General features: G+C 39.5%; 1 long non-coding RNA gene across 2 annotated transcripts; it reads right to left on the reverse strand.

Annotated features, from left to right (window-relative positions):
• Nucleotides 1–1,510: 1,510 nt before the first annotated feature.
• LOC135978791 (uncharacterized) lies at nucleotides 1,511–36,647 on the reverse strand. 2 transcript variants are annotated; one of them, XR_010596157.1, is made up of 2 exons: nucleotides 33,290–36,647; nucleotides 1,511–6,923 (listed from the first exon to the last, which is right to left on the reverse strand). It is a non-coding gene; the product is annotated as an uncharacterized LOC135978791 (long non-coding RNA). The 2 variants fall into 2 exon arrangements; XR_010596158.1 differs by having other exon boundaries at nucleotides 33,170–36,647.
• Nucleotides 36,648–52,000: the final 15,353 nt, after the last annotated feature.

The following is a 52,000-nucleotide window of genomic DNA, read 5'->3' on the forward strand; positions in this document are numbered from 1 at the left end:
CAGCTCTTAGATAGAGACCTACAGGAAACACCTAGGTTCTATAAAAAGTGTTTCTTGTATAGCTCATGCAATATCTACTTGAGCTGAAAAGAAAACTAAAATGTTGCATGACACTAATCCATAAAACACGCAAGTTATTTTTTGTGTTACAGGAGTACAAAAGAAATCTCAAAAAAATCTGACAAACAGTAATGAAACTGACTTGTGAAAAACATTGTGTGACCTCAATAGGACCACGGTTTCAACTGGAGTTATCCGTTACATACAAGATAACCTAGGGTGTCTGCCCAGGAGTGTAACAAAGCTATTTAATAAAAAGTGTTCTGGCTATCCTGACCATACATCGGTCTGTCTTCATACGGTCTATATAGTACTGTTTGTGCCTTTAGACTAGAAGCCCTTCAGGTTCGGCTCTGTGACCCCTGTGCACCAGGGCGCAATGCCACTCACTCAGTTTTGGCCCCCATGTCTTGTCATGATGGAAGACTGGCAGGACTAGACCTGAGTAGGCAGTGGGGTAGGCAGAAGTGGTCCTCCTTACAACTGCCAATGGTACACATTGTGCATAAAATGCATACGGCTGCAAGTGCCACTGGTACAGCACCATGTACACCTGAAATGCTAGATAAGGAGTAATTAAAGTACCTTTCAGGATACATTTCAGCCCAAAGTAACTTTTTGAAAAAGCTAAGATATAATCCCCTGAAAATATGGGCTTGTGATTCCAGTTGGTGCTGGTTACATAAATTCAGTTTATGCTTGATCCTACTCCAACTGAAAGCAATCTGTGTTTTGCCATTGACTTTTAATGGCCTAATTCTATTACCACAATACTTGTTTGTGCCAGTAAAAATACCAATGAATTCACATGCTTTTCCAATACATGCAACGCTGTCATGTGTTTTTCCACGACAGTTTAACACAGGGGTAGGCAACCTGCGGCACGCAAGCTGATTTTCAGTGGCACTCACACTGCCTGGGTCCTGGCCACCAGTCCGGGGAGCTCTGCATTTTAATTTAATTTTAAATGAAGCTTCTTAAACATTTTAATAACCTTATTTACTTTACATACAACAACAGTTTAGTTATATATTATAGACTTACAGAAAGAGCTCTTCTAAAAATGTTAAAATGTATTACTGGCATGTGAAACCTTAAATTAGAGTGAATAAATGAAGACTCGGCACACCACTTCTGAAAGGTTGCTGACCCCTGGATTAACATATGTATGTAGTAGTTAATGAAACACCAGGCGTTGTTGTCCTGACTCTTGAGCAACATACAAATCAGTCTATGGAAATTCTCAGTTTCACTTTAGTTCATTCCAAGTTCATGTGAATTTATATTTTTCAATTCATGAATAAATTTCCTGTTATGCACCACTTCAGAAATACAGTCAAGACACTAAATGAAGGGACATTCGGTATTAGGGACAGAACATGAAACGTACTTGCATGTGGTGGTTTCCAAAAAGACACCGAAATACTGGAGTAATTCAGGTTGACACATGTTGATGCAGGCAGCTATGTATTCATACAAGTGCAAATATAATTTATTAACTTCAGTTAAAAATGTAAGCACTTCCATAAATATTTACAAACAACATATTGAGCCTCACAATAGCCTTGTGGAGTAGGTAACTTATCCCCATTCTGCAGATAGGAACACTTCGGAAAAGAGAGATCACGTGACTTGTCCACGTCCACATAAGGAGTCAGGCCCAAATCCACAAGTGGACTTAGGTGTTGCAAGACTCACAACTACAACACATAACTTTTAGGCACTTAGCCCACCTGTTGAGTCCCCATCTCTGAGTTAGGCGTGTAGGGCGAGATTGTCACCAAAGAATGGGACTCTCAAAAGCCTGCATGCTAGGCAAGGAGTAGCCTAAGCTAGCTAATAGTAGATGCCAAAGACATGGGTGTGTCCTAAGCCCCACCCCTCTTGTGAAGTTTAGATCCCAAGCAGAGTTAAGTGCCTAAACCAGGAACCCTCTCCTAGAATCAGGCAACTAAGTCATTTCTTTCAAGAATAGCACCAGCAAACATTTAACTCCATACAAAATGGACGGAGTGGGGAGGCGGGGGAGGAATTCCATTATAACCTTTAGCCCACTGGTTAAGGCACTCACGCAGGATGTGGGAGATGCTGGTCCAGGTCCCCCCTGCCTGATGCAGAGAAGGAATTTGAACATAGGGCACTCACCTGCCCACCTGGACTATAGCATCATTCTCACTTTTCTTCGGCCCAATGCACATTTACTTATTCATCCACAGTGGAACAGCTTCAACAGGAGAGACTGAAAGAAACCCACATCTGAACAGCCCAGAGCCCTGTGATTAGGGTACTCACCTATCAGCCTCAGAGCTGGGATAAGAACTCCATTCTTTACAGCTAAAAGTAAATTTAGGCCTTTCCCTTAAAATGCTTAATCATTAGCACTCTTTTCTTTGCATTTCAAAGCATTAACAGACCCTGGGAAGAAACCTGTTTTTAATATTTTCCATAATTAATCATATTATCTTCCAAAGGGTGGAGGCTTCATCTAATTTAATATAGTATATTGTTATATGCCCTTGAAAGTTCAAATCCAAATACATTTCTAATAGAGTTTTGTACAGAATGTATTGTCCTAATGCTGTCTCACCACCAGATTTTAAAGTCTTTTATTAAATTAAAATATCAAAACATTAAAAGAGCTATATTCTTAATAATATTTAAATTATCTAAGACAGCCCAAATGATAACTGACTAGTCAGTAGTGTTTCAGGTGTCCAGTTAATGGAACAAGTAAACTTCACCAGTTAGCATACTTACAATTTCAACAACTTTTCTGGAAAATAAAAATACTGTCTTATCCAGAATTTCAATTTTTGCTGAACAGTTTCCTCACGAAGCTCAATTTCCTATCTGATGACTTGGCACCTTCCTTTCCTGAAAGAGCAAGTCAAGGATATGTCTATACTGCATGGGGGAGTCAGCCTCCCAGCCCAGGTCCACAGACTTGTGCTAGCACACAAAGAACACATGTGTGGATGTTGCAGCTCAGGCTGTAAAGCCTGGGATGGGGGGAGTGGCCTTGTGAACTCAAGCTCCACCCTGAGCCACAACATCTACACAGCTATTTTTACAGCACTAGCATGATCCCTGCCAGCACAAACCTGTAGGATGCTCGCTCCCAGATGCAGTATAAACATGCCCCAAGAATAATTCATTTTCACTAATAGAGCCCTGGGGAAAAAATTATAATCATTGTAATGGAAAACTATGAAACAACCTCCTCACAACTAGCCATCTTTAATAAGATTTGACTGAGTTGTTCTTCATTCTGGAGTGTTTATGCTGGAAGCATAAGAGAATGTGCTTCAGCTGACATTCCTTTAAGCTAGATCACTGCTGTGAGTATTTTACATGGCACCTATCTGAGCACATGCTATCTAGTAAAGCGGAACAGCTACACGTGCATATCTTCCTAGTAAAACCAGACTACACTCATTGCATAAAACCTCTCTGCAATAGTCATCACCTGATCATTTTGCTGTGATGTTCATAGCTGATATAGTCATTACTAATATATACTGCAGAATAAGCTCTTGGAAATGGAAAGCTTCCTTTGAGAAGGTAAAAATATACACTTTACAGACTGGGTCCAGCTATGAGCTTGCATACTGCAAAGACCAGTATGCCCCAAAGAAATCTCTCTTTGACTGCTTGGAGACCGAGGCAGACCGAGGCAGAACCCAGAAGCAGAGGATGTAGTGCCCCAGGTACCTCTTCTCATGTCACTTGGTGTCTTATGCTTCTGTATACTGGCCAGAATCCATGATGACAAATTGAATGAGAAATCCTCAGGACCTGTCTCCAGCCACCAACAGGAGTTTTGATGCTCAACTGTACTTTAATCAATGCACTCCACAGTCCAAACTGCTGAATATGCTGTTGCCAGACATTGGAAAGTGTTTTGGGGAATTATACCATTTATAATGTATGGGCAATGAATAAGCATTAAGTTCATTATGTACAGGCTGCTTATTGTCTAGTACACCAAGCATAATAAAAACACAGCGTCAAATTCATCCTTGCTATAACTCCTCCCGCGCCAGAATCTTTTGACTGTTCTGAATTCAGATTGCATGGTGGATAGTTGAGTTACAGTAGAGTGAATTAAGGGGAGAAAAAAAACATTAAACTGACTCGCTTCAAACTTCAGGACTGATTTTTCAGATCAATTCTTCACTCCCCAGATGGCAATGAGATCCAGGATCTCAGTACGGCTCTAACTGGCTGCTCGAGGCATGCTGTAGGGCTTCTGGAGCAATATCGCGGCAACGTCAATATATTTGAATCTAGGAGCAGTTTTTAAATGGGGGAGGGAACATCAGGTCAACCTAACCCCAGAGCAGTGTAAGGTTCTCGGGTAAACAAACAGGTCAGTAACAGACAACCACAAAGTAGTGTAGGATAGCATTTGGAGGACCTCCAAAGTAATGTGTGGCAGCACATGAACAATACTCTGCACTAGTTCAATTAGCATCAAACATAATACACTTTGCAAGGGACTCCAGAGTTCATAGTAAATGTGGAGTTACTGCGCTCTAATTAATTGTGTTGTGCGTACGCAGGCATTTTCACACCAAACTAACTTGAGTTATTATGGATCAAACACCTGGTGCAGACAAGCCCTCAGTGTAACTTATTTTATTTATACAGTCCTTGAACTCAATGAAGGACAATAACCCACTCATTATGCAGATGTACCACTTGAAAGCTATATGGCTATATAGTGACAGGTACCACTCAGGGTTGGATCATTTCTTTGTTCTACCACGAAGTCCCCCAGGTCTAGGTTGGCAGGTAGTGGCAAGCCCCGATCAAGTTCAGGCAACAAGTCCATTTCTGAGGATGGTCCTTCTCCTGAGTTTTCATACTGCTTTGAGCCCCTTTCTTCCCTGGACTCCCCCTCAGCCACTATGGCCATCCCACGCCTTCCTGGGTCTTCCAGCTCTGGCTCCACTTTTTCTATGGAGGCATCCCCCTGAACCCTTGACCACTTTTTCAAAGAACTTCCAGTCACACATAAGTATAAGTGGGTAGGCCAGGTCTTTTGCCACTCCCGGCCACACCATTTCAATGTGTTCTTACATAGTCATTAGTACTTCTGTTGTGGGATAGGGTCACACATCCCTGTGTATAGCATTTGTATAGCACACTGAAGGTAGGTTATGTCACCAGCTTCACCTCTGGTCCCCACTAGCCTCTCCCAGACCAGGGTCTGGCTACAGCCTGAGTCTATCAGCCCATGTACTGCTAATCCATCCACTTGTATTGGGTTCAACATCTTCCCAGGGTCCCTCTTCCAAGCCCTATTATCGGCTGTCCAGGTCTGCCCGTAACTACAGTCCATGAATGGGCAGCTCTTTCTGAAATGTCCTTGTTGACCACATGCAAAACAGCTCCCAGTGGGAGGAATGGTTTCTTGGTTGGTTCTCCCAAAGGGAGATCAGGTAATTCGCTGCCAAAGACACTGCCTCTGCCAAAGTTTCCAGTTGATGTCTCGCTACCCACTTAAACTCCGCCCTCCCCCTGGAAGGATTTGGGTGATTTGTTCTATGATGACCTTTTCTGTCACCTGAACCCTGGTACTTCTCTAGCTGGAGCCACCACCAGCAATGCTCCTTCAGGCTCTGGGTGACTACCTGTGGCCACACACCCAAGGGAAATTTCTCAAGGTGGAACAGTTGTCGGTAGATTTCTGGTGAGATATTGAAGGCGTCTATGATGGCCGCTTTGACATGCACATAGTCTTTGTGAGTTGTTGTATCGAGCACCCAATACGTCACCCAGGCCAGTCTGATCAAGTAGGGGCCAATAGGGTGGCCCAGCTCTCATTGAGCCATCAGGCCATGACAGCCACCCTCTCCGATGTGACAAGGAACACCAGGGTCGTCAACAGGCCCCATTTTGCTCAACTTTACCAGGACAGATGACTTTGAATTGGTGCTCCCCTTTCCCATGGTTAGGCTCAAGGTCAATACGGGTGGTTTTAGGAGCATCATCATCTGCTGGACGAGTCACTCCTGTTGTTCTTGCTGCTAGGCTGTCATCTCCTTAATCAGCTGCTGCTGCTGCCGTCTGCTGCTGCTGTTGGGCAGTGATCTGCTAGAGTAGTTGGCTCTGCTGTTGCTGCTACTGGGCGGCCTGCTGCTGTTGATTCTCGAGAACCATTTTAGCAATTTCTCAATGTCCATCCCTATTTTTTTTTCTTTTTTCCTTGGTCTACTATCAGGCCTGGGAAACTGTATGTGCCAACATCCTCCAGCAAATGTAATGATGTCCTTGGTGGGTTAGGTTGCCCAGTGGTTAGCACACTTAGTGCCCCCGCCCTCCCATGGGTCAGTCTTTCAAGTTCTGATCCTCTTTTACTCAGGAGGTGTGGTGAGGAGTAGAGGCAGTTCCAGCCCTTCCTGTGGTAGGGGCAGTGGTAGGGGAGCCTGGCCCTGCCCACTCCACTAGGCTTCAATCCAGGGCCCTAGGAAGGTCAACAGTATCAGGCTCCTGAAGGTGCCCTCCAAGTTACACTCCCTGTGTCACTTCCTACCTCTGCTTTTCTCTCCTTCTCGCCTTCAGTCCAGGATAAGGTAAAAAGAAAAAGGAAAGGTAACCAAACTGTCAGCCCCAGCCGCATATAGTCCCACTTCCCTCAGGGAGGCTTCTCCGGTGCCCTTGTCAGGAGCCTTCAGGGTAGGTCTGTCCTCCTCCCCCATCTTCTCCCTTATGAGCTGTGCTGCTCCCTTTTCAACCCCTTCTCCAGTTGGAGCATGCTGTGCAGGGTTGGAGGGGCATGGCTACCTGGGCCCAGTACTGGCCTTTAACCCCTTCTGATCCAGTGTTGGGTTTGTTTGCCTCATCGCAGAATCCCTGACCTAAAAGAAAGATTATTTATCAGCCTAGAAGAAAATATTCTAAACATATTAAAATTTAATACAATTTCTACACTGCCTATTGAACTAAAAGAAATCAGAAATCCTAACAACCTCAGAAAGATGCTTCAGACCATATTTTAATAAGAGAAATTTTTAAAGGATTCCCAAAGTACTGTTCTGGATCTCAGTCTAGCTAATGAAAGAGAAAAATAATTTAATTTAAGATGCCCTTACGCACAATTACATCATATCCAAGAAGATGGGGACAGTTAAAACAGGCTAAGGGCTACTGCGAGCTTACTAAGAATGAATGTGTCTCCAAGAATATTAAATATAATAAAGACATGATTATTGAACTGAAAAAAAATTATTTTAACATTAACAAAAATACAGTATTTCAAAACCTTTTGTTTGGGGAGTTGAATAGAAGTCAGACCAGCCTTTAGCAAGCCTACACATTCCTATTTATAAAGATTAATTTAATTTCACAAACCTGAAATTCTACCACCATTTATTTACTACAAAACAGGCTACACATTTAATTATTACTTCATCTTTGGTACTAACTGAACCAAAATGCTGGAAGAAATGTTTGATCCCTCTTTCATTAGCACAGAGGAAAACACTATAATCTCTCATATATCAAACATACAGTACATTATGGAGCAAACCAAAAATAGATAACAAAAATAATTATTTGGTAACACTGGATACTAGAAAGTATAACAAATAGATCATTTATATCAAGATGTGAATGCCACACTCAGGGAAACATTTCAAGGAATTTACAATATAATGTAGGGGCCTATTTCTGCAAACTCCCCAGACAGAGATCTTCCACTGAAGTCAACGTAATAAAAGAAGTCAACACTTGGTGTATTCAGAATTCAGGAATACCATTCAAACAACCAATTGGAAGAATGGCCCAGAACTGTCACAAGTAACGTTCTGTTCAGAAATTCTGAGCCAAAGAAAATGCAATGTTACATTAATAGCTGAATAAACTAGTTTCAGAGGATGAACCATATTGTGCTACCAGGTTTTAGTTATCTCAATGAGGAATTCTGCTTAGAAACTTACAGCACAATATGGCGCTATGGAAAATGAGAAATATTTGGAACAAAGAGCTGACACTAAACTATTAACACTAAAACTTATTAGATTTAGGTGCAAAGTGACAGCATGAGCATGATGTCTGTATTCTTTTTCTACCTTTCCCTGGTTCCCTCCATGCATTATCTTTACCCATTGTTCTCACCTTAACAAGGGCCAGGTTCTGCAATCTTCACTACTCTAGATAAGGGCCTTAGATTGGAAGCTCTTCTGGGCACGGAATCCATCTTCATTCATTCAGCAAAGCACATCATGCCATCTATGCGCCTTATTTATAAAAATAATTTTTAAAGCTCCACTTCCTTTTCTTTCTACTTGTCCTATCTCTCCTTCTTTCCCCTGCTAAATACACAAGCATAGACACACACCAATTGCCAACAGAGTCATTTGTTATTCGATTATGTAAAAGCTGAAGGGGTCAGGGAAGTACTTGACTCCCACCCACGAGCACTGAAAGCTGAGGAAGGAGAAGGATGGGGAACTTCAAATATATGCATATTTCAATCTTTTTTTTTTAAAGTTACTCATTGTTTGCAGAAGGTCTTGGAGTTTGGAAGTTGTAAGGGCAGGAGTCAATCAGAGCAGAGTGATTTGTAGTTAGATAAGTAATCATAATGCCATTATGCAAATCAGGCACCTTCATTCAATCAGAGTTCAGGGATTTCCATAACTGAGAAATAACCATACAGCTTTGAGTCAGCAACTGTACAGCAACCCTGTGCTAAGACTGGCAGAGATAATTCAACCTTGATATAATGCACTTTATTATGTAGAATTAAGTAAGACAATAAAATGAAATGACATTTCCTGTGCAGGTAGTTTAGGATCTCTGCCAAATGTTTATCAAGAGTTCAGGGTGCTCTGCTGAGGCCCAACTGAAGAATTTGGGTCTGATTTATCTGTCACACTCCAGTTTTACACAGGCTCTGTGTTCTGACCCTGACATGCATAAAACTATTAGCTAGGCTAGAGACCCAGTACACAGCACAGCTAATTGTTATGCAGAGAGAGGTGCAGTCTGGGCACTGACTAAGAGCCAGGAACTCCTGAATTCTAGTCCTAATTCATAAGTGCCTTTGCGCAAGTCATTAGCTCCCCATCTGCAAAATGAGGATCATAATGATTCCCTATTTAATGCCTACAAAGTGCTTTGAAGAAGAAAAGAATTAAGTATTGTGTCACGGTCTGAGTACACCCCAACCCCATCCTGGGGCGAGACAAGGGCATCACAACCCTGTGGCTAAGTCCACCTGCCCGCCCTTGGCCTCAGGGCAGTCTGGCCTAGTGGTCTGAGCCAATATGGCTGCCATCCCTCACAGGGCTATGTGGCCTAGTGGCCAGAATCAGTATGGTTGCCCTTTCTTGCAGGCTGCACGGCTTAACATAGATGTCCTCTCTTGCAGGGCCATGCGGCCTACTGGCCAGAGTCAAAATAGGTGCGGTTTAATGGCTGTAGGGGCGATAGGCCACCACCCAGGTGGGGATGGTGGCTGGGGTAGGAGGACCCGAGCCCTCCCTACTCCATCAGGTCCCAGCCGAGGGCCCTGTCAGCAGCGAGTGTATGCGTCACTGAGTCAGCGGAGATCCTACTGAAACATGCTGACATATCGCTCGGTTCTACAACTGGATCAATGCATAATCCCCCTGGGCTACTCCTACTCTGTCTCCCGATGAGAAGGCCCAGCCATCTCTGTGGTCTCCTGGTTCCTCGGCCTGTGCAGTTCTCTGCAGCTCCCCTCTCCCTCGGGCATCCTCAGGTAGCCAGATATAAGCCTTCATCTCGGTGGGTCTGGCTTCTGCAATTGGGGGCTTCAGCAGCTCCCGGGCAGGAGCCAAGAACACGTGTCCTCCCTCCTCGGCAGTCAGCCATGACTGAGCTGAGCTGCTCCCTTTTATACTGGTGTTCTGGTTGGAGCGTGCCCAGAAGGGGCAAGGGGGCGTGGCTTCCTCAGCCCACAATGTGGGATTAACCCTTCCTTGTCCAGTGTGGGGTGTGTACATCCTGTCACATACTAGTAGAAGCAGCAAAGACCACAAGACTTTTTCAAATCACTAAGTCTCGCCCTCAAAAATGGGCAGCAACCTTGCATTAAATCTATTTGTTGCCAACAGTCCAATGAGCTCTGTGCTTGATCTTTGAGAAATCATCTGCATACTTCTTGTCTAACCATTGGATCCAAAGTAGGCATCATTTCCCACATGCATTGAAAAGAGCATTCAAATATAAAACACTGCTAAACATTTAATTCTATGTTATAATTGGGGAAATAAGAAGCGGATGCACTTGCAACTACCATTAGTCAGTCAGAATCCTGAGTGCTCAGTATCTCCTAGGATTTGACCAGTAATATTTTATACATTTATATATCATTTATATAACTGGTGTGAGGAAAGGGGGAGTCCAAGAGAAACCTTAAGAATAACCCTTAGCCGGGAGGGCAAAACAGTCCCACCATAAAACAGATGAAAGCAGCAGCAAATGATAGAGAGGAATGGAAGAGACTAGTTAGGGACAATATTGGCATGGGAAACGTAATGCAATAAATAAATGTTATATCATTAACAGAAAGACACAATATTCTGAAATAGGTTGAAAGTGACTCCACCCTATGTGGCTCAGTGCCACATCCCAGACTGTTGAGTACTGAAGCCATTCCCAGCGCGCAGTGTAAAAGAATTATGTCCTGTATTTGAATCCCATTGCTGTGTTTGTTTAGTGATGTTCACGCTCTGCAGTGCAGACATCAGCACTGATCCCAAGTACAAACCTTGGTTAAAGTACAGTGCAAGTTTTGTTATTGTCATTTTTTTCAGTTGGCTTGAACATGTATTGCTCTCCTAAGAGCATTCCAACAGGCTTTTCAAATAGATTTTCTTGTATAACTTAACTGAGAATATTGTCGGGGTCCTTTTATTACCATGGGAATAGAATCTGCCCTTGCTTATGCTGCTTTAATTCCAACTCCATTGTCTTCTCTGGAGTTACTCCAAATTTAAATTAGTGTGAGGGCAGAAACTCTCCCTTTATTATCTAGGTTTTCCACATGATCTGTGAGGTTTTTCTTTTTAATGTTATATTATCTTATTTAATATTGTAATTTTTCTTTTATTTTTTTTATTTAGGGATCCTACTTCATCAATGTGAATTTCAGTAACCGGAAAGATAATGGAGAAAATAATTAAGCAATCAATTTGCAAACACCCAGAAGATAATAAGGTGATAAGTAACAGTCAGCATGGATTTGTCATGAACAAATCATGTCAAACCAACATAATAGCTTTCTTTGACAGGGTAACAAGCCTTGTGGATAGGGGGGGAAGTGGTAGATGTGGTATATCTTGACTTTAGCAAGGCTTCTGATATTGTCTCGCATGACTTGTCATAAACAAACTAGGGAAATACAACTTAGATGGAGCTACTATAAGGTGGGTGCATAAATGGGTGGAAAAACATTCACAGACAGTAGTTATCAATGGTTCACAGGCAAGCGGGAAGGGCATATCGAGTGGGGTCCCGCAGTGATCAGTTCTGGGTCTGATTATGTTCAATATCTTCATCAATGATTTAGATAACGGCATAGAGAGTATACTTATAAAGTTTGTGGGCAATACCAAGCATGGAGGGGTTGCAAGTGCTTTGGAGGATAGGTTTAAAATGCAAAATAATCTGGACAAACTGGATAAATGGTCTGAAGTAAACAGGATGAAATTCAATAAGGACAAATGCAAAGTACTCCACTTAGGAAGGAACAATCAGTTGCACTGCACACATACAAAATGGGAAAGGACTGCTTAGGAAAGAGTACTACGGAAAGGGATCTGGGTATCAGTGGATCACTGGCTAAATATGAGTCAACAGTGTAACACGGTTGCAAAAAAAGCAAACATCATTCTGGGATGAATTAGTAGGAGTGTTGTGAGCAAGACACAAGAAATAATTCTTCTGCTCTACTCCACACTGATTAGACTTCAACTATAGTATTGCGTCTAGGTCTGGGCGCCACATTTCAGGAAAGATGTGGACAAATTGGAGAAAGTCCAGAGAAGAACAACAAAAATGATTAAAGGTCTAGAAAACATGATCTATCGAGGGAAGATTGAAAAAATTAGGTTTGTTCAGTCTGGAAAAAAGAAGATGGAGAGGGGACATGATAACAGTATTCAAATACATAAAAGGTTGTTACAAGGAGAAGGGAGAAAAACTGTTTTCCTTAACCTCTGAGGATAGGACAAGAAGCATTAGACTTAAATTGCAGCAAGGCCGTTCAGGTTGGACATTAGAAAAAACTTCCTAATTGTCAAGGTGGTTAAGCACTGGAATAAATTGCAGGTTATGGAATCTCCATCACTGGAGATTTTTCAGAGCAGGTTAGATAAACACCTGTCAGGGAGGGTCTAAATAATACTTAGTCCTGCCATGAGTGCAGGGGACTGGACTAGGTGACCTCTCGAGATCCCTTCCAGTCCTACAATTCTGATTCTTTTCATTCCCACCTTTCTCCATTGGTTGGTTCAATTTACAATACTGAATCACAAATAAAGCTAGCATCATTGCTACTTATTACCCAGGGCCAACAAGATGTACTTAAAAGGTGTAGGCGTACACCTACCTTTGTACATGCTCCCATTCTCCTAGTCTTTACATCAAGATTGGCTATCTTTCTAAAAGATATGCTTTTGCCCAGTCAGAAGTTATGGGTTTGATGCAGGAGTCTCTGGTGCTATGCAGAGAGGTCAGACTACCTGAACATATGGTCTCTTCTAGCTTTACAAACCTATGAGTCCATGAACCACTTTGCAAAAAAATACATTGTCACGTGACTAGAGAACCCTTGAATATGGATAGTAACTGACATACTGCCTTCTTGAATATGCATTTGATATACAGCGTTAACAAAATTAAGTATGCCATCTAAAGAAAATACAGCAGCCATGAAACATTAACCAATGCTCATTAATAGGAACAGGAAAAACATTTGCAGATGATTTCAAAAAGGCAGTCTTTGCAGGGTTTGGTCCCATAACTTGTTTATCTCTAAAGCACAAAAAAACTTCCCGAATGACCCATGAGAAGATGCTGCTTGAAGATTCCACTCCTCCTGGTCTACCTTACATTCTGGTGCTTTACAGGCTACATATAAAGTACATGAAAGGCCCTAATTGTGTTCCTCCACTGCAGAGCATGCAGCTTTTCTTCCTACAGAGATTGAGTAATGAAGTGCACCACAATGTGATTCTCCTTACAAGGGATGATGGCGTTTCAGAATACCTAGTGTCCAACAGATTTGCACACCGAATTCTTACTCCAATATTTATGTAAATTCATATTTATGGAGCTTAGTTTGTCTTTAGACTCCTCTAAATTTACATACAATTCCTGAATTGATTCTTATGACCCTATCTTGCCCTTAGTTACTTCAAAATTTCAGCCTATTACCCTCTGGTCAAAAATGCTCTTGTTTCAAGCCTTTATACTAGATAAAGACCTACGGTGAAACTCTGCGCCCACTGAAGTCTATGAGAGTTTTTCCAATGACTTTTCAATAGAACCAGGATTTCACCTTTAAACCTGCTCCCACTGAAGAGCAAAACCCCCATTGGGCTTCCATAGGAAGTTAAAATGTCCTTCAGTCATCAAGATAATTACATGTTCTAGAGCCCAAGCTTGACTCATGCTGGTGAGCTGTACTCACACAAGTAGTCCCACTGTTACTAGTGAACTATTTGTGCATAAGTCACATGAATACGCTTTGTAGGTTTGGGTCCCACGTTTGCTAGATACACAATCAATTAAAATACAACAATAATGATTGAAAAAAAACAGCCTTATATTGAGAAGAAAAGATAAATAGAGCATGAAAGTACCATAAAAGACCTCTAGGGTCTGGCACTGTTTTTCACTTAGGTCCATGAGAGATTTGCTATTGATTTCAATGGGAGCATGACCGGCCCACAAAAATCAGAGTTCCACTGTCGCATTTATAAAGTTAGTTTTAGGATTCTGCTCTGTTGACGATGCATTAGCCTGAACAGAATTAACTCATTCTGTCAAGTTGTGTTGGCTGTGCAGTGCTAACAGGAAGGGGGATGGAAATCACTAAAAATCAGTATAATCAATCAAAAATCAAACTATCCATAGGGAGAAGATGTATTGAGTAAAAAGGTGGCCTTTTTACACAGTCACTTTTCAAAGAAGAACCACACTTTAAGTGCAGCTTAAGAAGTGCCTAGGGCCTTGTTCAGTCCCTCTACACAGGAGTAATTTCATCCACAGAGTGCACACAACGTGTCTGTATCTGGAGTTCCCTTCAATTTAACCTAAAGAAAAATATAGCGGCAAAGATGTGGTAGGTTAAACTATGTAGTTACAATGCTTGAAAGTGAGAGGAATTTTATCTCTTTGAACTCCTCACAAAGTTAAGCAACAGTGTTAAAAATATCAGGAATTAATTAGAGGGCAAGTTTCAGTGCAGCTGTTTAAGTGATCGATCACATGCCTGCTTTTCCTCCTATTGCGCCGTTTACAAGAAAAAGGATGGAAAAAACATGCACCTAAACTGGTTCATCTAGAATAGGCATTTACCAGACATTCTCTTTAATGTCTTTTGCTTCAAAGAAGTGAAAACAAGTAAAAGAAAATAAGAATTACAAATGGTTGCTCAGGATAAAAACAGATGTGTGAGAAATTAGATAGAATATTAAAAGGGCAGGAAAGGTCCCAGTGTGCAGAATCTAGCCCAAGGTTTGGATGCATCATCTTAAACGGAGGAAGATGTAACACCCCTATGCACCACTGGTATACCAATCTGAGCTTTCCTTTATTTTCTTCAGGTAATAAAAGGCATGAATCAAAGAAGAGGTACAAGTCTGACCTCCTCTGAACTGCGGGTTTCTGTCTAGATTAACCTGCTATAAAAATCAAAACTTTACATTCCCATTACCATTCAAGAAAAGGCTTCATTTGAGAAATCTCTATCAGGGGTCTCTAACCCCATTTCTTTATGTTCTTGGAACAAAAAGGAGCAACTTCATAAGAGAAGAGCTGCAGCTGTAACTCGGGCTAAGTCTGTACGTTTTCTGACCTACCAGTGGAACATTTTCCTGCCTCTCACCCTGCCATTCATTTATTTTAAAACCCCCAAAAACAAACAAACACAAACACTCTCCAGGGAAATGTCTAAACTTCAGATTTAGATATTGTAATAAGTCTCATGATCCATGACAGAGCATTGCCCTCTGGTTAAACTGGCAAAGCTTTTAAATATAGACAAAGCCTTAGGCTCCTAAGTCACTTAGACACATTTGAAAATTTTACCCTTGATCTACAGATGGAAAAGACCAAAGGAAAAATGTGACCTATTAACCATTTTGTATTAAGACTCATGATCCAATACTAATAATTTTAAATAAATGTTAATATTCCCTACAATTAAACAGATACTTATATTTAATTTTAAATGAATTATTTGGAAGGTTTGGTTTCTATAAAGCCTCAAGTCATGATGCTATGCCAGATAGATGATGTCATATCAACTGAAGTTAAAATTCTGATACTCTGCCAGTTTGAGCTGTAATATTAAATGAAGGCATAATGAGCTTCCTGCTCTAAACTGGAAACAAAAGAGCAGTTTATTTAAAAGCAGGCCCTCAAGGTCAATAGAAATTTACAAGTGTCTAATTCAAGACAAAATTACTATCTTATCATATTAGTAACTTTCAGACTGTACTTGCACAGCAGACAAATCTAATGCAGGACACTGCATATCATTACAATATTATACTGGATAAAGACAGACACAGAAAGACCTCGGAATAATGAGATTCCACCCACTGGAATTTGTTTTACAGGTTTTTTTGCCTAATGGATCATTTTCCAAATTCAGTGCACATTATGTAGTCTTTGAAGACATATTATAAACTGCAACCCCAATGAAAACAAAAGCTAGCAGAATGTAAGTGTTACCCTTTTTATATGAGGAGAAATCATTTAGGTTATTGTCTAACCCCACTACTAGTATGCCCTGACGTTCTCAGAGCTCCAGGGCTCAATCCTGTGATATGCAAAGTACTCTCAAATTCCCTTCCCAAATGACAGTATACAGATAGCAATGCTGAACTCGCTACAGGCCACACACACACAAAAAAACAACAACTGTAATTCACGGGTGGGAATAAGTCTCAGATTTCCTGGCTCCCAGCTCTGGGCCTTACCCAAGGGACCGACCTTCCTCCTGACAAAGGAGTGACACAGTAATTCCCTGATCCAACAAACATTTAAGCATATGCTTAACCACAGTGGGACAATGTACAAGTGTTAAAGTTAAGCATATGATTAAGTTCTTAGCTGGACTGAGACCTATCTAAATAGTATGCTTGATCTTAGCAGAAACAAATCATATTGTAGTTGGGAGACAGTGTGACCTGGTGGATAGCTTGGACATGGGACTCACAAGATCCGGCTCCTATTCCAGTTTCTACCACTGGCCCTGGTGACCTTGGGCAAGTCATTTCACCGCTGTGCCTCAGTTTCCCCATCTGTAAAACAAGGGTGATGATACTGACCTTCTTTGTAAAGACAGCGCTTTTCATCAGTAGAGCTCAGATATCTCAGAGCTCGGTATTATTTATCCTTATTTTTCTGAAATACCCTCAACAGATTTTTGTGTGTCAAAAGAAGCAAGAAGGTTTCTGTAATCAGAATTGCTGTAACAGTATTCTTACTCCTTACCCTGCCCCTCCCCAGGCAAAATGTCATTATATTACAATAATAATAAGATGCAGCTTCATTTTGTATAGCATCTTTCAGACAAGCTGTGTCCCAAAATGTTTTATAATGCTAAAGACAGTTACAAAGAGACAATCAAAAAGAAAGGAGAGAAATTAAAAAGGTGACAAGATATGGTTTCAATAATTACCTGAAAATTTAATGGGATGTCAATGAGGTATAGAGCTACACACAGACTGGTCCAGATTGAAGGAGCCATAGAGGTGAATACTCCTACCAAACGTGGCAAAACTGTGTGGAAGCTAGTGATAGATGAGCAGAGGGAGCAGGGAAGGGAGGAGAGCTTGAGTAAAAGAAGGATCCATGTGGTAGGTTGGAGACAGTCCATGGAGGGTACTAAAAACAAGAACCACCAAATGGAATGAATATGGAGCTAATGGAGTTCTTTCAGAATGTGGGAAACCAGGGGAAGTTAATAAGTAGAGCCCTGCAAATCTGTGGATATCTGCTTATATCCGCAGACCATTTTTGCAGATTGCAGATCAGATGCAGATATAACTTTTGAATCTACGCAGGGCTCTATTAATAAGAATTTTTGAGCGTCAACTTTTTTTAAATGCTCATGTTATTTTGATCACTTTACAAATAATTTTGGGGTAAAATATATCTTTTTCTTGGAGGGTAAAAGCTTCTTTGAAAAGCATTAAGATTTTGTGATTTGACAAGATTCACTGGGACACAGAGCGATGCTATTTCTGACCACTTGTGTGGTACTATTATTCTAAATATCTACCCTACATTACATACATGTACAAATATGTTTGTACAATCTGCCACGCCTACCCTAGATAGATGTTTATTTTTCATTAAAGATAAAAGCACAGGTAAGTCTAAAATGCTTTCACATGAATACAGAACTTCTTCTAATAACTTAGCAGATCAAAACATATCATAGATGAAAACTTGCTAAATACAAGCCAAGCTATATTCAGCACCAGAATTAGGATTTTCACAATGGTAGAAGCACATTATTAATAGAAAAATTATAGTACTGATCCAGCTGTCATTTAAATCAATTGTAAAATTCCCATTCATTGAAGTTGGTGACTGGATTGGGTCCTGCCCTTGGACTCTTGATAATTAAGGTTTCTTTTGACTGCCAGGTACAGCTCTTAAAGCCTTATATTCATATGCTTCAAAGTGTATGAATAAAAGACTATAGCAAATACCACTATATCCCCTGTAATTAAAGCAATTTGGTGCATAAAGAACCAAGTACCAAAAACTGTAGTAATCATCTTGAGCTTATTAATTTACAAAGCTCTGGGCATTTGCCAGTCACTGCAGTTCTGATCAAGCCCTGTTCCTGCTTAGTCGACACAATCCCAATTAATCCAGTAAAAGACATTTTCAAAACTAGCTAGAAAATATATTCACACACATATTGCATTATTAGAAATGGTAAAAAAAATTAATAATAGAAAATTAGGATTGGAAGAGACCTCAGGAGGCCGTCTAGTCCAACCCCTTGCTCAAAGCAGGACCAATGCCAACTAAATCATCCCAGCCAGGGCTTTGTCAAGCCGGGCCTTAAAAACCTCTAAGGATGGAGATTCCACCACCTCCCTAGGTAACCCATTCCAGTGCTGCACCACCCTCCTAGTGAAATAGGTTTTGCTAATATCCAACCTAGACCTCCACCACTGCAGCTTGAGACCATTGTTCTTGTTCTGTCATCTGCCACCACTGAGAACAGCCAAGCTCCATCCTCTTTGGAACCTCCTTCAGATAGTTGTCGGCTGCTATCAAATCCCCCCTCACTCTTCTCTTTTGCAAACTAAATAAGCCCAGTTCCCTCAGGCTCTCCTGGTAAGTTGCCCTCCAAAATTCCTCAGGATGGGGGAAAGAACTTGTGCTGCTTACCTCTTCTTTCATTTAAACTTCTAAACACCAAGGGTGAGGCTTTCCAGTCACATATCCTGTCTTGCACCACAAGTGGTATCACTAAAGGGTTAACCTCTTAAACTTCCCCTTCTCTTGTTGTAATAAGAAAGTACTCACTTCAGTAAAAAAGCATATCAGTTCCAGCACTGTAAGATCACTCCATTTCTGTTCTCCCTCCCCACACCACCATTACTCTGCCACATGGATCTCAATCACAGAGGTCAAATGATACAAGCCCAGCACCATCCTCTGCTCAATTATCTAGCCAATACTATCCAAAGGTCCTTGTGAGTTTTACTGTAAGCTCTTCCTAATTCTGAACCACTAATGAAATTATCTGTTTGTTCTTAAAATAACACTAGTATTACTGTCATTTATACTACTATAGCCTAGGAGTCCCAGTCATGGACCAGGACCCCATTGTGCTAAGTGCAGAACAAATACAGAACAAAAAGATAGTTCCCGCTCAAAAGAGCTTACAGTATAAATGTAAGACAAGAGACAACAGACAGATACAGACAGACCAACAGGGGAATACAGTACAAGAAAACAATGGGACAATATTGGGCTGCATGATAGGCTGTGGTCCCAGCCACCAGCAGCCTCGCCATTAAAAATGTGGAGTCTAAAGAGGGTTCTTGACCCTGTCACAAATGGTTTACAATAAACACAGCTTCTGAAGTGCAGGACAACTACATATTGCTGTACTAGAGAAGTGCTGTAAATCAGAAGCCATAAATAAAATGATGCCTGGATTACCGTATCACCCAGTGGCACACCATGGTAATGAAGAATGGCAGGTATACCATTACAGACTTGCTTTTAATGGCCACAGATGTAAACATGCCAGAGAGGAAGCCTGATGGAATCTCACAGTTTTATTCATCTATTCTGTTCATCTTAGTTCTTTTAATCACTTTTTTTTAAATTGCACATGGCCATATAGTTATCCTTTTTACCATGTTAAAGTGTACAGACAGGTCGCACTTAAAGCAGCTTTTTTTTCTTTTCTTTTTTTTTTTTACCAGTTCCAGAAATTCCCCATTCCATGAACAGGTAGTATCTCTCCAACTGGCAAAACCTTTCAAAGCAGTAGAAACTTTTGAACTGTGACTTTTGTACATACCACATGGTCCCTGGTTTAAATACTAACACATTGGAAGGTTTTATTTTTGCTAAACCAATCACACTTTCACCCTCCATAACCATATTTATGGCAGCATAAATCAACAAGTGTTCAAAGAAACAGCTCCAAGGAAATATGATCACCACAGCAAGCAGCAGTGAAAAGAATGTGTGTGGTGATTTTATTGTCACTTAGAAACAGGAGGTCTGCGATAAACCTTAGAAAATTATGTCTTGGAACTACAAAAGCCAAAACTCTCCACCATTCTAAGCAGGCAAGAATTAAGTGCTCAAATATCAATTATGTCAGTTATGAATACAAATGGATCAAGATTTGATACAGGCACTGAAAGTTTAAAATGCTGAACTTTATATTAAAATCATTATTCAGCACTCACATTGCAAACTAGGGCCTGAATCTACAGTTCTTTCTCAAAAATCTGCCATGGGAGTCAATAAATATCTTGGTTAAATGAAGAACGCAGGATCTGACCTCTTTGTATGTTTATAAAATATGGTTAAACTTTATAGACTGAAATATTCAACATGAATATATTATTAATAGAATAATAACTATTACTGTACTTCATAATAATTAGTAATTAAATAGAATTGGTCAAAACATTTTGACCAAAAAGAAAAAATAAAAACCCTTTCCCATAAAAAAAATATAGTTTCATTTAAATCAATTTTTTCTGTGGGAAAATGTTGATTTCAACAAAAATGTTCAGTTTTCCAATTGGAAAATTTGAAATAAAGATTTCATTTTGAACTGATATTTCAAAATAAGATGGACATTTTTGTTTCATTTCAACTTAAACTGTCATTTTTTTTTTTTCAGTTTTTGGACCAAAAAAATCATTTTCCATTCTTTCCATTTTGTCCTCCCTTTTTTTTTCCCCCAGTGGAAAAGAAGTGTCTGAAAGGGCAGAAGAACACTTTTCACCCTTATTTACTGTTTTACAACCAGGAAACGTAAAGTATATTTTCCAACTGTTCACCCTTTTTTCAGTGGGGGGAAAAAAAAAGTTTTTCAGGTCAAAAATTTTTGAAAGGACTTTTTCCTCACAAAATTTTGCATTTTCCAGCCAGCTCGATAAAATTAAAATAGTGATGAATAATTCCCCTGAAGTAAATGGGAGTAAGATGCTACTCATAGTAAGTAAAAGTATCAGAATCTGAACCTAAGTTATTACTGAGCCATATTGGCTTCTTGGTCATTGAATAAAATTCCCATTGGAATAAGGACAGACTGTGGCCTGTAACATATAGCTGTATGGGATAAAAATAGAAAATATATTGGGTCTCTTGTTGTTCCTCAGGAAGTTCAAGATTTGTAATGTCATATTTAGACTCACGTCAGTCTCAGACTAATGAAAAACTATCTAAATGGACACATTGTGTTTAACTGTTGCCTGGTTTTTCAGCATAAAAGCTGTAAAGCAATGCACAGAGCTATACAAACTGCAGAGTCCCAGGGCACAAATTGAATGCATATACAGCGTGAGTCTTATGGACACCCACGTCCAAAGAGTTTCAGATGGTCTACTACAAGGGTAGTCAACAGGCAGACGGCGGGTCAACTCCAGACCATGAAATCTTTTTATTTACTTATTATTATCATTATTGCTATTGTGGTTTGAAAAATGTTTCTCTGGAGTCTGGACCTTGACAAAAAATAATGGACTTCCCCCATCTACTAAATAGGATATTTCTATATCTATGACCAATTCGGGGTTGTCTCTGGTGACATCGGAAATATGGTCACTTAATAGTTAAATTAGTTTGGTAAAATGCTGCAGTATACTTCGGGTGGTCTCAAGGCAGGTGGTCTTTGAAATAGGCTTCACTGTATTTTTCTATATAAGGTACATGCTAACAAAGGGCTCCGTGATAAATAATAAACTTCACCAAATAAAACCTCACAACAAAGAGCAAGTAAACAAAAATATCCACATTGAAAAGACCAGCAGTACTGCAAGCCACACGCATTCAGAACCCATAAGTCAGGCCCCACAAAATCACGAGGTCTTAAACAGTACAAAATTTTGGATACTTTTTATTTTCCTTCAGGATTTTGTCCTTTATGATGGACTTTTCAAGCTTTTTTTCAAAACTTTTCTTCACAACCATCGTATATAAAAACTGAGATTCCTGTGCAATCACGTCTGCACTACTGCTTAAGTCGATGTAACTTAAGTCGCTTGGAGTGTGAAAAAGCCACCTCTCTGAACAACGCAAGTTACATCAACTTAAAGCAGTGTTCACACCGCGCTATGTCGGTGAGAGACGCTCTCCCATCAGCATAGCGCGTCTTCACCAGACGTGCTACAGTGGTGCAGCTGTGCCAATGTAGCACCATAGTGTAGACCAGCCCCGAGAAGAAGTTCAACATCTATAATTACTGATGGCCATTATACAATAGACATTAGCAGGCTAAGGATTACATTTCAGACCTCTTATTTTTAGGGAAAGACCCAGTCAGGAGTAAGAAAATCTAAACTTGGCATCTTAAAAACAGTATAAACAAATATGCACTACAGTATATTTGACAGGATTAAGAAGTTTGGCATAGGCAGGCTAAACATTTAATTTAAAAGAATTTAACGGCAAGGTAAGCTGCCATAATTACATTGCAGCTTTTCTAATGTTGACAAAGTTACTTTTAAAGTCTTTTAAAAGCGGTAAAGGCCAGTCAACTGAAAAAAGAATGGAAGAAAAAAAAAACCCAAAATCTTACTTATCGTTGAACAGAGCCCAATATAATTAAAATGAAGCTGACACGAAAACATAGCCTTCCTCGAAAACACACTGTAGTTTTCTCTTTTTCAAAACATCCACCCTCTTCCCATTCAAATCCCTTGTGTACTTTTCCTGTGAAGCATTGCAATGATTATCCACCAAATAATGTTATTTAGTTTATATATAAAGCAATTCAAAAGTAACCAGCATGAAATATGGGATTTAAATAACATTTACAATCTAGCCTGCACTGGAAAACTAAGCTCTCCATAGCACTCTGCTGTCCCGCTCTGCTTCTCCTCACCCAACATTGTCCAATGTCAATTCTGTTGTGCCCTTGATTTAACTTTTAGACCACTAGTCCTGCAAACACATAATATCTTGTTTACAACCATGAATATTCCCACTGATAACTGTAAACTCCTTGGGATGATGAGCATAGCCAAATTCACAGTGGTGTAAGTTTATTATGCCACTCTAAATTCAATAGACTGGCACCAGCTTACCCCAACACTGAATCTGGCCCAAGTCTTTTAGTTGTCTGGAAAACACTATGAACACTGATTGTGCTAAATAAATAATACAAACAAATAGCGATATTTCTATTAAATGAGTCAGACAAGCTGACGATAAATAAAGACTTTAAACAGGTCAGCTACTTTTTATATTAATTCTTTGGTTCACCGGCCATTGTTTAATTTTGAAGGCTATGTTAACAAAAAACATCTAAGGAAAGTATCTTCTCTTTACTAAATATTTAAGACCACAAACATTTATTAATGCTTTTGAAATTTTCCCCTCATATTATAACTACTTCAGAACTCACCATAAAATTAAGAAACGATCAAAACAGGTAATATAAAACATATTTTTGCTGCCTTATGGAACCGCCACAGATTATGAAGTCTGTTAAACATCTCTTTTGACAACACATATATTTAAACAGTCACCACGTATCAGTTTTAAATTTTAATATATAACCAAACATAGTGTGGATTTTAGTAATAGCTAGACCTGAAATTCCATTCATTCTTATGTCAAAATCATCTTCCCCTCCTCATTTGTACTGTTCAAGAAAAACAGAAACATACAATTATTTTATTTTTACTTGTTTATTTAGATTTATAGAACTATCAGAAGCTCTAAGCATTTAAGCAAATTTTATAATACCATCTCATACAAGACAGTTATCAATAACAAATCCAGTCTAAATAAATCACTCTCATGTAGTAAAACAAACAAATTGATAGCCCACCACATATTAGCGAATGATATCCTTTTCAAATCAGCAAGTGTGTCAAATAGTTACATTGTTTCATTCATAATTGCCCCAAGTGTAAAATATATAATTATGTTGTATCACAAATTGGCCACAAGAGTGTGTATTTGTTTCTATTTGCTCCACTTAGAGACACTCCAAAGCACCACACCACATGTAAAGGTCCAAATTGTTTGGGATTATAGGGTGAAATCCCAGATCCACTGAAGTCAATAGGAGTTTTGGCATTAACTTCAATGGAGCCAGGAGGTCTACCAAAAGTGCTGACATACTGTAAAATTAAAAGTACAAAGATTTCAAAAGTTTTAAAGACCCAAGCTGTCACCTCTGTTCATGTGAGTGCTATTTTAGGATGCAAATTGTACACATTCTTATATTTAAAATTTGCCAAAACAAAGAAAACACTAATATCTGATCTACAATAAAATAGTATAAGGGTGCAATTCCACTTGTAATATTTCCAATAACTCGGTTTAAATTGAAATTAATTCTTTTAATTCAGGCAGTAAAACTGATATTTAATTGAGAAAAAAACTTAATTGGATGATTTAGAACTACTCAGTATTCACAAATTTTCAATTCAAACTGTCAAAACTTGGATTTATACAAAAAGTATTTCATTTTTTCCCCCCACATAAGCTCATTTTCAGGTGACTGGAAGCTTTATGGATGCCTTTATCCAAAGTTCCAGAAGCCAAGTTCAAAGATGTACTATTTTCCAAATAAAGGCCCTAACGTTGTAACTGGATCTGTATTTACTGACCCCTCCAACTGTCCCGAGCCTCACGGACTTCAACTTATCCTCCACTGTGCAAGATACAAACCACACAGAGTTTGAGCCAAAATTACAGTATGAACTATTTATTATTGGAAAATAAGACATTCAAATCGTGGTGTGTTAGTGCAACAATTTCCAATGAACCGCTTTAAAGCAGTAAATGAGGAATCTGTAATACTGGAAGAGAACAAGCATTTAAAAGTTATTAATATGGTAGATTCCAAGAAAAAAACATCATAAATATTTTAACATGATCAAGGGGCTTATTTTACAAATAAATTACAGTACTGCAAGCACCAATAACCAAACCTAGTAAACAATAAAGTAGGAAAGATCATGGGAATCCAGCCTTGCTCTTCTTTGAATGCAAAAACCCAGGAAAATTCAGAGTTTACATGACCCTTAAATTTCAAGAATCTTACTTTTCACATCAGTGCAGTAGAGAAGGTTTCCAGATTTGAAACTTTCCGTTTGTTAATCAGTTCTCTTCTTTTGCACAGTGATTAATTACATGTCTTAGTTCAGAAACGCCATTGTCAGAACAAAACCCATGTCATTTTATAAAATGTCTGCTTTGGAAATACTTACCCTTTATGCTGCCAGCATTTTCCCAATCTAATACATTCAGAATAGGAGGGAGCCATTTAATGTCCATGGCAGCCAATCGGTGAAATGCATGCAGTACAACTGTTCTTTATGACATTTTTCCTTTGTACTACTGTTAGCTAGCATACGAATAATAATAAAAGAGTAGTAGTAGACAGACTAATTAAATGCCTGTCACAAATTCTGACAAGACTTGCACTTCATCTAACTCTATTCAAGACGTAGGTTGAGGAGGGTATAGGAGAGGGCAGAATTTGATCCCTGGAATTTAAATATAATGCAGAATGGTTTCTGTGAAGCTTGGATGCATATGAAAGAGAGAAAAAGTGAAAATATGATATTTATTTATAATTGACCTATATCCCTCCCAATTACTTCAGTGCAAACTCCCATTTAATTTAATGGGATCATTTAATTTAATGGGAGTTGACTTTTGTTTATTTTGAAATGCTGTTGATGGAGCAGAAAGCTACAAAGTTTATATCCATACCTTAGATCAATTCAAGGCTACTGCTTAATATTCCGAGTGTTACAATTCAGCAGATTGTAAACTCTTCAAGTGAGGAAGCTGACTGAGGCATCTGAGCTGTATTGTAATAGAAATAAATATTAATACCAAAAAATGCTATTTCAGTGAATTCAGATACTCATAGTGAAGCAGGATGTTAATCTTGTATAGCTTCAAAGCATAAATTGCAACACCAGTTATAAGGAACCTTTGCTTACTGCAAAGTTCTTCAATGGGAAATGGTGACTTCAGTACAAGAGAGGGCTATTGTTATTATTAGTTATTATCTGTATAACTGTAGCACCTAGGAGCCCTAGTCATGGACCTGTACCCCATTGTGCTAAGCACTGAACAACCACTGAACAAAAAAACAGTTCACTGTCTGTTCCTCCAGCATGTAGACACGGCAAAGTATTTAAAAGACTCGTAGGGCTATGTGGTCCATAATGAAATAACACCATTTACTTATTTGTATATCTGCTGCATACAGATGAAAACTTCAGCACTTCCATGTTAGTAATATGAAAAATGTATTAGATACAACAAAGTAAACACGAATAAAATTAATAAGGTTACTTACCTGGGACATCTAAAAATAACATCTCCTATGAATAAAATAGGGTGTATTTAATGTTAAGAATCAAGTTCTTTCTATCCATTTGAGAAGCACACCAAACATTCCATAGATAGACCATAGTAAATGAGATAGAGAAAATTCTAAGGAAGAGTTCATATGAGCCCTACTACTACTCTAAAAGGAAAAATCAGTAAGTAGTATTAATATGAAAACGTAAGTTCTCCAACAAGTCATATAGGAAAAGGTCATTCAGACTAAAAGAAAAGTGATGAACGATGGAGACAAAAACACCAACAAAACAAGTACGAAATACTTTGTGTTAATATGCTATAGTGCTGTTACTCTACTTTGATTACAGTATAGGACAATATTGTCTAACATGGAAATCTATCCACAATATAGTGATTTATAAATTACTCATACAGCCTATGTGCTGTCTCCTTGGCTTTCCACTTTGTAAACATGTTTTCATACCGGGAAGCAATCTGTCACTATTACAGATGGCCATTGTATAAAATAATAGTCTTGACCGATGTCAACCACCCCTAAGATTCACCAAAGTGTTGGTCAATGAGGAGGTGGATTTCATGTTAATTAAATATATCTTACAGTATCCTAAAAATGCATTATATCTTAATGAGTAATACAGTACCAAAATATAAGGTATGGTAATTCATTCTTTGGATCTTCTTGAAGCAGTTCACTGAGGGCCAGATCCTGCTCTCATATCACTTTACTCATATAAATCATCCCACTGACTATTCGTATGAGTAAAACAACCTGATAGTATCATGTTTAAGGAATTTTTGTTACTTATATATGGTGCTTTGCACTAAACAAATACAATGTGTTACTGGTAACTACGATTCAAAGCCGACGAACAAGAGCCAGGGGTCAGCTCACTGGTGGTTCTGCCCCCGTACAGCCTTTGTAAAATATAATCCCACTCTATTACTGTGAAAGTGTGGTGATTATTTTTCATGCATTAAACTTATTCTTAATTCACTGTTTGATCAAACCAGTTTTCATTTTGTTGTTGATGATGCTTCTGAACTTGAAGAAAATTAAACAAAGTTAGGCTCAGTACAGATTTTCTTTCTTGCCCATTCCAACTCACTTGTACTATTGCCTGCAAATAAAATGGAAAGATATAGATTTTTATGGCAAAATTCTGCTCTCAGATCGAGGTGGCAGATTTCAGCTCCAACTTTCTACTCTTCCTGAGTGCATGGAATGTTTTTTGATATCAACGTAGAATGCTGCACACATATAAGGAGCAGAATATCAGAGTCAAGAGCCATTATGTGAACATTAGTTATCAATTAAGCTGATCAATCAGTATTATTAACTAAAGTTTCACACACTTCATATAAGAACATGTCCTCTACTTTAACAGAGCAAAAGGGGAGAGCTCCCCTCATGCAGTCTGTGTAAATATAGGTTAAAAAAAAAAACCAACAGAAATCAAGGGGCCAAATTCTGCCCTGATTTCTGCCTCATAAAACCCCACTTAGGGTTTGATTGGATGACAAGTCTGTGTAAAAATCGTTTCAGGACGTTTGAATACTCCATTTTATCTGAGACATAATAAGATATGCTGTCCCTCTATTTATTAATAAATAAATATTAACCCACAGACATAAGAAACACACTTGTGCAATACTTCTTTCAATCTACAGTAACAGTGTCAGATTATTAGGTACTTGTTAACAATATATTTCATGGACTTACACAACTTACAAACACTACTGACAAGAAATAACTTAGATAATTTTTTTTCACATCTTAGCTCATAGAGCTGAGAAGCGATGGACAAGTGATTTCTAATCAGCTCACTCCCCTGTGTTTTTTAAAATGTTAATGAGTGCTGTGTACTGATTGATAGGCAGGAATACCTGCATGAATATTTCAGTTGTTCTATCTTAAACATGCTTTGTAGGTCTTGGACAAGGATAACATTAAATTTCTATACTAGAAATGACGAAAAATCAATGTATTTTAGAGGCTTAAAATCAGTGGAGTTACACGGATGTAAAACTGGAGTAACACAGTGGTGAAGCAGGCCTTATTATATATATGTGCCCATCCATATTTATTTCTAATGCAATCCAAGCAGTAGGATCTAGGTGCCAAATGTAATTTCTACAGCAATAAAATTGAAAATTTAAGAATGAAATAGAGTTGTGAAGAAACTGCAGTAATAACTTATGAGACCCGAATATAATAATATATGCAGATATACCTATCCCATAGAACTGAAAGGGACCTCGAAAAGTCATTGAGTCCAGCCCCCTGCCTTCACTAGCAGGACCAAATACTGATTTTGCCCCAGATCCCTAAGTGACCCCCTCAAGGACTGAACTCACAACCCTGGGTTTAACAGGCCAATGCTCAAACCACTGAGCTATCCCTCCCACTCCACCTTCATGATGTTCATATCAAAATCTGCCATTAATTTCAACAGGAGACAGTGATATGGAGTTGTATGATCATGATTTTTCTAAGTATACATATATATATTGGAACGCACCCTGCCCACTGGGCATGTTTGCTCTATAGAGAATAAAAATCAAACTAAGACCTTGATCATGCAAAGAGATCCATGTGTGCATAAAAATTTGCTCACATAATCTCTTTGCAAGACTGGGGCCTAAGATATTGTGACATTAACAAGCATATATGTAGTGATGTTGGCATATAGGTCCTATTCCTGAAAACTGATATTCTTACAAGTAGTCCCATTGACAGACTATTTGCATGTGTAAGGGTTGCAGAATTGTCAATATACTTTATTAACCATTTGCTATCTAGAAAAAACATGAAAAGAAGTAAAATTAATGCATTAGAGTATTTTGTTAATTAATTATAAAGGCAAGCTGTTTAATATATTTTGTTCTGTCATTCATTATAATAGCAATATTTACATTATTATAATTGAGACTGTCAATTTTCTGTTCTAAACTATTTTTGCTTTAGAGAAAGTATAATTTAGCAGTAAAAATATAATTTAAACTGTCTGCAGTTTAGAATACAAAATCTCTTCTCAGAAAGGAATTTAATTTTATGCATATTCAAGCATTAAAAATCATTTGGATATTTTTAAGTAAAAAAAGCCATCAATCAAAAATATAGATTCAGAATATTTTTTCAGCAGCACTGTTTTGCAGAAAGGCCTCCATTTCAATATGAGAGTTTGAAGGCCATAAATCCATATAGCAGACTAATTCCTTTTGCTATTTTTTAAAATAAAATGTAAAGGACTTGATTTTCATACTTAGACACACAATTACATGCGCAGTTACCTGCCTAATATGCATGCGCAATGTAATTGTGTATGTGAATTCAGTAATAAATGGTCAGTTGAATCTGCACACTTAATTGCAGTAAATGCATGAACAAATTAGTCATGCATTTTTTGAGCATAATTGAATATGTTTAATTTTGTACATCAGGTCCCAAATCACTAAGAGCTAATTCTTGCTCTTTTTAAAGGCAGTGGCAAAACTGCCATTGATTTAAATGGAAGCAAAATCAGGTGTATAAGATGTCTTGTTTTATAAATAAGTTAATGTTCATTAAATCAAATGGAAAACATTGCGAATATTTTTAGAGATCTTTCACTGCTTCACAAGTATGCACCTGCAAGAATCTGAATCATAGTCTATCTAATGTATTGGATGAATGAGTTGCTAAATAAGTCTTGGCACAACACATCATTAAAACCAAAAAAACATTGTAATATATGCACTCAACTGTATCCACAATAACTGTACAGATCATAATAGAGCAGAGGGACCACTATTGAATGTGTGAGCTTCAGCCCATAAAGTAAACACTACCAACAAGTCTGCAAGAATTCACCCACATCACCATACTTTGAAGGGATTCCATAACCTAATACAAGTTTCCATAGTATTCTTTATTGAATAGGGCCCCATCAGACTAATTACCTTCTAAGACATTTCTAAATAGGTCTCGACACAAATTCTACAAGAATTCATTAATACTATACAATAATTTAAATTTATTTCAAAAGATATATAATTACATATTTCTAGTGTAACAGGGATATGGAGTAAATTATTATTTCAGTGAGAAAACTGTTTCATTACATAGTACTAAATAAATATAATGGAGATTTTTAAAAATTGTATTTACATAAACATTCAAACATTCAAATAACTTCTCTAATTAATGCAATGTACAATTAATATATTAGGGAAAGTCAGGAAACAAACAATTAAGGTTCCTTGAGTGTACTCGTTTCCAATTTTTTAACTGTGCAATCATAATGTTGGATTAATAAAGTTTTCTGCATTTAATTTCCATGTGTTTATTTTTTAGAAAGAAGAAAAGATGCCTCTTTGCTACCTTAAGGTAACACAGGCTCTCAAAGGGACAGATATGTAGACTTTGGGGAGCCTAAAGATGCAAATAGGCACACAGAGGGATTTTCAAAAGCACCTAGGCACCTAATTCTCAAGCCTTTAAAGGAGCATAAGTTTATATCTCTGTGACATATATTGACAAATGCAGATTTCTGAAAGAACACACACACACTGCCTCTCTTCTGAAGTGTAAACACTCATGAGGGAGAAATCCTGATTCTACTGAAGTCAATGGTAAAACTTCTATAGACATCAACAGAGCCAGGATTTCACCTTCAGACTAAGTGAAACGTTACATTACATATGTGCAATAGTTAGTTTTCAATCATTCAGACTTTATCAATAGCCAACCCATTTTTTTCAAATATGTTGTGGAGATACTCTTCACTGAGGATCAATCACATTCAAAATTTTAAAGTTTAGCTATTTTTGAGTTGGCTGTATGGAAAAAAGGTGATGGTTATTTTTTTAAGAAGGTGGAGAAATGTGTGGATTTTATATAACCTCAACTTTTTGCCAGTTATTTCATATCTATCTATATATGTGTATGTTTTCATTTCCGGGGGGGGGAGGGGGTTAAGGAATTCAAGGGCTGAAAAGCTTTATTCAAATTTAAATAAATAAACAAACAAACCATCTTTGATCAGAGACTAATATGAACAATTTGAGTCCAAAAGATAGTCAACTCTCTGGAAAGCTTATGTGAATACAGGTTACAATTGAAACTATTTTCCCATATCGCTTTCTCTACCAAATGTTCACTATAATATCTATTTACAACGCACAAAGTGATAATCAATTCAGATGGTTTCACTTGGTTTTGTTCAATTTGCACACCAACATGAATTAAAGCTAGGAAGGATTTTTACTCTGGTCTTTGTAAATTGGCATTTAAGCGTAGTTTCTGTAGTTGACTAGTACCAACACATTTGGCTGCAGTATGTTTTCTGTTAGTAGCAAAAATACCAACTCCCCCCCGCACCCCCCTTAAAAAAAGCTGACATCGTTGCAGCGAAATCCCTACTCGGCCGGAATTAACTTTTTTTTTTTTTTTTGGCTCTGAAGTTCATAAACTAAACTAATTTGTATTTTACCAATTATAAGAATCACTAAAGTTCCCGAGAGGAGAAAAATTGTATATTTCCAAGCCGTTACGCTTCCCAACCCCTTGGACTATTAAACGACAATGACACTACTGACGAGTGGTGTGAAAAGCAGACACGAGGGAAAATACAACTCCTGAGATGAACTTGAAAGGGATAATAAATTACCCAAGCATTTTATTTGTTGCTGCTTTGGAAACTATATGGGAGGCAGCATGTCCCCAGGGCCCTCAGACTGCATGTGCACCATCCTCTCCACTTGAACTTCCTTTCCTTTGTGCTCGGTTAAATACTGGGAAGAAGCTTTACTCACCAGAGCAATGCACCAACTCCACCCTCCAGCCAGCCGCCCCATCCCACGAATGCACAACGCAGCTACACAGACTGCGCAATGCAACAGTCCGGCTATGGAACGCTCGGCCTGCCAGGGCCCCCGCCTCTCAGCACCTTCAGCCAATCAGAAGGCCGGGGACCAGGCTAGGTTGCAAGTGTGCTTTTTAATTGGCTAGTCAATTAGCGTGGCTGCCTGATCAGCTGTGAAATAGAGTCGCTCGGCCATCCTAGCAGCTTGTCATTTGCCTATGCGGACAGAGGGGCTCGGAGAGAGAGTCCTGCGGGGAATCAGTCGTTTTGGAGGGACCTACCTGTTGCCAAGGCTCTCCAGCTCAGCTCCAGGAGCTGGCTGCGTTCCTGGGGTAGGACCGCTCTTGGAACTGCGATTCCCCTCAAACGGCCCCTAGTCGTTTGGGGAACCCACTTTCCGCGACCCTGGTGGGTCCTGAGTTTTTCCTTCTCATACAGACAAGGAAAATCCAACCAGCAACACCCTGTCCTCCCGCCCCTCTGACAATCATCCCTGAACACTGCGTACCAAAACCCTCCCAGGCCCCGCAACAGCAGGCAACCCTAATTCGCAGCTGAAAAAAACCTTCCCAGAACCTCCCTACCCCAGTGACAAGCGACCCCAGCTGCCCAAGCGCTCTCACATCCCAGGAGAGAGGAGCTCTGAACTTTCCCCTCAAGCTGCCAAAAACCCTCCGACGCCCAACCAGGGCAACAAAAAGTGTCATCAAGCCCCTCGCTCCCAAAAACCTGTCAAGTGCCCTGAACCAGATCCTTCCCACCCCAGCCTGGAACAAGTGCCCGGGGCCCTCAGCCTGCCCCCGCCAAGCAAACTCACCGTGACAAGTTGGCAGACTCCCCCCGTCCTCCCAGCTGTGCCCCGATGCCCCCAGGAACCACAGTTCTCTCTGATCCCCTGGGACCACTGCCCCCGTTCCCCACCTGCCCCACACGCCCAGCTGCGCCCCCTTCCACCCGCTGCCCCACCGTGCTTACAGCACCCGAGTTTTTTTCACCTATTGTCTCCTCTCACACCTCCTGTTTCAGCTTCTGCGCTGTCTCCTCACGCCCGCTCCATTCCCCCTGCCAGCTTCACCCCGCTCCCCCTGGTGTCTTCACCCCAGCTTCGCCCTTACCTGAGAGCAGTGAGGCGAGCCCAGGGCAGCGGTAGCTTGACAGAGCCCGGCTCGCTCCCAGAGCACTCCGGTGTTAACAGCCGGAGCGAGGACCCGGGCTACATTCAGAGGGAACCAGCAGCGCCGTGTGCACACGCACTGCACGGTCTGCCCCCTACCGCAATGAGCGGAGAGCGCTGCTGGCCATTCTGCACCTCGGGGGAGGGGGAGCCTGGGCTACTGGTCTGACAACTGAACGATAATGACCCACACAAAGGTCTCCCGGCTGCGGACCTAGATAACCGGTCATATGCGGAGTACAATGCAAGTCACAGTAGAGTAGTAGAGAAAGGGGAAGGGTTTTCCTTGCCAAGGGAAGCTACTGAACATTGCAAGCCGGGGAAAGACTGACCGGGGATTTCTGTGAAATGAAACCACCGACACCGAGAACATTTGCAGAATTATGGAGCCAAAATAGGGGGAGGAGGAGAAAATCTTGTTCACCCTTTCCCTTTTCTTCTCACTTCCCCCTCTCAATTAAAGCTGGGTTTCCTGTGATCTTGGTATGAACTAAAGAACACATATTTCCCCGTTAACTTTATAGCCCTTCCAGGAAACATTTATTATAGTGGAAGTCTTCTGGGACCCATTTCAATCCTCCTGGTGCTAATCAAATACGTTGTAGTCTGGTGGCTAGAGTCTGACAGTTTTTCAGAAATATTGTGGTTTAAATCCTGTTGGGATGGTACCTCTCTTAAAATAATTATTACTCACCACCGATGTTATTCTAAATTATCTTTTACAACTATTCTAACTCCAAAAAAACTAAAGGGAAATTATACCAGATGAAAAAAAAATAATAATAATCACATGTACAAAGGTAAATTAGAGAAAAGAAAAACAACGGTTGAGCCACATAAAGAAGGGATAACTATGCCATGTCAGGAAAGGGGCGGCTTTTTAATGATGGAGTTAAATAAGACAATTAAGACTAACTTTCTCCCCAGTCCTCATATTTAGAGGTCCCTTATGTGGGTTTGTACCAAAGTTAATCCTAATTCCTTCTTGTTCCAGTGTCTCACTAACACTTTTAACAAAGCAGTTGAAAGAGACTTCACAGCCTATGTTTTTTATATAATTTGCCTTTTTTACATATGTGAAATATTTTAGCTGAGATAAAAATTACTCTGTGCTCTTTTTTTCTGACAAAATACAAGGCACATTCAGTTATAGGATGCAGCTTTGTAGTCATATCCAACAGTGGATAGGGTTTTGTTTTAATAAATACATTTGTTGCTCAAAATATTACCATGTAAAATTTGAAAAATATAAACAAGAGGTGTTTTGCTTCTCTAAAATTGCTTCATTTTAACTGACCCTTGCCCTTGAAAACAAGGAGTCTTTGAAAGAAAAGCTGCTCTGACCTTTTTACTGTAATACACAAAATAATTATTTTATATGCACTCCATATTTTCTGCTTTACTATGCATGATGTCTTAATTATGAAGCATGGCCTTCAAATTTAGGCGATCTGACAAAAATTAGTATAGCTCATGGAATATTATGGCCCTTGAGTCCATCCAGTTCCTCATTTACAAGGGGGTCTCTCCTAACTCTGCACTCTTTGGGCTCTAATTTGTCAGTTTTAGCATGGAGAAAAGCTCAAGGTTAAAACGGAGTAAATTCATTTCTCCAGTCCAGCAGGGGGTGCTTTCACAAAAGTACACTTTGTTTTCTTTCCAGTAACAAACATCTACTGAAGGCTTTTATACTGTGTGTTCTTTGTAAATCAACACAGGAATTAGAATCTTTCTTAACTGAGCATAGAATTTTATCTAAATGTTTTTCTTTTGTAAAATCAACGAGGAGTCCTTGTGGCATCTTAGAGACTAACAAATTTATTTGGGCATAAGCTTTCGTGGGCTAGAACCCACTTCATCAGATGCATGGAGTGGAAAATACATGAAAAGATATGAATTGCCTTACCAAGTGTAAGGTTAGTCTAACAAGACAATTCAATTGACAGCAGGATACCAAGGGAGGAAAAATCACTTTTGAAGTGGTAAGAGAGTGGCCCATTTCAAACAGTTGACAAGAAGGTGTGAGTAACAGTAGGGGCAAATTAGTATTGGGGAAATTAGGTTTAGGTTTTGTAATGACCCAACCACTCCCAGTCATTATTCAGGCCTAGCCTAATCTGATGGTGTCCAATTTGCAAATTAATTCCAGTTCTGCAGCTTCACGTTAGAGTCTGTTTTTGAAGGTTTTTTGTTGAAGAATTGCCACTTTTAGGTCAATTATTGAGTGACCAGGGAGACTGAAGTGTTCTCCTCCTGGTTTTTGAATGTTATGAATCCTGATGTCAGATTTGTGTCCATTTATTCTTTTGCGCAGAAACTGTCCGGTTTGGCCAATGTACATGGCAGAGGGGTATTGCTGGCACATGATGGCATCTATCACATTGGTAGATGTGCAGGTGAATGAGCCCCTGATGGTGTGGCTGATGTGGTTAGGTCCTATGATCCATTGTCTACAGCCAAGCTTTAAGATACAATCGCATTTGCTCTGATCTCTCAGAGACAAACACCTACAGGATCTCTATCAAGCGTTCTTAAAACTACAATACCCACCTGGTGAAGTTAAGAAACAGATTGACAGAGCCAGAAGGGTACCCAGATATCACCTACTACAAGACAGGCCCAACAAAGAAAGTAACAGAACGCCGCTAGCCATCACCTACAGCCCCCAACTAAAACCTCTCCAGTGCATCATCAAGGATCTACAACCTATCCTGAAGGATGACCCTTCACTCTCACAGACCTTGGGGGACAGGCCAGTCCTCGCTTACAGACAGCCCCCAACCTGAAGCAAATATTCACCAGCAACTACACATCACACAACAATCACACAGCAACAACACCAATCCAGGAACCAACCCTGCAACAAAGCCCGGTGCCAACTCTGTCCACATATCTATTCAAGGGACACCATCATAGGACCTAACCACATCAGCCACACCATCAGGGGCTCATTCATTTGCACATCTACCAATGTGATATATGCGGAGTGTATGAGGGGGCTCAGGGCAGGGGGTTGGGGTGCAGAAGGGGTACGAGGTGCAGGCAGGGGGCTTAGGGCAGGGAGTTGGGGGGGACAGGGGGAGTTTGAGCTCTGGCCCGGCGCAGCTTACCTAAAGTGTCTCCGGGGTGGCAGCGGTGTGCGCCAGGGCCAGGGCAGGCTCCCTGCCTGCCTGCCCTGCCCTGGCCCTGGCCCCACCCTGCTCCAGGAAGCACTGTGGCCCCTGGGGATGGGAGGCAGAGGGCTTTGTGTGTGCTGCCCTTGCCGTGCCTGCAGGCACCTCTCCTGAAACTCCCAGTGGCCACGGTTCCCCATTCCTGGCCAATGGGAGCTGCGGGGGGTAGTGGCTGGAGGCAAGGGCAATGCACGCGGAGCCCTCTGCCCCCGCACCCGGAGGCTGCAGGGACGTGGTGCCAGCCGCTTCTGAGAGCAGCACGGAGCCCACGGTGCCACGGGGGGCAATCCCACAGGCCAGATCCAAAGCCCTGAGGGGCCAGATCCGGCCTGTGGGCCATAGTTTGCTCACCCCTGTGCTAGTGTATCCCATAACCAAAAATATCAACATCTGCATTCTCATCCCAGGGCCCATTTTTCCTTGTATCTTGGGGAAAACATGTATGTGATGCAGCACAAATGCAAAACCATGCAGAACTCAGCTCATTATTCAGCCTCAGAGGCAGAGATTATTGGCTGAACTAGAAAAGGTGGGGGAATGGCCTTAATTACAAATATTTCTAAAGGGACCTTGGGGAAATCAGGGCTATAAATAGTGTCCTACCAAATTCGAGGACCATTTCACGCTCATAGGATTTTTACAATCATTAATTTCAGGGTTTTTCAGATACTTAAATCTGAAATTTCATGGTGTTGTAACCATGGGATTCCTGACCCAAAACGGGGTTGTGATCAGGGGGGTGCAAGCCTATTGCAGGGGGGTCACGGTTTTGCCACCCTTCTGCACTGCTGCCTTCAGAACTGGGCGGCTGGAGGGCAGCTGCGGGAGGGCAGCTGCTGGCTGAGCGCCCAGATTTGAAGGCAGCACCACAGAAGTAAGGCTCGCATGGTATGGGGGGGCAGCAGGGCTGGCCTTATGGGTGAGTGATGTGGGTTACCACCCAGGGCCCTGTGACCAGGAGTTCTGTGTGTCACCATTTCCCTTTTCTACCCATGCCAGAATCTCTGTGCCCCCTCATCTCCCTCCTGTCCATGCCCACCATCCTCCCTTTTCTCTGCATCAGGGGCTCTGTGTGTTCCCCCTACACTCCATGCCCAATGCTAGGGGTTCTGTTTATCCCCCATGGCATGCCTCCATACCATTGTCCTCCATTTCCCCTCCCATTGTAGGGACTCTGTGTGCCCCCATTCCACCTTTCCCCCATGCCCTTATTTTTCTCTTCCTCTCATGCTCCCCAGCTCTGGCAGACTGAACCAGGGAGAAGGCTCACAGGGTTTCCAGCCTGAAAGCTCATCCACTTCCCCAAAGCTGGGTCTCCTCGGGCTTTTCCGCAGCTCAGCAGCACTGTCTTCTAATCTCCCTGAACAGCCCAGCTCCTTTCCTGTTTGGCTGCTGGGGCTTTGAATCATAGAATATCAGGGTTGGAAGGGACCTCAGGAGGTCATCTAGTCCAACCCCCTGCTCAAAGCAGGACCAATTCCCAACTAAATCATCCCGGCCAGGGCTTTGTCAAGCCGGGCCTTAAAAACCTCCAAGGAAGGAGATTCCACCCCCTCCCTAGGTAACGCATTCCAGTGCTATAGAATGGGCAGCTCAGGGAGCCTTAGCATCATTTAGAAAAGATCATAACAAAATGATGTTTTGACTTTTTCTAAACTCACTTTAAGAATTTCCATTCTGCCAGAAATTTCAAAATTTCAGGGAGCGGGAGGGAGATGAGTAGTTTTGGAATTTTCTGCAGAATGGGAATTCCACTTTGTGGCCATCTGTACTAACAACTGCTGAAATTATTTTCTTTGAAACTCATTATTCATTTTTTAAAAATAAGGATTTTGTTTTCTAAAATTTCCATTATAACTTTAGAAATCATCCCTTTGGGAAATATTCTCCTCTGATCCACACTGCAGATCCATCTTACATATCCTTCTCTTTTTCAGTACATGAAATTTCCATTTTACCCTTAGTGTCATGTACATTAAAAATATTTTAAATGTCCAAGGGGAATCTCAATGAAAAACTAAGTTAGTTCAATAAACAAATTTTGGACTGCAAAATGAATCTTAGCCACAAACCAACTCTTTTTGAGTTTTAACACTAAGCATATTATATTCCTCTACCTGTTTTTGATATTTAATGGTTTTAATTCATGAAGTGTGAAAGTCACAAGCTCAAAGCCTAGGTAAACACCTTGTTTTCTGGGGAACTAAGTAGGGGTGGAGGCCTAAAATACAGCCTTTCAGGCAATTACATTAGTGAATGGGCTACAGCAGGAGCTAATGGGCCTCTGCACATTTATGTTAGAATTTCCAGCCACTGCACTTGAATCAACATGGATACAATGCCACTTCTCCCATTCACCCCCACACTTTACCATATACACCTCTACCCCAATATAACACTGTCCTCGGGAGCCAAAAAATCTTACCATGTTATAGGTGAAACCGCGTTATATGGAACCTGCTTTGATCCACCGGAGTGCGCAGCCCCGGCCCCCTGGAGCACTGCTTTACCGCGTTATATCCGAATTCGTGTTATATCGGGTCGCGTTATATCGGGGTAGAGGTGTACTATTGTAACTAATTTTGTAGCTGTAATTAGAATAACTAAAATGTATATTGTAAATATCTACTGCTAAGAGTTTGTCTCATCCCCTGGTTTTATCTGATGAAAGCTCTGATGTCACAGCTAAACGGGGTCAATACCCAAATGATTCTCAACTACTCTCTCACCAACAGAGTATCTATCTTGGTATAAACCATGCTATCCTGCCATATTGGAGACATACTGAGACTTTAGTTGGAATTTTGCCTGAGTAAGGAGTTCTGCCTGAGACCCTGGGTTTGCACCTCTTGTCGATGTCAAGTGAGTGTTGTTATTGTTGTAGGAATATAGTTATGTCCATCTCACTATAGTTAATCCCACTCCTCAACAGACCTAAACATGACTCCCTAAGTACACCTTGGGGAGCGTTTTTATAATATACACACTACACTCCATCAGAGTTAAATGGTTCTGCGCTAGCAAGCACCATCCTGGCCTCGCGAATAAAATATTATTCGAGATAAAATATTAAATACTTAAGACTAGAAAACACAGTTTTGTGCTTTGTTCATATCTGTAGAATTTAACGACTCAGAATTTATTTTATTACGTTATGTAGTCATGCAGAAAGTATTCTCAACAGAATACGAAACAATTCATCAAAAAAGCATTAGTATTAAGTCTGCATTGGCTCATAGTTAAAGTTAATAAGCACAGGAATTTTCTTTCTGATGTGGGAAGTTATAAAACCTGGCTCTGATTCTAAACTTACACTGGTTTTACATTTGTCAAGGTCCATTGATTTCAATTGAGCTATTGCTGATACTCACCAATGTTAGAGTTATCATAATTGGCCTGTTTCTTTTTTTTTTGAATGATCGTACAAATATAATTTAGCTTGGCAGAATTCAATTTTTATTTTTTTAAATATTTTGATGGATAATATTAATGTTTATTTTTAAGCTTTTTATTTTTATCTATTTAAATTTCACAGTTGCACAAAATTATGAGTTTTAAGCATTTTTAATTATCAGTTTAAATTTTCACAATTGTGAGAAATTGGGGATGGTCAGACAATGGGCGAGCAAACAATTATTTTAAAACAGTAGATGTTGAGATTCAAAAAGTTAAAGCTTTGTAACTGTTAAAACAGAATTTGTCAGCATCACATGTCAAAATATTCAAAGTAAATACCCTTAAATCAAATGCTAATAAGTTCTCAAGAGGCATTTTTCTTACAGTGCCTATCTGTAAATTTCAACCAATGGAAATATTTTTTCGTCAGTTTGTGTATGTACAGGGCAATTGACGTTTACCAACATTTCTGATAAAAAGCAAATACTTCCAAGCCTAAATATAATCAGTGGAATACAAGTTACCTTAAATATTTTTATGAGATAGTCAAAGATATTTTAGTTCTCTGACTTAAAAACCTGCCACCCCCATTCATCCAAATAAATCTTATTTACACGGACATAAAAATGGCCATACTGGGTCATACCAATAGCCCATCTACCTCAGAATCCTGTCTTCTGACAGTGGTCAGTGCAAAAGGCTTCAGAGGGAATGAACAGAACAGGGTAATTTTGAGAAATCTATCCCATTGTCCAGTCCGAACATCTAGCAGTTGGAGGTTTATAGACACCTGGAGCATGGGGCTGAGGCCCTGACCATCTTGGCTAATAGTCATTGAACTTATCTGATTCTAGACTTTTGGCCTTCACTTGAATAGTCTCGTTGATGTAACCACTGAGTTTACTCACATGCGTAGGAATTACTAGGTCAGACCTGAAACCTTTTAAGTTACTTGTTTGTTACTTGTCTGTACAGCGCCTAGCACAGAGGGGCCCTGCTCCTTGATTGGATTCCTAGGTGTTTTGATAATATAAATGAATAAATAATCTAAGTTTCTAGTTTGCAAAAAAAAATATGTAGTAAGCAATACACAATATTGTTTCTTAGTAAGTGATGATAATGTACATTTCTACTGACTATTGTCCTGGTTTTTTAAATTGAACTGAAACCCTTTTATCCATGTCATAATTTGTCCAAAAATATTTATAGCTTCTTACATTTCAATGTATTCTAATTGTTGAAAAATAAAAGGGTTTTGAAATAGCCCCGAATGATTTTTTCCCCATTAGGATACTGTATCCTGCCTTGCAGAGGGAACAGATTTACTGATCAAATGGTTCCTTTCCATCACTAGAGCTATGGGTGAAATCCTGCCCCATTGAATTTAGTAGTAAAACTCCTATTGACTTCCGTGGGACCAGGATTTCACCCTATGCCACTGTTAATTTGATTTCCATATTTCATTGAATGCCCATTGCAAAACCATCTAGGCCACTGTACAGAATAAAGCAATAATTAAAATAATCCCATCTGAATAACTCAGAGATAGCAGCCCTCCTTGCCACCAAGAACAAATGGTTAAAAAGAAAAATAACCTCTTAGGAAGAGTTAATGAAGACACCTGAGTGCTTGAATAGATCTTGAGTACAGCTAACCGAAGGACATCCAGTGGGCATCTTCAGGGATGGAATTCCACTAAAATCATAAAAGCCACTAGCCACACAGAGGCTAGGAAAGCTTTAGGCATGTTAAGAGTTATACTGCGGTAGAAATGTATGACTGAAAGAAATTTCATGGGGATCAATTTATACATCACTCCTGTTGGTTTGTTTCTTTCTGGTAAATTTAGCAGGGGAGCCTTCAGTATATGTGGGATTTTGTGATACAGTATACAATTGTTCCAAATTTAATCTGGCAGGATTGTATATTACAGTATAGTTGAAATAATTATAAAATTGTAAAGCAGTAATTGTTATGTGCCAGCCATAATTTTGGGGCTTAAATAAATAATAATAGATTTACTTTTAACAACAAATGTATTATTGATTCAATAACTATTTAAGGCTGTTAAGTTGAATATTCCAGACAAATGTTGTATATGTTTTCTATCTCCCTCAGAGTTAAAGTTTTATAATGATAAACGGAAATTGAAGGGAAATTACTAACCAATAATAATAGATAACTACAACAGATGGTGAAGTCAAATAAGGAAGGTAAAGGCACGGACAATTTTTAATATTCCTTTTGTCGTAAAAAGTTCCTTGAATCACATATGCTTATTAATTATCATCATCGTTATTATGTTTCAAAGCTCATGTAAGTGAAGGGTTGAGAACACTGGGCTATTCGTATGTGCATAAGAAAACTGAAATTTTGAAAAAGTCTCATTTAAATGTCACTAGAGAAGTGAAAAAAAGATTAGAAGAGACTCTCATGAGAAGGAAAGGAAATAGCTAACCAAAAGTCCCATGGGGCTAGATTCTGCCTGTGGGTGCAGGAGCACTGATGGGTGGATGTAGGGAACAAACAGCAGCTAAAGAAGGGATTGCTAATAATTCTAAAATATCACACAGTAAAAGAACCAAAGGTTTGAATCTGTGTTTTATGATCCAAAAAATAGTTCCCCACTGAGCTCTATATAAAAATACAAACTGCATCTGAAGTTCTTAATATGGCTTCACAGACATTTTCTATTTGGCTCTGTGCAATACATGCTACCATTCAAAGTCCTTTCCAGCACTGCCCATTATTTCAATGCTCAACTTCAAAGCATTTTGTTCATCTCATTTGCTACTGACCCCATCCTTACTTCCTTCTTGCTCATGAATATTCACTTTCTAGTTGTGGGGTATGTAAGGGCATCTGAAAAAGCCATTTCTTTGGCTGGGTATGGTTTATACAGATTGTTAGTTGTGTATGTCTCTTGGCTCTTAACACAGCTGCATCTCATTCTCAGAATCCCCCAAGAACACCAGCTGTCAATGGGATTCTTTTCCTTTATGTTATGTTGAGGTTTGCTGTGTCTACCACACATAGAAATGTTGAATAAAATTTAGTAAAAGCACATTTTAGTCCAAAGGCTAATCTTTCCACTGTACCCAGATCACAGACATAGTAGCTAGAGTATACAATACTTAAAACAAAAAAACAAAAACAAAAAACAGTTCTCTACCTTCCAACATCCACTATAATTTGGTTGTCTAATTAAGTGAAACTATCTGCTCCTTCCAAGTTTTCTGCAAATGAAGGTGAAGTCCTCACCCCCCCCCCCCGCCCCATTGAAGTCAATGGCAAAATTACCATTCATTTCTAGGGGGGGGGGCGGGAAGGGGCAGGATTTCACCTTGAGTTCTTTAGCTGGAAGCTGTAGTAAATTCATCCTCTGTCGATCAGACACGGAGAAGTACATGTAACATACTTTAAATAGTAGGTAACACATTTCTACACTTCCCATTGTTTGAAGGTGTTTTAAAAGTGCAGAGACCAAGAACTTAAAATCCTTGACAAAGAGACAATTCTGAATATGGGGTAAATGTCCTTCAACCATCACATGCTATGTCTCTTACAAATCTGAGCAAATTAAAGTGCCTGAATCCATCCATATGTGCTAAATTAAGAAATCTTTTCTTACCAATCTTTTTTAAAAAATGTGAGTAAGTATAGCAGGAGGGAATTTAAGAATATCAGTTGGAAAGGCTATTAAATTCTCTGATCAATCTTACAGAGAAAAAGGATTGAAACTGTTACAGGTCAACATTTTATGTAGGGTTAGTTGGGACTCAATCTTAAGATTTCAATAAAAGATTCCAGGTAAATTGTTTGGAGATGAATTATAGGGTATGGTAGTGTTAGTCATACTTTATAGTCATATTATAAGGATAGAATCTACTCCCATATTCCTTGCACACCCCAAACTCTCATTGACTTTAAATGGAGTTATTAACATAACTAATAACATTTGGCAACAATTAATTAACACATACACAGATATTCTGGGCCAGAAAATTGAATGAGCACTCCAGATGGTATTTCTCCATGATTTTGCCAAGATAGTGATTTTTTCCAATCCAAGCTGGGAACGGATAACAGCAGCACTGTTGAGCAATAGCACTTCATTGTAAGGTGCTGAAGATTATCTGAATGTCCAGTGATAAAACTCTGGTGTCTCCCCAGTGGCAAAGATAACAGCTTACAACAGAACATGTTATTTAGTCAAAGAATGATACAAATTATTATTCTTAAAAACCATAGGTATAGCACAGTATCAGCTCACAGTGTTTTATGAACAGAGTAAGACACATTGAGTCATACTCTTGTCTCTCACCAGGTTTACACGTTAATCCATTGACGTCATACACTTTTCTGATTTACACGCTGGTGAGAATTCAAAATCAGGCCCCTTCCCTGATCTAAATGGAATCCTGCAAAGGGATCTCCAGCTAGGACCCTTATACTATTCAGCATCCCATCAGCTTCAATGGGTCTCCACACAGGGGTAAGGACACACTTTGGGATTTCTTTTCACAGAGATAGCCTAAGATAGATCAGAAAAATATGCACAAGGCAAGATACAGACCACCTTCTCAGGGAAGATATAGTGAGGAGAAATTACTGGTGAGGATTCTAGGAAGAAGGGGTTTTAAGGCAGGATTTGAAAGAGAACAGATACGGTGCTGCAGGAGAGACTATTCCAAGGATAAAGGGTAGAGTGATAGTTGGAACAAAATAAGGCGTCTGAAAAAAAGATGGAGGCAGCTGTATGGTAAGATGATTGGGAGGGCCCCAGATCTCAAATGGGGTGCATTTCCTCTGCCATGTTTTCCCTCTGGATATTGGAAATAGAGGAAATTGGCAGTACTTGTGAGGGATCTGCTGTACTTTTAGCCTGTTTTTTATTATTACTAGTTTTAAATTTATTACATTTGCTCTGTGTTACGTTAAATATTTTGATGTGACAGTTCCAAAAGCATCCTGTAAGAAACAATAGTGAAAATTCAAAGCAATCCAAAAATGAAATATTATGACCATATAAATCCGTTATTATTTATTACATATTATGGGGAAATAGTGTTCTTGGCGCTGCCTGAGACAAAAAAATAAAAAAGTCTCTGCCCTGAGAAGCATACTGGGAGACCAGGGAAAATTTATCTGAACTAAATTACAGCCCAAAAAATAAAATAAAAAAAAAATCACAAAAAGCAAATAAGTCAGTCTGAGAGACTAATTTCTCCCTTGCTTCGAGCTGTGCTGAGATGTTAGAGATAAGGGGTAAAATTTTCAAAAGCACTCTACGTCTTTACAGCCAGACTTACAAAAGTATTTAGGCACCTAAAAATACAACTAGGAGACTTGTAGGATTTTCAAAAGTGCCAAAGCAGGTTAGACAGCAATCGACAGATTTGTAAAGGGTTTTAGGTGCCTAAACAGGTAGATAGGTACCTAAATCCACCATGTAGGCACCACCGACATTTTCAAAGCCACAGCTCAGGTGCCATCTAATTCCCCATACTGCCTAACTCCCTATGATCCCTAAATTTCCACCAGCTGGCATTTTCAAAGAAGGCTAAGTGCTGCTGCCACTCCACAGCTATCAAGAGGCTTTAGCCCTAGCTGAAGCCAAGGCCTTGGATGTGGGATCTTTGAACTAGCGGGTAAAACTGGCCAAAACTCAAATTTTTGTTGCAAGGGAAATCCCAAAATTTCAAAAAAAGTTTTCTTTCTAATTCAGAACAAAATGTTGAAATTTCCTGTGGAAAAGGAAATTCCAAAAAAAATTCATTTTTGAAAAAGTAAACTGTTTAGGAGAGTAAGCCCTGGTCTACACTACAGAATTACCCTGAGTGATGTAGTTATACTGACCCCCCTACCCCTGGTGTAGACAAAGCTATGTCGGCAGAAGAGCTTCTCCCGCTGACATAGCTACCACCTCTCACGGAGGTGGATTAATATGCCAACGGGAGAGCTCTCTTCCATCAGCATAGAGCATCTTCATTAAAGGGCTACAGTTTTAGTGCAGCGGTGCCGATGCAGCGTTTTAAGGGTGGACCTGCCCTAAGTCACTTAGGACACTTTTGAAAATTGAAAATTTGAAAATTGAAATTAGGGCTTGTGGGTAGGTGTGTTAAGTGCATGTACATATACATACACCATCTGCAGTGGAGGCTATTTTGGCAATGCCAAAGTTCCAGTCTAGACATCTTATTTAAAAGATTTTAAAATTATCACTTGGTTTTTCTTTTGATGAATAGAAAATGGGGAAGTTTTTAAGCCAAAGCCTTTCCAACTTAAATTTAACAAGGACCAACATGGACAATGGGGGTGGGGGGGAGAACGGGACTACTTCTCTCTTTTCCATTAAAAACACACCTTTTTTTTTCCCTTTCTCATCCAAGTTCTCTCAAAAAAGTGCTCACTCAGAGCCTGGTAAAGCAGGGAACAGTCAGAGAGGTCCTCAGTATCCAGCTGTCACCCTCACCTCTGATTCCAGCTGCCACCTTCTTTTACAACCTTCTCCCTCCCTGGGTCTGTATTGGGCTCCTCTTGGTGGATTCTAAGATGCTCATAATATAAATATTATTAATAAAAAAATCTAGTAATGATGTGCACTTATAACAATCATATAATGAGCATTTCAAAAGCGTTTATGAGTTACACCTCATGACACACACTGTTATAGAGGTCAGTATTATCGCAGTATTACAAAGGGTGTAAACTGAGGCACACAGACACTAAGTGGCATAGCCAAGGTCACATAATAGAGCCAGGACTAGAACACAGGGCTTTAACCACTAGCCTACGTACAATCATAGCTATGCTTCCACTTTCCTTTGTTGAGGTTAGTCATCCCACATCTATTTAAGACATTTGCATATGGCATCTTTTAATAGTATGCTGCTTGTTTTACAGGGTGGAACTTTCTGTACTGGCAGGAGTTGATTTAACGTGTCCTCTACACGCACTGAGAGGCGGTATGTTAGCAAACTACTTACAAAGCATTTTACTCAGCTGTCAGGTTTTGCCACTAGACACCTCCATTTCAATAAGAACATGCTGCAGGCATATATCAGCCTTAAAAGAAAAAAAAAAAAACAGGCCAGAGAACCTTTCTTAAGGATGAAGTATGCTTCACAGAAACTTCATTTCTGGATCAATGACAGCCATAAAAGCATTCTGACCATGAAGTAAAGGAGTTAAAAGAAGATTTAGTGGGATAAAAAGAGGGTTTTTTAACATTTTTTTCCACACACTGGTTCCTTGCATAGAGCAAAGGGAAAAGTGACAGCCATGAAAGAAACCCTGATTGCCTATTATTAACTGCTAGTAGCACCATTAGTTTGTTTACTAGAGTGAAAACTAATAAGACCACTAATGAGAGGTCTAGTTGGAGGCATTGTGGCATTTCATTACAGTCTGGTGGAAAACTGGAAATGCATCTGATAGTTCTGTACTCTTGTAGCTCTTTTTCTAGAACCTGTGTGCAAATGCAAACACACAGAGCTGTATTAACTTGTAATGATCAGAGAGCTCCTAATGGGGTTGGTTTTTTGTTGTTGTTGTTTTTTGACAGCTTTAAGCCTGGTGATAGAAGCCTTCCTCCCATATTTTCTCTTTAAGTCTAGCATTGTGGTGTTACAACATTAAACTTAGTTTGCAGACAATGTAATAATAATACGTTGCACTTCTGTTGTGCCTTTGATCAGAGACTGTCAAAGCACTTTACAAACTGTAACTAATTAAGCCTCCCAACACCCCGAGTGGTGGATACAGAATATAGAGGGATCATTTCACCTACCACACACATGCAGCTACCTATGGGACACTTCAGCTGTTTGACAGTGTACAGAAACAGTTCACAACAGCTGAAACTACAGGGGGGTAGATTTAGAAAGCAAAATGTCATTTGTTGGAATTGAGCGAGGACATCAGCATTAATACAACTGCCGTATGATAAGTGTCCTTGGAACAACAACGTTCTGATTGTACAGGTGGAGGGGCACAAAGAACACTACCAATAAAAATTGAAAATTCTTTAGCAAAAATGTTGGAACTATTTTTTTCTGCAAATTATGTGACATAAACAAAATGCAGTGTGGTGAGATACGGTATAAAAGTTTCTATGGTTTGAGATGACTTGCATAACACACTATAGGCTTTGCCCTTTGTGAATAACAAGGCCATTCCTTTCGCCTGGAGCTAAAACTTCTATACCAGTCCACTAGGCTCGTACTCTTGCTCACTCTCTCTCTCACACACACACACACACACACACACACACACACACACACACACACACACACACACACTGTCTCTGCCCTGCTTTTGGGTCATACTTATTGTAAAGAGACTTCCATTTATTATACCAAAAACTCAGTCAAATAAATTTGTTAGTCTCTAAGGTGCCACAAGTACTCCTGTTCTTTTTGCGGATACAGACTAACACGGCTGCTACTCTGAAACCTGTCAAAAAGTTAGTCACTTTTGTTTTTAACACTAAGTTTCTTTTTTCACATTCTCTTTTCTATACTACAGTACCTTATGGGAGAAAAAAAAATCTGAAGACCTGGAACAGTGGCGTGACAAAAATGCTTCTATAGTGGAAATACAGTCATTGTTCATGCTAGTGAATGTAATGCATTGACAATTTTGCTGGGCTCTGATGTGATGTTGCCGTATATTTAGTGTAGGGGATGAAAGGCTTGGAATTTAATAAAATAAGAGGAAAAACAAAGAACAAAACACTTCAAAACACTTTTCACCATCTTTAAAGTTTAGACATTAAACACTCCAAAATAACATCTCTGGTTTTCTTAACTTCTTAAAAATTATTTGCTGATTGTGTAGGTTTTCTTTGAAATCCCATAGAGGATTCATTATTTCCTCTGGAAAAATTGTACTTTGTTCTTCCTACAATATCTCCTCCCATTGATTGTAGCTTGCCAAAAGAAGCTGCATTGGGAACATGCCAAAAAGAATGAGACAATGTCGTATACTCTAAGCAGAGACCATTATGGGCTATGGGAGAAAATCCTTTTGTAATTCTAAAATCTGCATTTGGGGCAAATTAATGAGAAACTTTGGAAAGGCTCAGGAGGTCTCATTACGAGATGTCACTCCAAGATTGCATCTTTGTGTTCTTCATTTCTTCTTTAAATGGGTCTTAAACTAGCTAAAGAGAACTTTTACTCCATAAGAGAGAATGGGATAGAATTCCGGGATTCATATTTTAAAGCTGAATAATCCAGATTTAAGCCAGTTATTATGCTACTATAGTAGGTTGGAACAGAATAGGCCTACTAGTCCATATCGAAGAGATACAGTACGCATAGAGTTATATAAACAAATCTGCATATTTCTTTCACAATGCTGGAATCCTTTTGTAGCATGACTGGTCTGGGGATAGAGCTGATGAGATTTTGAATACTATTTGTTATGCATGTAGTCCCTTTTTTTCTACTTGTGAATCATCTGCTAACCTCACCTAATTTCTGCAAATCTAGTCATTATTTCAAACTATTCACCAGATCCTTGTAAATAACAATTTTCAGTCTGTGGGTTATTCGCAAAATGTTCGTAGTGATTATTTGCAATTCATAGTGCATGATTGGTCAACTATGTCACATGGTATTGCTGTTTCTGATCCCCAGCTGGATGACTGGAAATATTTAAACAGCAGAATAATAAATTACAAATAGTTCTGAGAGAATATTCTTGTTCAGGCATGTTCTCATGTGAATCAGGGTACTCCTATAAAGAACAGCCATCCCCAAGCAATCATACAAACAAAATCCCGTTCACATGAATGTTCATGAACATAGAACAGCAAGGGGACATGAACATAGTCAAAATGAACAGGAGTCAGGAGTGAATAGTGAAAGACAAAACTTGTGGTTATTGTTGAAATCTGCCATATTCACTTTTCTATGTGTAAGTATCCATTTGCAAATACACATGAACTTCATGTGTTTACCAATATGCTTGGGTCAGTGTGGTCCTTCCATTGACTTCAGTGAGCACTGGATTGTGTGGTCCTTCCATTGACTTCAGTGAGCACTGGATTGTGCCCTAATAATCCATCCCTTCTTAGGAGCATCACACCATTTCATATTCAGAATAATTCTCCATAATAAAATATTAATGTATTACTATTCATCATTATTAATGGTTATTATTTATTGGGTGCTGACATTTTGCTTAGGCAGCCAAACAGGATAGGTCCTATTACCTAGAATCTCAGAGTAGCTAGTTTAGTGGTCCTACATTTTGGCCCACAGCTACAGGCATCTCAGAAGATAAGCTGTTCTGATAAAATATTTGCCATTTTGAGCATCTTGTGTCCTTATGAGGTTTTAGCTATATCTGAACCAGAACAGGAAAATAGGTCCATTCCAGTTCTGGAGACAACTGAGCACTACAACCAGAAAGCTAGGTTTAGATTTAGGAATTCAGTTATGAACCTACCTCAAAAATTCAAAGCAATGGGACTTAACCAGCCCTTTTCTGAAAGGTAAAAGAGTATAATATTTTAATCAGTTTGCCAATCAACAGTTTGCATTAAAGACATTGAATTGTTATAAGAGAGGTGGTTTCATATAGATTGAACAAAGTAATATTAAGCCATTGAAATCATTCACAAGTTTTAGCTTTCAAGATGCGTAAGAGTATGTGAAGGAAACATATGGAAGCAATCCTTTTCCTCTGATAACCTCAAGTTTGAGTTTTATTGCAACAGGGAAATGTCTGCAGTTCAACAGAAACAAAACTTTACACAGCATAGTGAACATACTCTTCTAAACTCCACACCCCTTTTAAGTACATAAAATAGAAAGCCACACAGGAAACACGAGCAAGTGTCATCCTGCTTTTAATCATAAAATAGCACAAGTAGTCAGAGAAGCTCCACTGATTTCATAGGCATCAATTTCCTAGTTATAAATATCATAACGGCGGGAACATAATTTGACCTGAGAGGTTATAAAATATATACTGTATATTCATTATTCAGAAACTAATCCAATTGCCTGGTAAATATGTAATGACCCAGGATTTTTTAAATAATTTATATAGTGTACCTGACAAAACAGCAAACCCTAAGACTCGTTCTTGGGTTTATAAGCAGTACTTCAAAATGCATGTAATGCACCTAAATGACAGAAGAGTATCTTTGGTGCTATTGACATCTATCAAACGTGTCAATAATTAAAAAAGCAGCAACAATACAAATGTTTGTTTTATTTGTAGAACACATAGGACATGATCCTGTAGTCCTTTCACAAACAAAACCCCCTCTTCAATGGGAATTTTGGTTCTGCTAAGACTGCTGGATCTAACATTTTGTCCCTGATCTCGGGGTCCCTCCAAGCTGCTCTCGATGCAGCCTAGTGTGGAAAAAGTGGCTTTACACCCTGCACTGTGGGGCCAACTGGGGACTGGTCCAGTTCTCTGTATAAGTCAGAGGAGCCTGACCCAGCTGCCTGTGTCCCATGCGACCATTCTAGAACTGAAGAGTGCAAATGTGTGAAACATACTAGCCACGTCACTTTCTTTCAGGCACGGCCTTTAGGCTGAGAAGTGGCATCAGAGCCACAGTGACAACAACTGTTCACCACCTGGGTGAAACCTCAGCCAATGGCACAAAGTAGCTGTAGGGGAATCTGGTCCATTACACATAGCTGTGCAAAATGTTGGTAATTAACTTGCTAATTATTTTATGTGGAATGCTGTCATCTCCTTGAATGAATGGCATTATTAAAAGTGCTCGGTATTAATATGCTTCTGATTGTCAGTGCTTCAGGAAGAAATTACAGGCAACCTAATCATCTCTGGTATAAATCTCATCTCACCTCACGAAAGTACTAGAGCTCATTTCATATTCTTTTCCATACTCTGAAACCTTCAGGTAATTTACCACCACCAGAAATGGCCCTGCTCTCAGTATAATATATTGACAGCTGGCTGTGTTAGATTTTATTTTCAGCATCTTTCTAGTCTAAAGCTTGAAATTGCTGATTATTCCCACGCACAATATAATGAAATACAAACTCTATATTTAAGAAACATGAATGCTAAATTCAGAATTAGCTCAT

The sequence above is a fragment of the Chrysemys picta genome, unplaced genomic scaffold (genome assembly GCF_011386835.1).
Source record: "Chrysemys picta bellii isolate R12L10 unplaced genomic scaffold, ASM1138683v2 scaf446, whole genome shotgun sequence".
In the NCBI taxonomy this organism is placed as follows: Eukaryota; Metazoa; Chordata; order Testudines; family Emydidae; genus Chrysemys; species Chrysemys picta.